This window comes from Gopherus flavomarginatus, chromosome 6 (assembly GCF_025201925.1).
Source record: "Gopherus flavomarginatus isolate rGopFla2 chromosome 6, rGopFla2.mat.asm, whole genome shotgun sequence".
Taxonomy (NCBI): Eukaryota; Metazoa; Chordata; order Testudines; family Testudinidae; genus Gopherus; species Gopherus flavomarginatus.
In genome coordinates, this window is record NC_066622.1 from 127,449,364 (window position 1) to 127,510,311 (window position 60,948).

The 60,948-nt window shown below is 43.7% G+C and overlaps 1 protein-coding gene across 1 annotated transcript; it reads right to left on the reverse strand.

The window, feature by feature from the left end:
* Positions 1 to 13,077: 13,077 nt before the first annotated feature.
* TRUB1 (TruB pseudouridine synthase family member 1) lies at positions 13,078 to 58,627 on the reverse strand. Its single transcript, XM_050960772.1, has 9 exons — positions 58,579 to 58,627; positions 56,969 to 57,565; positions 54,734 to 54,829; positions 47,338 to 47,393; positions 25,706 to 25,787; positions 19,563 to 19,635; positions 16,140 to 16,279; positions 14,870 to 14,926; positions 13,078 to 13,898 (listed from the first exon to the last, which is right to left on the reverse strand). Exons 1-9 carry the CDS (start codon positions 58,625 to 58,627, stop codon positions 13,684 to 13,686), a joined length of 1,365 nt encoding a protein of 454 aa, XP_050816729.1. The 3' UTR covers positions 13,078 to 13,683.
* Positions 58,628 to 60,948: the final 2,321 nt, after the last annotated feature.

Sequence of the window (60,948 nt, forward strand, 5' to 3'; positions counted from 1 at the left end):
GGGGAGGTCAGAGTGCCCCAAAACACTATATTTTGGGTGGTGGCAGTGCTATCAGATCTAAGCTGGTAATTAAGCTTAGAGGATTCAGGTGCTAATATCTCATTTTCTTAACTCTAAGGTTCAGATCTGAGAGGGAAAGCTATGACACATGCCCCTGCCCCAATCTGTCCCCCCATTAGTCTTTCTGAACCTGTCTGTGTAACACCCCCCCGCAGCTCCGTCTGTCCTCTCCATATCCCATATCTCCTTCCCCTCACCAGGTCCTGTGAGCAGGACACTGTGAAGAAGACAGCCGCTCCCCTCTCCCACTCTGTGGTTGGCTGTTCTGGCCCATGAGCCTGCTTCCCTCTCTGGTGCCATCTGGTGGGGAAAAAGGTGTAATTGCAGCTTCCCTTCATCTCTCCATCAGAATCAATTATTCTGCAAAGGGAAAAAAATCTGCAGGGGACATTAATTCTGCACTTGTACAGTGGCACAGAACTTCCCTAGGAGTAACTCACGTGAGAGATGCTACTCAAGTACGCTGTGTTATACAACAATAGTCCTTTATATCTTAGCCACCATTAGCAAAGACTGAGAGGCAGGCTGGTGGTAGGAATATGTTAAGGAATATTTTGTTCTCTTGGTAGGTGGTTTTCTTTCTATTGAAGGGGTGGGGGAAAAACTTGACTGATTTTAAAATTTCTTCTGGAGTTGTAAGGAGAAACATTTTCATATCAGAAATGACACTGAGCTGGAGCACTTTAACAATACCGTGCATTGCAATTTAAACCTTGCCATCTCTGAAAACAGACAGAGGTCAGGACTGGTTATATTAGCATAGTGGTCAATGAAGTGCAGGAATCAATGACAGAGACAGCTTTGCAAAAGACACTATATATTTAAACCCTATCCTTTGATATGCTTTTATATGTATAAGATTTATTTAACAGGATTGCACAAAATGTATCTCTCTGAGTTTCATTGGCAACATCCACACCTGAGAATAGACTGATTTAATGTATCTCTCACCAACAAGCTGCAGAAAATAGTCAGTCGCTAGAAAGATGGTCCTGGAGGCTCATGACTTCCTTTTTGAAGTAATTCTGAAGTGACAACTAATGGGGTACTTTCCAACATTCTGCAGCTATAACAAGGTGTAACAGGAGAACAGCCTGTCTTAAGGGAAATTCAATTTTAGCATCATTTTTTAAACTTCATTAGTGGATGTCTTTGTGATTCAAAATTCTCTGTGCCAAAATGCTGCTTTCAGTTACACCACTGTAAGTCTGAAAGAATGTCACTATACTCCGTGGAGATACTCTGAATTTACACTTATCTGAGGCCAGAATTGGCCCTTGCTCATAGTTTAACTATGTGCTGCTGTTGATAAATACAAACACAAATATCACAGCTATTTTGTATGCAGTTAAATGCATAAGACAGTGTGATACTCTGTAACTTGGAGGGACACCTTGCACCCCCATGTTCATCCTTATGATAGGATTGTGTGGTATCCAATGCAAAGTTTGTCATCTCGGGTGTCTTCGGAAGGCTTGTGATGCATTGAGCATTGTTATTATAGTAATGTTATAGGTTGTAATTTCATGTATATAGTTATGAGGCTGAAAATGTGTCCTCAAGGCTTAAAATAGACCCAGGCAAAAACTCTCCAGGAGCAGAAGGGAGTTCACACCTCATCAGGGCATGTATGGGACAAAAGCAACCCAGCCCAGCCTCACAGGAACAAAGGACACTGGCATAGGCAGCAACAAAGGATCTGTTGGACTCTCAAGTGAGTCACTCCCCTTCCCTTGGTCAGTTTGGGACTACGATGAGGTAATGCTCACCTGACTCTGAAGGGGGGCGAGGGGACAAAGCCAAGCGGGAAGAAAGGACACGATAAAAGGAAGTGACATTTGCCATGTGCTCTCTCGCTCTCTCTCCCACCTCCATCTACAGACACCATCACCAAGTGACTTAAACGCTGATCAAAGGGGAGAGCCTGGCTGAAGGGCAACCAGCCTGCCTGTGGTGAGAAGCATCTAAGTTTGTAAGGGCACTGAAAGTGTTAAGATCAGCTTAGAATATGTTTTGGTTTCATTTCATTTGACAAAATCTGACTTCTTGTGCTTTGACCTATAATCACGTAAAACCTATCTTTTGTAGTTAATAAACTTGTTTGTTTATTCTATCTGAAGCAGTGTATTTGGTTTGCAGTGTGTCAGAGACTCCCCGTGGGATAACAAGCCTGGTACATAACAATTTCTTTGTTAAACTGACAAACTCTTATAAGCTTGCAGCATCCAGCAGCATTAACTGGACACTGCAAGATGGAGGTTCCAAGGGTTGTGTCTAGGACCAGAGATATTGGCTAGTGTCATTTGGTTGCACAATCCAAGCAACAGCTGGCCAAAAGTACTCACTCACATAGCTGGGAGCAGCTTACATGCTAGAGGCTGTGCGTGAACAGCCCAGGAGCGGGGGTTCTCAGAGCAGCGCTTGTACTCACCTGGCGGCGGTCCGCATCTTCAGTGGCATTTCAGCGGCCTGGGGCCCTTCAGTCGCTCCGTGTTTTCAGCAGCACTGAAGGGCCCCCCACCACCGAAATGCCGCCGAAGACCCGGATTGCCACCAGGCCATGGCTCACGGGGCCCTGTAGGACTCAGGGCCTGGGGCAAATTGCCCCACTTGCCCCCCACTCCCGGGCAGCCCGGCAATTCTCTGGTATCAGAAGGCACTTGGCTTTCAGCCTTCTCACCTCAAAGGCAAGAATTTGGTATAACTGCAACAGTTTGTGTGATATTGCTTATATATCAGGGACCACATCCAACTCCCACTGAAGTCACTGGAAATCCTTTCCTTGTAGACTGATACTGGCAGAGGTGAAAGTAAACTGGTACGGTCCAGTATGGCGTACCAGCAAGAGCCAGTACACCATACTGGACCAGACTAGCTTCCCCAGGCTGGCGATTTAAAAAGCTCAGGGCTCCAGACGCTGTGGGGAGCTCGTCCCTTTAAAATCACTGCCGGAGCCCTGCCGCCACTTCCCTGGGGTCCGGCAGCAGGGCTCGGGCAGCGCTTTAAAGGGCCTGGGGCTCTCGCAGGGCTCCCACAGGGATTTAAAGGGCATGGGGCTCTGCTGTAGTAGTGGTGGCTGGAGCCTGGTAGCTCCAGGGGTTATTTAAAGGCCTTGGGGCTCCCAGCTGCAGCCGGAGTTCCTGGGCCTTTAAATCTTGATTTAAAGGGCCCGAGTATTTAAAGGGACTGAGTATTTAAAGGGCCCACCTCTTCCAGATGAGGCCATGCCCCTTCTCAGGACTCTGTCATACCGGTAAGTCCTCTAAGTTACTCTCACACCTGGATACAGGAGATAAGGTAGTGGAGCCCCTCGTTATTTGTGCAGGGATGTTGGATGGCAGTAAACTGGTCCCCTATGGATAAATTCCTAGCAAACTATGCAAGCTATGTGCAGTCTGAGCTTCTTGTCCCCTACATGGGTGATCTCAGGGAGAGGGAAAATGTGGCCCAAAGTTTCTTCCATTGTAGACACATTTCAGAAACTTTGCTCACTCAAAATGAGGGATTTTGGAGCACAGGAAACTAAGAACTTTCCCTGTCTACAGCAGCTCATTACTGGTCTCTGTAGATCAGAGTAAGTTTCCACAACTAAAAAGCAAACACTCTACTTGACCTATAGATAACTTACCCTTGTCCTTACCTCAAACTAAACATTAAGGCCATTTCAAGATTTAAACATGCTGACAATAAAAGTCTTGAAATATTATTTTTGCAATAGTGCTATATTTCCTGGCTAAAGTATCCTTTTCATCTTGGGAAATTATCCTAAAGTCACAAAAATAGTCAATTTTCCTTAGAAGTCAGATCTTTTTTTAAAAAAACAAAAACCCCAACAGTATTTCAGACAGCTCTTCTTGGCACATCACAAAACATTTTAAGTCCAGATTCTGCTATAAGATCCCCACAGTTGGCTTTTTGTACCTGCCTGCATAAAGCACGATTAAAGATAACAGGGCATTATATGGCTACAAGGGGCAGTCCGCTAGGATGTCATTGAAGGAGTAAAGACCTTGACAAATTGCACTAAAAAATGTAAGCAGAATATTTATTTGCATACATTTGAATTTAAACTTTATTCATTTCCCACTACATTTTATTAGGAAATTGCAAACACTCAGGTTTAACCTTTAAAACAAAAAATTTAAAAAGTGCTAAGCTCAGTGTAAATAGCGAGTGAAAGCTACACAGAGCCACCATTCAGGAACTTGCTAATGTATGTGTACTCAGTCCTTGATTAACACCAATAAAGGTCTGATACTCTGAGGGACCTGTGACAATATAAGGTCCAAATTTTCACAAACTACTAGGACTGAAAACAAATGCTATAAATTTCTTCTTTCTAGCCTTGTGCCACAATGTGACTGGACAGTCTTTTCAGACTATATCATCTTTCTTGACTCAGTGAGAGCTCCCAGTAATGTCCTTCTCCTGACAACTGATTGCTTCAAGCCAGTCCTTTTCAGAAGGTCAACAACATTCCCAGATTGTAGCCTTGTTTCATAAAGTTGTTAGTCACAAACTCAATGAATTGTTTCAATGACACAGATATACATCTCATAGATTCTGAGGAGGATAGTTTGAGGAAAACATCCAGCTCCAACCTAATATAAAGCAGGAATCTCAGAAACAAGAAAATCCCCAAGTTGTCAGACTTGCAGAAAACGTTTAGAAACAAGAAAATTACTACAGAAAACTGATGAAAATCCTATGCCCAGTACCCAGACATGGGTGCTCGCAGAAGAGAGTGGATTATTTGGCAGGAAACCACTGGAGCAGCTTCTTCCATCTATAATCATACAAAACTTTCAGAAACAAGAAAATTATTACATAGAACAACAAAATCCTGACTAAATAAAAGAATAAAAAACAGGTTTTTGAGAAAAGTTTGCAAAATGTGTCACGAAGGATGAGAGGCCAGTAGAAGCTCTGACTTGGTCCATGCGGCAGTGAGAAGGACCAGGGAAAAGTGAAAGGGTAGAGCACTCAAAGGAACAGGGCCCTCTTGCTGGTGCTGTTAGTGATGGCCTCTCTCAGATATGCATGGAGAGGTCAATGGGGACACCTAACCTATAACATGCCTGTAGGCAGTCATGGCCGTCCCTCTGTGTCCACCTCTGAGGGAGGCCATGCCTCCTCGCAGTCTGGTCTGCCAGAGGATGCTCAAAACAAAGAGAGGAGAAATTAGCAGTACTTAATAGGCCCCGGCCTTCAAGTGGGGAGGGCCGCAAACAGTGTGGGTTCTAGCCCACGGTCAGAACAGAGCAGTACCAAGTTATAAACCCAGTCCTCACGCAGGTAGGGCTGGCTCCAGCGTTTTTGCCACTCCAAGCAAACATGTCTAGGGAAGTCTGAAAAAAATGGGTTTGTTTAGCCTGGAAAAAAAGAGAGAGACTGAAAGGGGACATGATAACAGTTTTCAAGTACATGGAAAGTAATTACAAGGAGGAGGGAGGTAAATTGTTCTCCTTAACCTCTGAGGATACAAGAAGCAATGGGCTTAAATTGCAGCAAGGGAGGTTGGACATTAGGAAAAACCATGGGTGGCGGATGGACCCGACCACCCCCTTTGGGAAGGCTAGCTCAGCAGCCCCGTCCCCTTCCACACAAGACACCCCCCCAACACCTGAAATCCTTAATCCACCTATTAAGCCTTCCCACAGCCAGAGGCGGCCCGGGACAGCTACAGTCCTGGGCTGATCCAAGCCGCCCAGCAGCCCCAGCCTAGAGAATGGAATGGGAAACACCAGATGCCTGCCTCCCCAGCAGAAGAATGCTGATCTTTTTATATGTGCCATGCAGGTTCTGGGGTGGCTGAGGAGGTAGTATCTGCTACTCAGCTTCCTGGGGTCATTGGTAAGCTCTCTGGAGTTCAGGGAGATTACTGATGAACCCAGAACACTGAATAGCAGATACCACTACCTCAGCTGCCCCAGAATCTGTGTAGCATATAATAAGAAGAAACAAACAGCAACCCAGCGTGCTATAGCTATGGTACCCACCGCCCCTGGGAAAAACTTCCTGTCAGGGTGGTTAAGCACTGGAATAAACTGCCTAGGGAGGTCATGGAATCTCCATCATTGGAGATTTTTAAGAGCAGGTTAGACAACCCCATGTCAGGGATGGTCTAGATAATATTTAGTCCTACTGTTGAGTGCAGAGGACTGGACCAGATGACCTCTCGAGGTCCCTTCCAGTCCCACAATTCTATGATTTTACGTATTTAAGCTAATTGTTTTATGTTCCCCAAAGAAAAAAAAACAAGTCAAAACTAGTTTTAAAAGTCTTTTATTCACCATTTTTTCTTTGTGGAATTTACAGGAATACGTATTTTAGAATAAGTTTACTCCTCATTAGGGACAGTCACATAAGAAAATATAACACAAGATCCAAAACCATGTGCATGTTTTTCAACTTACTGCATAAGCTTTTTAATAATTGAAAGGGTGCCGAAAAGTTTGAGATCTCCCTAGAAAGTGATGCACCTGCTGATTTTTAATTAATGAATGCACCAAGGCTTGGGAGCTGTGCTCTGGCTCTGCTCCAGCTCAAGACAAAAACCTGCAGCTCCACTGCTCTGGATCTGCTCCGTGCTCCAGCTCAACGCTCCACTCCAAAGCCCTGGAATGCACAGTTTGCAAATCTGGCCTTCATTGCACCTGATCCTCAGAGAAATATCTGATGTGGTCCCTGTCCCAGAAAAATGGAGTAAAGATTGTGTGTCCTTTCCCTTTCCTTTTAATATGAAAGGGGCTGGAAGGAAGGGTGTGTGTACATGGTCCCATCACTTCTAGTTCTTTTCAACTTTTGCTACCAGGTCCTTCCTCTTTCTTTTAAAACCCACTTGCTCTTTCCTCTCCACTGCATCAATGGCTATGTTCGTTTCAAGAGGATTCAAAATGGAGAAAAATTATTTACAGGATGAGGCCCTTTTATGAGAGGAGTTATGTTAAATGGTTAATTGCTTCATTACTTGAACAGTTCATTCTCACAGTCATCTTTTGGAGTTAAAATCCACATATCCTTTGTCTCTCGCACATGGTATGGATGGAAGATTGTTTTCACCACCCTTCATTCCCATTGTGGAAAGCACCACCAAGAAGTGCATAGAAGCTTCTGCAGGAATGAAGGAGGACAGAGCTGTGTTCATTCAACTCATCTCCCTCTGACAACATCTGGGCAATGGGTTTTCTCCTTCTTTTAACTAGCGGCAAGGGGGAAACCGAGGGAAAAACAAGGCCCAACATTTCTACCTCTGCAAAAAATCTTAGGGGTTCTTTAAAGTCTGAGTTTACTGCTATAAATTCGGTGATGAATCCTGGTCATGTGTCACCTGAGGCACATTGCGCATACGCTAAGAAGTTCTCCCAGTTCTTTGGGGGAGAGTATTAGAGAAGCTACAGTGCCCCAAAGGAATAAGTGGAAATTTGTCCAATATTTTCGCCACCTAATTTCACTGAACCCTTTTAGGACCTGTCTTGAATGCTGAAATTGTACAATTCTGATTATGACCTTGTTGCTCCTCCACTTCACTATATTTGTGATTTCAACAGCTGAGCACAAACACAGCCAGACTAATGTTTCATCTCATCTCAAAGTAGAGATGCAAGCATTCAGCTGATACAGTGCACTCTGGTTATTTGGGATGCACTTAACTACTGGCACTCTGCTTCATCAGGAAGTTTCCCAGAGAACCCATTGGAAACAATGACTGCTTCTTAATAACTGCTTCAGGCTGACTGAATTCACACACTGTCCTGCATGATTTTCCTATGGCTAGTCTATACTGGAAACTTGTGCACACGCACACACACAAAACTTTCTTGACCTTGGCCAGTGAAAAGGAACTGGTATTTTAGTAACCCAGTACTGAGAATTTTGAAGTAAAGTATATTGATGAGTTGTGCAATTAAACTATCATACATTTAAAGCAAACAAAAAATTTAACTATCCAGAAATGTTGGTCCATTATTGAAAATTTTGCTTTTATTTTTTTAACACTTTCCCCTATTATAAATAGTAACGATGTAAGTTGAGAAGAAAAAAGCTAAAGGAAAAAGAGTCTAAATACTAAACTACTGATGAAAACAATTATGGAATACATGGACACAATCCCACAGTTGATTAGGATACATAAGATGCCACTGATTACTTTAAAAAAAAACCACACAAATCAACAAAGCAACGCTAGAAATAATCAAAAATGCAAAAGAATACTGGAGAATTGTTGCAGTAAGATGACTGGAGTTTAGGAAGAGAACTTCACATTTAAAAGCTGACCTTGTAAGGAAAATAGGATTCCAACTGTGCAAAAGCATGAAACAGCGATAAATTATAAAACCCTTGGCAAGTACATGGAAGAAGCTGTGGCAAAGGTGCATGCCCAATGGATGCAGAGACTGACAAGGCTGGAACATTACTGTGTTTGTATTCAGCTTGAAATGTGATTGTATTCAGCTTGAAAAACAAACCACACTTTTCCAATCAGGCCTCTTCCCGGTAATGATGCCCATAAAAAGTACATAGTGCATATGTATTGCATATCATCTTTACATATGTGGCATGTTGCAGATCCATACAATAGATTTATCATACAATTCTGACCACCTCACCTGTCCTCTGACCACTAACGCATCTCATCTGTGTACTTGGTACTTCTTATGTCAACCTTCACAAAAATACATTTTCCTTCTTCCCAAATCATCCCTAACCAATGCTCTGGACAGTTGTGCTATTCAGCTCTGGAAAAGAGGCAGCTCTTCTAGACCTAAAGTGTTGTGAGTTTAAAGTCTGCCATCCTTTAAGTGTTTAAAAGAAAACAGGAGTTACCATTGGGCAGAAAGATTCCAAGGTTCCCCATGGGACTGAGCACTCATTTCCAGCCCTGGAAAGTTCCAAGATATTGGACTTTAAGGCCATGAGAATTTTTATGTCTAGAAAAAGTTTTTAGATCCTTTTTACAGATCTCAGCAACTTCCTCTGGTCCTCATTCAGCTGGGCTCACAGTAGCTAAGGCTCTATCTGGTCTTTAAAACCAGAGGGAAACAAGGAGTCAAGTATCAGGGGGTAGCCGTGTTAGTCTGTATCCACAAAAACAAGGAGTCCGGTGGCACCTTAAAGACTAACAGATTTATTTGGGCACAAGCTTTTGTGGGTAAAAAAACCTCACTTCTTCAGATGCCACCGGACTCCATGTTGTTTTTTTTAGGGATACAAGGAGTAGTCTCAAACTATTCTGAACAACGTTTTAAAGCACCCCTGAAGTAGCTATCCTGAGCTGTGACATTGACATTGTGAGCTGCACCTGTGCCAGGTGTAGCCTGCCCCCCTAAGTGTACAAGAGAAATGTGGCAGTAGCAAGTCACTAGGGCTCAGGACTGCTGGGAGATAGAAGGGCAGCCTGTGTTCAAGGAGGGGAATCTCTGCAGAGAGAGTAGACCTGGAAGGGAGTGCTCCATTAAAGAACATAAGAACCACCAGTAAAGGGCCAATAAAGAGACCAAGCTGAGCACATAGGAAGAGGCACAGGGAAAGAGATAGGGTAGTCTGAGTTAGGGCCAGATAGCCCAATGCTGAGGATCAGTTCCCTCTACGCTGCCACCTTGTGAGGGGTTGTGTGGACAAGTGTTAGGTGTGCACAGCATTCCACATTCATGGCTTCACCGACTGATACAATCCTGTCAAGCTCACTCTTTATACAAATGCCTTCTAGGTGCTGCTCCCTACTGTAGATACTGGGCACCATGCAGATATTTTAAAACAGGAACATGCACTTTCTTCCTTCTTTCCCAGATTGGAGAGGAAACTATTAGCTTATAGCTTTTCATCTGTGGGACAGAGAGGATGAAGGAATGAGGAACTTGCTGAGGGAAAACTAAGCAGAAGAAATAAGTTTTTCATTTAGTTCTGAAAGTGAGAAAGTTTTCATTGTTGTTCTTCCCTCTGATGGGAGCAAGGCCAAGAGTTCAGGCTCCAACCCCTGAGAAAGTGCTGACCACTGCCCTCACAAGCCTACTCTGTGGCTTGACTGTATGTCACAAGGAAACAAAACTTTAATGGAAAGCCAGTTTGTAGAGGGATAGGCATTCTCTCAGGTAGCTTTTTATGCAGGGCTTGAACTGAACTCTGTGCTCCTTAGACAGCCTATGGCAAGATTCTTTGTCTACATACCGCTTTACAAACCCTCAAAGACGACTCAGGAAAATGCCTGATTAGAGACACAGACACACACACGCACACATGCACATACAGTCTCTCTCTCTCTCTGCTTTCTATATAGATTTTGCTTAGCACTTTGGGTCTTATCCAAAGCCCATACAAGTCAATGGGAGCCCTTCCATTGATTGTAATAGGCTTTGGAACAGACCCTTTGTTACGAAAATGATAAGTACATTGGTAATGCCTGCAGCAGATTAGACAGCACCAAACTAACTCAAAGGCAGCAGAAAATATAGGTCACTCTGCTGAACTTAATATTTAGAAGGCTTAACAAGAATACTGAGAAAAGTGGTAAACACCACGCAAACAGATAAGACGAATGTGAGAGACAGTTACAGCACTATGTACATATGTTACCTAACAATAGAAAAGGAGATTTTCAGTTCCAGTCCTTTCCTCCGAAACAACTCCCTGTAGATATAACAACTAGACTGGCAGACTCTATTCTTGTTGGCTATTTGGGAAAAAAACCAGAAAGATATCCCCAGGATATGTGAACAAAGTGAAAGGTTACCATTCAATTCTACAGGACCACTGGGATAACACTAATTAGGCTTTTGCAAGAGCCTAGGAAGACTGGAACAGACAGTTATAAAAAAAACCAACAGGGCTTTAATCCAAGTCTTTGATCATTCAAGAGATGTACACTGAAAGGTGATCATTTGCTATTTCATTTGGTTTCCTTCGGAGACAAAGAAGAAAAAATGCTAACTACCATGTGGTTGGGGTGGAAGGAGGAGGAAGAGGTGGTGCCACTTTCCTTATAAACCTATGGCCCAGTGACTAGCACTCACCTGGGATGTGGGAGACCCTGGTTCAGTTTCCTACTCTACTAATGTGAAGCAGGAAACCCATCCCCCACAGGAGAGTGCCTGAACAGCTGGGCTGTGGGGTATTCTGTAGCAGGTCTCAATCTCTCCCGTTGAAACTGTTCCAGTTTGTATAAATACTTGAATAGTCACTGGAGCAGGGACTTGAACTTGGATCTCTCACCTCCCAAATAGGTACCATAACCACTGGGTAGCTTGGGATGGGTCTCTCTCAGTCTCCCCTGCTGAAGCTCTTTTACTTTGTATAAAATACTCGAATATTCACTGGTCCAGAAAGAGAAAGGGAGAATGACTCTATAGCTGGTGAGTAGGGTGCTCATCTGTGAGACCCATCACCGGGACAATTTTCAAAGGGAAGTGGTGAATTCATGAATCACTTAGAGTCTTTAAATCAAGGTTTAATGTGTGTCTATAAAAAAATACACTCTAATGCAGCCACAAGCTACTGGGCTTGGTACTATTCACTCGCATAGAAAGGAAGAGTAACTTCCTGCACTTCAGGAAAAACCTGATGATACTCTATGCCCTATGTTATATAGTAGGACAGAAGGGCAGACCAGAAGATCATAGTGGTACCCTTTGGCCTTAAAACGGTCGTCTCCTGTAACTGTAACAATGGCCAATCCATCCCACTTCGCTGACAGTTGCCTTCAATCATTAATCCTTCAGGCAACATGAAGCAAGAGTTTATCTTGGTGATCGCTTCTTTACTAAACTGCACATCCCCAGTACTCGCAACAACAAGAGGGCTGGTGACCCTCTGCTAACTTCTTCTAAGTAGGGTCAATAATGCTCATCTTCAGGCTGTTACTGTGCCACTCCGTCTTCCAGAAGGAAAATGTGGTGGGATAGTTCTTTCCGCATCAAAAGAACTTATGATGGTAATGCTTTCCAATGGTCTCCAACAATCTTCAGGCTGTAAGTCAGTAGGGGTCTGATCTAAACACAGCTCTAATCAACTGAAATGCACTTCAACAGGGTTTAGATCAGGCCCCAGCTGAGCAACTTATGTCCTTTATGGTGGGTCACTTTGTCACCAACACAACTGCTAATGGGGCCTGTAGTGGGGCCACTGCCCCACACCTCAAGAACAGGTTAAAATAGCCAAGCTAGGCTGATTGGAATAGCAGCCACAGCTATGGCCAACTCAGTTAGGACCCACCTGGCCCTAATAAGAGGGCTGTGGGCCAGAAGCTGGAGGAGTCTCTCCCAGCCCTGGAGGGAGAAAGGCTAGCTGCCTGAGAGGAAGATACCTGAACCAGAGCAGTGCTGGGGAATATGGCAAGGGAGCTCCAGCCCGGCAAACCCCCAGGCTGGAGGCTTTGATGAAGGCCTATGAAGAGGTGCTGCGGCTGCAGAGATATAGCCTGGGAATAGGCAGAGGCAGCTAGTCCTAACCCCTTGCCAGTATGAGTGGCCACGACAGACTGCAGTCTGCCCCAGTGAGCAGAGGCTAGATGATGACTGGCAGTAGCCAGTGAGGCTAGATGGGTTTAGAGGGTTTGGGGTTCCCCTGGGAGGGGAGCCCCAGAGTGTGGGGACTGCTGGGGCAGAACCCTGAGGTAAGGGGCATCGGGATCTGGGAGGGACACAGGGGCCCTAAGACAGGCGAGGCACCAGCCAGTAAGAGGCACTCTGTATTCTGGAGCACTAATTCTTGAGATGACCAGCAGGAGGCACCGCTGCTGTGAGCCCTGGCTTTGCTACAGGGCCTTACTGGTCAAAACCCAGCACTAAACTGGCCTCAGGCCTCCATCCAAGCCACTGGAGCTGATTAGGAACCTGAGGCAATACACTGGGACCACATATGAATCCCTTCTATCCCATAAAGGTGACTATAATCTCAAATTATTTACAGACAGAAATTATGAAATATTACCAATATAAAGATATGCACATCTCTATGCAGAGAGAGACTCTGTGACAATATTGCGTTTCTTTCTGTTTACATGCATAAGCAGTTCAGCTAAACTGAAATTTTCATCATGGTATTTATTATATCACAACTCATTCAGGGCAATGCTGACCAGCCCCTCAGTGAAATTCCATTGACAGACCAATGCATGTATTAAGGACTACAAGGGGATCATTTCTATTTCAAGAAATCTCATAAGAACTCAAAATAAAAGTGCCATTCCACATTTTTGCATCTTTCAAATTGGCATGGAATTCTGTTTCTATTTTCCAATATCTGAATTTGACTAACAGCTACAGAAAGAAAATGAATTATTTCCCCCTTCCAGGAACATTTCACAAAATTTAAACTTAAACGTTCTATTTCAAATGTAGTATCAAAAATGTATCTTGCAAGGTCTTTCAAGAGTACAATGAATAGTTTACATTAGTAGCAGACCCATTTACAATGTGCAGTGCAGAATATGAGTGAGGAAATAATAAATGCTGGACAGTGCGCGTGCATGTATCTTAGCACAAGAAAAAGATAGAAAAGGATCGTTTTCTTTGCCTTGCAATTTGTCATCCTCAATGCACAAGGTTGTAAATTTACACACCAAGGCAAGACAATCCTACTCCAATCTTAAAATGTCTCAATCATTCAGTCTTTTTCCTTGACCGGACATCACTTATCTTCACAATTCACAGTGGATTCTTCAGAATGTTCAGTCTTTAATTTTTTAAGAGATGGCTCTTCTGCCAGAAGAGACATGCAATGCTCCAAGGACTGTGCAATTTCATCAATTGTCCATTTGTCTTCATGAAGTGCATGCTCCTCTAGTGTAAATGGTCCTTGTTTGGTTCGGGTCAGCTCTTGCACATTGGCACAGGAAAAGAGTTCTATAGCATAAAAAGGAGAAAGCAGCCAGAAAAGGTGAATAGTCAAGTTAAAAAACTATGGATCTTATTCAAAATCCCTAGTGAGCTAATTATATATATTTTTTCATATATTTGGCAAAAAGGGGCTCCTATTCAGATTCTCCGGTCACTTACATCAAAGTAAAACTGGAACAATTTCAAATAGGTTTACTTCAAAGTAAAGGAAATCAGAATCTGACCAAAGGTCTTCAGAAGATTTTGCATATTCATATCAAAATACAAAAGGAAAATTAGTAATACAAGTTCAAACAGATCCAGGGTAAAGTTTTCAAAAGTGACTTTGGGACTTCAGAGCTTAAGTTCCACTGATTTTTAAAGAGATTTAGGAGCCTCAATCCCTTTTAAAAATAAGGCTTAGGCTTTTCTAAAATTTTAGATCACTTACTAGAACAGTATAAAATGAGGAACAATCTATGATAAATACCAATGCAGTAATTAATCACCGAGACAGATGAGATTCCGAATCCAGTTCACAAGGATACAGCACACACAGAGTTGGCCTTTGGACATAGGATGAACAGTCTCTAAAACATACTCTTAATCTCTTTAGGTGTGAGAGGATTTCAAAATGAATTTGAAATGCAATCAAAAAGGAGAAATTTGGGGCAGGGACCATTCTTTGTATTTGTCCTTTAAAGGATCAAGCATACACTGATACGGTGAATAAATAAAAATCACAGGGCCTTGTATTTTTTTTTCCTGCCCAACACTTTCACCTCCTCCATTTTTATTCTCTCCCTTGTGATTCCTTCACAATTATTTATCTTTCTTTCCTTTATGCTCCAGGGGCAACTACCTTAGTACACGAAAGTGAATGACAGCACTGCAGCCCAGCACATTAGGTCTGGTGACCAGAGATATGTAAAAGGAGAATATTCTTCTATTAGCAGAAATGTACATTCCGTATGCAGTCATGCTTTCTCCATGCCTACCTTTTCCAATGTCACTGACCAGGCTTCTCACATAAAAGCCACCTCCACATTCAACATCTGGAATGTTAACGGTGACATAGTAAATTGCCAGCCCAGTATGAAATCTACTTTACATAGAAACAGTGCTCCCAACAAATGTAAAAATGCACCAAGCAAACAATCAAGTGATAAAATATTTATAGGATACAATATAAATTATTCATCCTGAAACATATGTGCGGGTGAGATTGCAAAGCCAGAGAGGAGAGAAAGCAAACATCATGGTGACTGAACAAATGCATTATAAATTAACTATTGGCTTTGGCATTTTAATAAATACTTCAGTCTTGTTCACTTGAAAGGTTTCAAAAGGTCACAGGTTTCATCTTTCCAATGATGAAAAATAGTCATTTTAAGTGCTACTCCAAACCGACAATGAACACTTTAAAATACTGACTGTACTTAAAGTGCACAGCTGACACGAGCTGTGACATTATAAAAAACATCTTTACTATTCCTGTCTTCCTTAACTCCCCCTCTTTCCCTGCCTCCTGCAGAGATCAGCTACTTATCTCCCAACCATAAAATAACTATTTAAATAACATACACCACTGAAATATAGTGGCCATACCCACTTATAACAACACGACATGTAGTACACCTACGGGCTTCCAAGGGAACAATCAGGGTAATTCCAGAAGGCATACAACTGTCCTACCTTCACTGTCAATATTAAAGGAGGATAAGATTTTCAAAGGCTTCTCTAATCTATTGCTGTGCGTCCTAATGAGTTAACAACATTTCTTTACATATGGAAGAAGGGAGTGTGGATCTCCTTTCCACAAATTGGAAACGGGGTCCTATCATTGTTCCTCCCTGACCCATTTCAGGAGGGAGTGAGCAAGGGGTTGGAATGCAATTGTGGTGAGTGTGAATAATTCCCTTCCCAGCCCGGCCAAGTTCCCCATTGAATGATAATACGAAATCAGCTTATGTCAAATCAAAACGGGACGCTCGTATTGCGAAATGAAGCACCCATGTGCAGACTTGCACTGAAATAATCACAGAATATCAGGGTTGGAAGGGACCTCAGGAGGTCACCTAGTCCAATCCCCTGCTCAAAGCAGGACCAATCCCCAACTAAATCATCCCAGCCAGGGCTCTGTCAAGCCTTATCTTAAAAACCTCTAATAACTAAACATGTGAACAGAAATCCACTTAGTTATTTCATTTCCAGGTTGAGTGTAGACTAGCTGGGAACATCAGCCTACATCAAATCTTTGACTCTTACCCAGCGTGAACAGCGGTGGCTGGAAGTTTTGGAGAGAGAGGCTGTACACCACAACCGGTCTAGCAGGCTTTGCTTCCACTGCTTCTCCTTTCTTCATCAGAGACGACAGCCTTTGTCCATCTCTCTTCAGAGCAGAATAGCTGATGGGATAGACCGTATAAATGTGTGTCATACAGCTGTAACGCAACAAGCCTCCTGTCCTCAAATCCTATTCACACTGCACTATAGGAGGATATATTTTAGCCTCCTAATCCTCTCCAAGTGCTCATAAAGAAAAGAGCTATTGAAGTCATTTGTACACAGGAGCCTATTTATACAAGAAACAGTTAAGCATAATAAATGTTAGTCATCTGTTCAATACTTGCATTTAAAAAGGGTTCATAACTGAATTCATTGCTTCTGAAAGTGAGGAATCAGTAGTGGGTATGGTAACTGTAATCCTGCGAGGACTCACCCCTGCGGCGCTTCCTGCTGGCATCCTGGGAATTAGCTCTTTCTCCAGCCTTGGAGCACCCTCTGCAGACCAAAGTCTCACCACTCACTGCTTTGGCCCCCGTGTTCCTCCCAGACCCAGTGCCCCTTCCCCAGGCAGTATTCCCACTCTGGGTCTCCCCACCTAGGGGAACCCCCACCCACTATCCCTACCTTGCCTCAGTCGTAGGCTACTGCCAGTCACCAACTAGCCCCCGCTCACTGGGGCGGACTGCAGTATAAGCCACTCATCACAGGCAAGGTTGATTTGGACCTGTTTCTGTGCCCAGCCTTGGGCTGCCCCCTACAACTCCAGTACCTGTTTGGCCTTATACTAGGCTGCAGCCCAGGTCAGAGCTCCCCAGCTCTGCTCCACTCCAGGTACCTTCTCTCAGCTCCCTGCAGCCAGGCCCATCTCCCTCTACAGCTAGAGAAGACTGTATCAGCTCCTGGCTTCCCTGGCCTTTGTAGGGCCAGCTGGGTCAGTCTGGGGCGTGGCCACAGCTGAGGCTGCCTCCCCAATCAGCCCAGCCCAAGGCTCCCAGCCCCAGCCCTCTCCAAGGGCTGGCTTTTAACCCTTTCAGGCCGGGAGCGGGTGACCACCCCGCTACAGTAACTGACTCAAACACATGGCTCCACTGAAGCCTACGGGACCAACACACTACTGAATGTTATGTTGGGCCCATGATCGGTAGACAGTGCAGCTGATGCTGTACAGACAGCTTCCTTCATATAGCTCTTCCTTCCACCTTGATCCTGACTCAGAATATCCCCACTGCTTCAGCCTTGAGTCTCTCAATAGAGGCAATTGCCAACTACCCAGCTTTGTTTCAGTATGTCTAACTGACCACTATTGATGAAGCTAGATTCATTTAATTGGTGACAAAGGGCCTTATCCAAAGACCACTGCAGTCATCAGCCCAGGTCAATGTTAAAAGAGAAAAACTACCCAAGTTTACCAGAAGTGATTTATATGTAGCTTGCAGCAAATAGGCTTAAGTTTTCAGGAAGCTAGTATTGAAATAATTTCCGACCTTTTTTTTTTTTTCCCCAACACAGAAGTTAAAGTACCATTCTGTTTACAGAATGAAGTGGAAGTCTCAAAATATTCTCTGCTGACTGGTAGATAATGCAGCGTCCTGACAAACTCCTGCAAAAATAGTATCAGATTCCTTCTCTGTTAAAATTTTGCTGCAAAGCACAGTACGATGTGACAATTTATGTCTGATGTTAAAATCAACATGATCGTCAGCTCTGAATTGGTCAAGTTAATAAACCCTACAGCTTGTGTAACCCATGTGCCTAAGAGAAGGATATCTTTTCAAGCAATCTATAGAGAAGGGGGGGTAGGAATGAGTTGTGTCTGGTTCACTGTTGTGAGGCAGATGCACAATTAACACTCCACCTCAGAAGTTTCTGAAATTGGCTATGGTAGCTTTGAGTCTGGTCAGTACCTTCTCAGTAACTGGACTCAGCCTCTATGGGGGCAGCTGCTTTACAAAAGATCATATGCAAGTGTGGGGGTTAGGAGAAGCGGAGACACAGAAGCAGAAAGCAGGCTGTTTCCCCCTGACTCTGAAGCCTTTTGCAGCAGGTCAGCGATACTGTTAACAGGGATGCCCTGGAGGTGTTAACTACAGAAAGAAGAAATTGGAAGGGAAAACTAATTTATTTCATTTTAATTGTATACTTGGAAGGTTGCTTGATTTTAGCAAAACTGTTTTAGTTAAATTGTCTCAACTTGTATGATTCACCAACTTTTCTCTTATTTGAATGATGATGGGGAAAGAGTCATTTATGTTTTGCTTTTCTTAATTTTGTATTTCTTGTAACAGGTTTTTATTTTATTTTATTTTTTTTAATCTATATACTTAAACTGAGCAGTTGGTTAATTAGTTAGCTGACTAGCACAGGAGGAGGAAGAGTCTGCATGGATTCCAGCTGGAGATTTTTGCAAGAAAGTGGAGGGAAGATGATGTTGCAGTGCTTTTCAATCAGCACACTGTATACATTTTAGTGATCAAAGACTGTAGCTGAGACTCAGGTGAACTTAAACTATGTTTTTGGGAACTCTGAGTTACTTCTCACTGTGTTTCGGTTGAGACTCACCTGTTTATATTTTATTTGTTTTCTTTACTTATGTTTATGTATAACTGTGAAGATAACGTACCGTATGCGGGTTATAGAGTAGCCGTGTTTTGTTACAGAAATTAAGGTATTGCTATTATTATTGTTTCTTTATCATAATATTTTATAAAGTTGGTACTTAAGAATTAAACTCATTCCTTTTTTGACTTGATTGGGGGGTGGCTGACCCTGTTCAATCCTTGCTGAACATCCTCAAGGAGTGAATTCTGAGTCTCCACGTGCTTTTCTATGTAAGTTGTTTTTAGGTACTAGGACAGGGGTTCTCAAACTCCACTGCTCCGCGATCCCCTTCTGAAAACAAAAATTACTACAGGACGCCAGGAGGAGGGACCAAAGCCCGAGTCCAACTGAGCCTCACTGCCCCAGGTGGGGAGGGGGCCCAAAGCCTGACCACACTGCTCTAGGTGGGGAAGCCAAATCTGAAGCCCAAGGGCTTTAGCCCCAGGCAAGGGGGCCTGTAACATGAGCCCCGCTGCCAAAGGCTGAAGCCCTTGGACTTCGTCTTTGGCCCCAAGCGGTGGGGCTTGGGTTTCAGCCCCAGGCCCCAGCAAGTCTAAGCCAGCCCTGGCGACCCCATTTTAATGGGGTTGCGACCCACTTTGAGGTCCCGACCCACAGTTTGAGAACCACTGCACTAGGATAAAGGCAGTAAAGTAAACTCGAGTCCACCGAAAGGTTGCACCTGCCTTGCCAATATCTTCTTGTCAAAAGAGAACTCTTTATTTATGGCAAAACTGGCTTCGGCTGAAAAATGCTCCAAGTGGACCAATGCTTCTGGCAGTGCCCAAGTACTATACAACTTACAGTGGAGGAACTTGCATTATGTCCCCTGTGAACTTTTGCAGCACACGTTCAAGATCTTCTTTTGTTATCTGATCTGTCAAAGCAAACCAGATGGACGTTAGCACTGATTATTTATATAGGCCCTCGGTGCCCATGGCACTTTACAAACAAGTACAAAGAGAAGGTCCCTGCCCTTTGGATCCTATAATCTAAACTAAGAAAAGAATCTCACAGAAGATGGTGGGAGACCACAGTGGGTACAAGAGGAGGTAAGAGTGAGAGTAAACACAAGCCGAGGAGAGCAAATTGTCTGGGTTGATTTACACATTTCTTGTAGTTTAAAACATTTAGTTCAACAGTCCTATTTTAGGCACCAATACAGAAAGATGCTCCAGGCCGCAAATATTATTGTTACCTCCTTTTTGTTGTGTGCTTGCACAGCACCTAGCACAGTGGGGGTCTGGTCCACTGTTACGGTCTTAGATACTACAGAAATACAAATAATTAAATCCCATTGAAGTCAGTGGGACTACTCGTGTGCTTAAGCATCATGTTCAACTGCGGCCTTTAAAAAAAAAGAAAAAAAAGTAAGTAAATACAGTGGGCCAGATTCTCTGTTCTGATATTTTCCCTTTTCCAAAGAAAAGAGTCTGGAAACCCAGCAGACCCGGCCAGCTGGGAATTTCCCTTGAACAGGAGGATCCCTGGGGAGAGAAGACCAGCAAAGCTGCTCTGTGTCATACCACCTCACAGCTTCTGGCATAAAGGGGCAGGGAGTTGTAGTTAGGAAATCAGTTCTAAGGCCTGGTCCACACACAGTTTTTGTACCAAATTTAATTATTTCAGTTAGGGGTGCAATTTCCTACTGAAATAGTTATACCACATCACCCCCTATTTCGATAAAGTTACACTGGTATAGACATCTCTTATACTGGTGTAATTTAGCCCCCACCATACAAGAATACTGCTATCACTGCATACAATTTGTGTACATAGGGAAGCCCTCAAGGGAGCTTTCTTCCTTTCCCTGGATCCTCTGCTCCCCTCTCTTTTTTCCTTTCTGCATAAAGGAGTTTAACTTGGAAGGAAAGGGTGAGAGAAATAAGCCTTGCCCACGTCTTCCCCCAACCGCCTTTCCTTTATGTTCTTGAATTAGGTAGGGCTCCACATTCATCCCAGAACTGAATGGACATTGTGAAAGTTAATGCTCCTTCCTAGCAGATGAAACTGGTAGTCACTGGTGGGAGTTGTAACTAGGAGCTGAAAACCCCCAACATACGTGATTTTATTAATACTTTCCAATTTCCATTCAGGCCTGAGCATTCATTTTTTTTTTGAAAACTATGCTGCAAGACTATGAAAACCTTCCCAGTTTTGATTTTGATAAAGGAGGGAACTGCTTGGCTAAAGCAAGCAGCTTCTCTTAACAGTTAATCCAATAGCTTTAGGGGAATGATCCTACAGGACATTTGAGATGTAAAGCACACATTTTCTTTCCAGTAAGGGAAGAGAGTGGGAACAAAACATCACATTTCCCTAACTATCAAGATTCAAATATCTAACCCATTAAAGTTCATGGAGGCATCATTATGTTTCTTTATGCATTCTAACTACTGCCATTTTATTGAGCAAACATCCTTATTAGTTCTCTCTCTCTAGAGAGACTGCCCCCAGCGTACTGAGTACAGTTCTGCACTATCTTTATTAGAAGGCCGTCTCTTCAGTAACCAGTTTCGTTGGTTGCTTAAGAGGGGTTTCAATATGACAGTTGCCTCTTATCTGTTCAGAACGCAAACCTCAGATCTGTAATCTACATGCAAATCAATGAATGACTAGGAATTAGCTGGTCCCATTTCTCATAAAATAGATTTGGTTCATGTCACTCCAATGAAGTCAACAGAGTTCTGCTTAAAATGAAATAAAATGGATGGCATTCTCAGCCCCTTTATTAGGTTTTATTCTGCACTCTAAGTAGTTCTTCAAAGCAGATGGATCTCACAATATGCATAAGGGTTTATTCCCCAGGAACAAACAGTCTCTTCTCGGTTGCAGCATCAGAGGAGAGCAACTTATGCCTCACATTTGTAAACCAAACACTGCAATTTCAATAGCAGATGCTGCCATTATGCCCAGCAGCTGTCTAAAAGAAGTGTCATTAATGGTAATGCTGCAGCGACTCATAAATCAGTCAAGGATGTTGGGGAGACCAATGCACACTAGCATGGGGGAGGGGAATGGCAGAATCTTTTATAACAAATTCAGCGCTTCCCCTAAAGAACCTCATGTATGTTATTGTTATGCAGTCTTGCTGTTTGCTACAGTTTAGCAAGGTGTCATAGAAGAAACCATATGGCACTAAATACTATCCTTAGAGCCTCTCAGCATGTCCGCTGTGAACCCCTTTGCTCCAGCTGAAATTTGGCATGTAAACTGAGCAGGAGTGTCACTTATTTTCTTTTTCAATATTCACCCCTTAGATTGAATTGGTGGTTAGGGCACTTAATGACACAGCTGGGTTCAATTCCCACTTTGATCTCAGACTCCCCAGATTGAGAAGGGAATAGGAAAAAGTCCACTAAGATCTGGAGAAAATAATTTGTGGTACAGCTAATTTAATAATCATTTAAAAGAAAAAGCGAGGCATAATGTAGTTCAGTCATTAAACAACGTTGTGCAACATCGGTTTATCAAAATAAATGTTTTACAAATTAGCCTGTTAGACCTAGAATAAATAATGTTTGTCTTCTGCAATTTCTCAAGGTTTGAACAGGCTGGTATTAAAAATGACAATCCTGTCTGCTCCTCCCTCAGTGCCATTACAGGCTGATATGTCAGTTTGGATTTTTTTGCTTTCACTTGAAGCTGCCTTTGCTTTTGTGGGTTTACACTAGATTCGTGACTTTGCTGAAACATTGTGTAAGCTCTGTACTCACCCTGCTCGGATTAGCACATACACATACTCTACATAGTTCAGATTTACCCCAGTGGGAGGTTTGGTTTTGCTGATAATTCATCCAACAGCTACCACACAATGCTCAGCCCAAACTTTCTCCCCAGGATTGGCTGTTCTTGAGGTTTTCCCTGCCAGGTCTCTCTTTTTCCAGATCTAGTTTGTTCAGCTATAGAGAAATATACTCTACCCCTTACATTCTGGGGCGAGATAAAAGCTATAACTGCTAGTAGGTCTCAGCACAAATTACACAGTACCTTCATGCAGACTTCAAGCTGCTGATAAAAGGATGATTTAATAGAGGAGCCTTGTATTTCTATGCAGGTTTTAAGAGTTTGCCACCTATTGCACAATGGTTTAAAACACAACAGTCATGTCCAGTTTGTGCTTGGAATAGGCACTTCACACAATTTGCCAACGGTTTCTACACTAAACACTGAAAGAAATAATGTGACCAGTGACCTCTACACAGGCCAGATTCTGATGGAATAATCCCCAACTGCAAGTCCATCAAGATCCCAACTACTGACTGAAGAACTTCTAGTCTTACCTATACTGGTGTAAATCAAAATAACTCCTTTGACTTCTAAGACCAGAAGTTCTCAGGTCAACAGTGCACTGGGATGCTGATAAAATTACAGAAGGTAAACAGGTCAATGATTAAAACCAAGCAAAATAATATGTGCAGGACAAAATGGTACACATTATTGTATGAGTGCTCTAGTACACGCTGAAGAGTGACATTTGTTCAATGTTTGTTTGCATAAACTATTACTCAGATAAACATAAGCAGCACACAGATCACCAAACAGTGTCAGTTTAATGGAGCTATGCCAGTATATATCAGTTTAGGATCTGGGATAAAGTCTGCTTGCAAATGATTTGCAAAGAGGAAAAAGAGGGCTTTTGTTTCTCTTTTATAATTATTCAACCAGTTCCATTAATGACATCCCTTCGCTTACGTGGTAAAGGTCCTTGCAAGTTCTGTTCTCAATGCCTGGATTTAGCCAATAAGAGGCTGGAGAGGGTCAGGGATATACACCATGGATCATTATCGAAGGAGCCACAAAATGTAAACGACTCTCTCAGAAAAGCATCAGAGGAGCACTACTACAAAGTTCACAGCTACTTTCAAAGTTTATTTTCATTTTCCAGCAGGAAGGCAATAAAGTGATTCTTGCTTCCTCAAGTGGAAATTGTTTCAATCTGGCTGTACAAGGTGCTTTTTCCTCAAAATAAACAATAATATTTAAAAAAAAAAAAAAAAAGGTTGGGAGGCGTTAAAATCCAAGCAGACATTTTCAACACATCCTTGCAGTGTGTAACTTATATTTACAATGGTTTGTTTTCTTAACTTCTGTCTAGAGACTTTTCTATAAGATTTTAGTGCTTGCTTCTGTTTCAGACAGTGGGCAGCTTTCTGTAAGTGCTCTCCACTCTGGACCCAGCGTGGTCCTTGAGGAAGAATTCTGCACATCTCGTAAGCCGCTTTCCCTCCCCCACACTTAGGTCTCAGTCCTGGATTCCATGGGAATAGGGGGCACTCGGCACCTCACAGGATTAGGACCTGAAGCTCAAAGGGAGGTTGAAATTCAGCTCCTCAGCAGTGTATAATGTACAAAAAAATCAGCAACTACGCAGGAAGCTGAAAGCAGCAGTTTGGGAGGTTGTTAAGAGATAGGAAGAGAAGGAAACAAGCCAGGGGAAGTACAAGTAAAGGAGAGCACATGGTTCTTATGCTCTCCCCTTTGGAGAATTCACAACACAATCTCACTGGTCTGCACTAAATTTCTGAACGCAAGAAGTGTGAGGACAGCAAGCAAGGCTAATGTATCATGGAACATACCCGGTTCATCTATTCTGGCAACGGGAATTGAGTTTTAATTACTTGTGATAATACTTCATCACGGGCTGGTGAATGTGCAGTGTATTTTGTCAGCATAACAGAGTGTTAGCACACAATCGTGCATTCTGCCTTTCTGAGAAGCAAGTAAAAATCACTTTGATTTGTACCTATTATAAAACTGTATGGTTTAACAACTCAGATGAGCAACTTTACAAATGTCTAGATAGATGGAGAAGATTCTTCTGTAGCCTCTGACCACTCGGTATTGAAATGGAGGCAGAGTGGGCAAGTTCTCTGAGCAGCACCAGGCAGTCAAAAAGATATTACTAGCCAGCACTGGCAATGCAGTTCAGGGTGAAACTGGAACTGGTGCTTGCCTGCACTAAGAAAAATTACAAGCAAGAGGGAAGAGAAAAAATTCAGCATACCTTTTTCATCACAAGATAATGAAAGGTAATTTTATTGTATTTACCTGTTCCTAGGTATCAGAAACAGAGTGGGGCCTGTAAGAGTTGCTAGGAGACGAGCTATCTATAGCATTCTTTTTATGTTGCGAAAGAATTAATGGCAAACACTTTCAGGTGGGTTCCCAAATAGTCCTGCATTATTTCTCAGACACATCGTGGTTTCTTTACCCTATCTGTGAATGCACTCCAGAACGTGTGAACTGACAAAGCAGTAAATAGAATTAGTTCAAAACTGTCAAACCTATGCACCATGGTCTCTGTATAGGAGAGGCTCATTTATTTAGATTGCTAGGAGCCAGTCTGCAAAAGAGACAGCATGAACCACTGAAAAGATGAGTTTATGCCAGCCCCATTTTAAAATAAAAAAGCCTGTATTTAAAGGGGCTTTTTGGAGGGGAGACTGAAATAGTTCGTTCCTTCTGGGTTTGAAGGGCAAAGGCATCCCTCATAGGATTGTACACTGAAGGATGACAATTTTATTGGTGATGCCAGTATACTGAAGGCAAAAGAATACAGTTATGCCTGATTCTATTTTTCACCTTACTAGTTTGATGCCAGTTTCTTGAAAAAACTGAAATCAATCACTGTGCTGGACCCAGCTGTGAGATCTTAGGCACTGAGATTAAAGCTGAAATAATCATACAATTTATTTAGAATTTACATTTAATTCTCAGCATCATGAGACACAAAGCTCCAAAGAGCTATGTCCTCTTGTCCCCAAGAAGGTGTTTTTCTTTAAAGTATTAACCGTCGCAGCAGGTCAGTTGTTTTGCTTTCCCACAAATGCAATGCTGAAAAAATTGAAGTGTGTGAAGTCCAAAATCTCTCCTTTGCTTTGGTAAGATACAGGCCATTTATTGCACTTTAATCTATATCTATGATTTAATTAATGTAAAGTTACCATAAGGCTTTTCTTCAGTTACTTTTCCTGTAGCATCTAATGTATCGGTAGCTTTTCCCAGTTCCCCAATGGCCATGTACTTCTGTGAAGGAAAGAAGAGATTAATGTCTTTAAGAGTTTAACTGAACATCCAGCGAGAACTTCAGATGGCACTACTGAAGCTGGATCATGAATAACCAACCACACAACTCTGGGGAAAACGAAGATGGAGATATTAAGATAGGAAACTCACAAGAAATGAGACCCAGTAATTCATGGACATAGCCGTTCATTGATTTAGGATTTTTTTTAAAAAGTTACGTAATGTGGTAGCTAAGCAACATTAAAACTAAGTTGGTGTGATGTAAGAGCTTAACAATAAAAATATTTTAGTGAAATAAAAGAATGAGCAGAATATTTGCCATAATATCTTAAATACAGTAGGATCTTTCATCCCAGAGGACTGCACAGTGCTTTGCAATCTTAATACAATATGAGAGAGAGAGAGAAGATGAAGGACTTATCAATCAATCACTCTAATGCGGCCATCTCTGAGGCAAAGCAGGACATCTGTTCAGCAGTGGAATGGAGTACCACACAATAGTTCGGATGGGAAAAGAATTATCTGATTATCAGTGCTATAAAATTTATTAGCACAACAAACAGAATCACACACCCTGTAGTATGGCAAAGGAGACAGTGCCAATACAGAACGTCCAGTACTCCATGCATTATTCACATCATCCCTCGCACGGACCCCCAGTGCAGGCGAGTTGGCTCACACATAGTCATCAAGTCAGTGTTTTCCAATGTCTCCGACTGCCCACAGCCTGGGTATCAACTTTTATTATGGCTTATGCTAATGCCCACTGTCATTATACATATTTAGTAATGGTTTTAGCCACATGCTTCTATACCTCAATAATATTGGGGTTCCTAACATCTATAAGTTAATTAACCATTTACCTCATAATTATTAGCATTTAAGTCAACTAGTTACTAGAGTATACCTGCAATTAGTACATATAAGTTAATTAAACTCAACATCCTCCAAACTTTCTCTAAAATCCCAAAAGCATATATCTGCGGTTCCTCACATCACCATTTTCTGTCATGTACCACTGTAATACACACCTTGTGATATAAGGTCATCTATGAATTAGTTCCTTATGAACAGCTAGGCCTTGATTATGCTAAGCTAATTGTCATACAGGTATCAGGTGTGTATGCCCTTGCATTACAGCCACCTACACCTAAACCCAGGGTAGTGAGTTCAATCCTTGAGGAGGCCACTTAGGGATCTGGGGCAAAAATTGGTCCTGCTAGTAGTGAGGGCAGGGGGTTGGACTCAATTACCTTTAAAGGTCCCTTCCAGTTCCAGGAGATTGGTATATCTCCTATTATTATATTATATTATCCATATGGCCTATCAGTGTCCTTGGGTGCCAGGCTACAAAGATCTCCATCAAACAAACAAAAACAAAAAGTTACTAGTTTATATCTGTGTGTGTGTGTAAATAAAGCAATACAGAGAACAGTCTTCAAACTACTGTGGCACAAACAGAGAGAAAGGAAGGACTTTTGAACAATAAGATGCAAAATAAAACACTATATATTGGACAACTTTTTCAGAGGTTACAATGAGTGTGAGAACAGGTCTGAACGGTTCTATTATTACTAAACCTTTAAGGTCTTTCATTAGGTTTCAGGCTGAAAGAGGTTCCAATGGAATGAAAGTCCTGGCATCAGCTTGGCCTGCACGATGATTTTTTTAAATCTGGTTATAAGCAACTGGCTTCTGGCTGCCCATTACAATCACATTGTTAAATTTAACATTCCAGCAGTGGAGAAAAATTCTTTACACTGGATCTATATAAAAACAGGTGATAGAAACTCCACCACTGAATGATGAACACATTCCACAGCCTCACTTTCTATCTCTTTGGTTCTGTGTAAGGTCATAAACCTTTCTAATTTACAAAAAGTACATGTACCAAAGGAGACTAGATGACCTACTGAGGTCCCTTCCAACCCGGATATTCTATTCTATGATTCTATAACTGCAAAGAAAAAAATCCCAGTTTAGTTATAGACCAATAAAGTGAGGACGCACTAATCCATACTCGGAGAAAAATCAAGCCACAAAAGGTCCAGGAAATTGAGAGCTATATTTGATTCACTATCGATCTCAACAGAACCCTTGAGTATTTGTAAACTATCTATCACAGTCATCACTGACCATTTACAGGGGAATGGAAGTTGCAGAACAGAGGCCAAGAGCTCAGACTGAGCCTAATGCTCCTCTTAGACCTCTCTCATTTGACTGTTTTAGAATTCAGAGTTGCCTTTCCTTGGACTTCAGCTCTCCCTGCCCTCAGAAACATCCACTGTGTCTGACTCTGGTGACCTTTTCCCACCTCCACTGGCTATGTCTCTCTTCAATTTTAAAAATACACCTACGGGCACCAATCCAGCACTCTCATAAGTGATAAATTACCACATCGACATAGAGAAACAGCCGCTCTTCAACATCATCACCTCAGCTCACACCCTCCTTAACAGAAACGGAAAGAGGGTGGGCACTGCAGCAAGCTCCAAAGGGTAACAAAGATGGGCTTGTGGACCAAGTTCCAATGTTGAAAACTCCTCACAGAGACCATCCCACCAGCAGCTCCCTCTCATTTCTACTGAGCAAACTCTGGCCCAATCACCTCTGCTAATCTGCCCCTGGGACATACAGTTGAGAGTCGATCTCTCAGGTAACCAGGTCCCAAATCATTTAGGGATTCATGGGTTAAAACCAGCACCTTGAATTCCAGCCAGAAGTTTATTGGCAGCCACTGCACGTTATGGAGCACCAATCCAATGTGTAACCCTCCTTAACAAGCAGGCTGCAACATCCTGCACTAGCTTCAACTTTCAGCCCCACCTACAGCTATCTAATCTGGAGGTGACAACGGATGGATAACTGTGGCAAAGCCTGTATCAGACAGAAATGGTCACACGTGCCCTGCTACTATCTAGAGAGGGAGGCGCTTGCTGCTATAGCACCTGGAGTCAAACAGCATGGCAATTAGAAAGTTGTGGGAATTGACAAACCTCTCAAGTGCACTGCATTACGTGATACATACAACATTGGTGCTGACTCCCTGTCCTGGTGTGCTGAGAACTACAGCAGCATTTCACAGGGTAGGGACCAATGATCAAAGGAGGAAGAGAAGACCCTTCTCTAGCAGCTCAGGGCTTTCTGCCCTGTCTTCCTCTCTCCTCCCTGCAAAAAGCAGAGAGGTATCTCTGAGGGAGTGACCCCATGAACTAACAACTGTAGAGAGGGAGGACGCAGGCTAAGCCACAACATTTTTCCAAGGGAGACTGAGGGAAGGCCAGCCCTGAGCTGCTCTCAGACTAAACTGACTGGCTTGTGAGGCAGACCAGGCAGCACCCACCACCTCCGTCCTTTCTCTCTAAAACTGCCTCCCCTCAGGCATTCTATGTGAGGTTCAGGTAGAAACCGTCTCTCTAAGCCTCCCGGTACCCAAGCAAGCAGTGCAGGGATTTTCCCCCACCACTTCTCCACACTGTAAGAGACTGTAAAACTGGTTTATTTCATTAATACAGTGAGGAAATATCCCTAAAAACAGGTGTTAGTGTCAAAGCCCTCTGTCAATTATGATGGGATGTGGAACAAAACCCAGGTGTTCCATACTTCGATCATCTGTGACATATCTCACTGGCAGATTTGCAGGTTGAGAAGTGTGGGACAGCTTTTTTTCTGGAGTCACCACTGCAAGTGGGAGCCTGGTAACCTGAGCCATTCTCTTTGGCTCTGCAGGGAAAGACTGGTGGGATTCACACACAAATGGCAAACCCCACAGGGATTATATAACAACGATGTTATATAACAATGATGTTTCTTTTGTTAAAAGAATAGTCACTCTAAATAAATGCTTCCAGTTTTAATGTCAACTGATATTTACCAGTTAAACCCTGATGGGGAGGGGAAGATACTCTCACTTAATATGTAGATTTACTGGAGCGGGGAAAAAAAAATGTACATGGGTTCTCTGAACTTATAGCTAGGAACCTTAAATTCTTTATAGTCAGTTTCACAATAGTTAGAGACCCTGGGCTGACTCCAGGACATGTCCATACCACTAGTCAGTGAAAATGCCAGAAAGACCATGGGAACAGTACTTCTCAATTTTGTTTTATTTTATATATCAAAGTTTTATTGGGAAAAGGGCCAGAGACCTGAAATCCTAAATTATAACCTGTTCTAAAAGCTTTTCTTAAAAATGGAACAGAAACTTTTAGAAGAGAGATTCAACCTCTGGGATGCAATTGTAAAACAGGGTCATTAGCAGCTGTCTTTAAAGTTGCAAGGTGGCTCCCATTGCGGGAATTTCCTGGAAAGGAAGGACTGTAGGAAGTAGGACAAATGGTTCTTAGAGTTCATTTGAGGATAAGGTGTTTTCAAATCACAGCAGCAATTCAACATGGGACTGAAGGGGGGAGAGCGGAAAGAGAGCTAAGAACCCTAGTTTGACAGACTGAGAATCATCAGAGAAATCAGATTTGACAAATAGAATATCAATATATGTATGTGCCTGACAAAAGTGAGGCACAGAAAGCCTACAGAAGTTGAAAGGACACTGGTAGCAATCAGCTGGAGCACAAAATGGGTAAGTGTGCATCAAAACTGCCATGCTGGCGCCTAACCATGTAAATGCATGCTTTGTGCATACACTTACCATACCTGCAGATGCATCTTGGCTGCAGACTTGGGCCTCTGTACATATTGAATTGGCCCTATATGGTTATTTATAAAAGTACGTTCAATTTGTGTCCATAGATCCATAAAATTTATTACTAACTCCTGACCAAGATTAGTTATTTATGTAACTTGTTACACGTTCTTCAATAGCACCGAGAGGATTCAGGCAAAACCGGGGTTCCATTGTGCTGAACACTGTTCAAAACAAATAGCAAGAAACAGTGCCTGGCTCTAAATAGAAAAGACATCCCAAGGATAAGAGAAAAGGGATGATTATTTTAGTCCCAATTATTTTACAAAACAAAAGATCTTCCAGCAGCCATGATCAGACATATTAAAGGCAGGAGGCCCCCAAACAATTTCAAAATGTTAACAAAAGACAAAACGGAGATTACTGAAGGGACAAAAAGAATTTTATGACAAAGCAAGTTCAAAATTTACAAACACCAAACATGTCCTCTTAATGCAGAGAAACATTACAATTTCTCTCCTCTAGCATCCATTTTTCTCCTGAGTGAAAAAGCTGACTTTGTACTAAAGCTGCACTAAATTTTATTTACTGCTCGATGCTGTAATTGTTCTGTCATTGTTGAAGAACTATCTGATCTTTACCCTAAGACTAGCTGGATTGTCTGACTCATTATGTCAGCCTCTTACTTAAAATGCTCTAACACATGGGGTGACCTGATTTTCAAAGTGAAAGACTAGCACCACTCATCAGTGGGGAGCCTGTGGCCGAAAGTTCTGCCAGAGATTAGGGAGTGATGTGATAACTTGGGGGATGTAACCAGAGACTCCAGGGAATTCCAAAAACCAGAACAAAATATTGAAGTTTTGTAAAAATATTAGTGTCATCAGGTCATCCCCTAGATTTCAGTGATACATAGTCTCACAGCTAAGCATCAACAAGGGCTCACAACATGCAGACCCACTCAAGAAACCAGCTGCTTGGTAGTACTAAGTCTCTTAATTCAAAGCTTCCAGACACTTTCCCCACTGGAAACTCTCTGCGGTCACTGGAGGGGAAAAAAAAAAATCTCAACCTTGGTCTTGTATAGAGGTCGGTTTTATTCTGACACAAGCTCATTCCCTCCTTCCCACTCTCAACCTCTTCTGCCTGCACAAGGGGAAACACAAACCCCCACCCCACACCCAACATCTTGAGGAATCGGGTATTAAGGAAATTCTGGATTTTTTTTCTCCCAGAAATAGAGCAGACTCTTTACAGGGGTGAGATATGCTGAGAAAAGAGATGGTTTTAGAATCATGCAATGGAGTATAACTAGGAATGTCAAAGTAAATTATGAAAATTAATATTTAGGTTGAATCCAAAGAAGTTTCCTCATGCTAAGATCTAGTAAATTCCAAATGGCAGTGGTACAAAAATCTGAGTGACTAGAAAGTGCTGCTTTAGCGTGGGAACAAACAGATCTGATAAAAAATCATCTGTTTCTGACTCCCATGATCTCATAATTAAAAAAAAAAGTTGACAGTGTGTCAGCACTGTTATTTATTATTTTGTTAAAGTGGGAAGGAAGAATTGTATATGTAGTGAATACAAATATGTAATTTACAGAAGTTAGAAGGAGGGGGTGCGTGGAGGGGAGAGAGAGAGAGAAAGAATACAGAAAAATTCTAACTGGAGAGGACTCTCCATTTTGTGAGGCAATAGTTCCCACAGCATAATAAGTGCAGCCTCTTCAAAATTTTCAATACTATACTTTTTAAAAGTCTGAAAATTAATAGAGCATGAAGCAGAGATATTAATAGGTTAGGGCCCTGGGGTTAACATAAAAGAGAGAGAAACTTGAGAAATACACAGCACGAAGAGCCAGCTCACTAATGGTAGGGCAGTAGGCAAATTAATACCTGCACTACATAGCTGGGGCTCTTTTATAACCTATATTTTCGGGGGAAGATGCGGGAGGAAAAAGAGGGAAGGGAAGGGAAACCAGAAGAGTGTTTGAATTCAGTAGCTCCAGTACCTATGTTTTGTGTGTGTATATATAGAGAGAAATACAAATCTTCCAGTGCAGATATAAATCACTAGAGTGGATTGTCAGAGACCTTAAGGTTGCAGAAGCATTTCATTCTAACCAGGTGCGGCTCCAGGCACCAGTGCTCCAAGTGTGTGCCTGGGGTGGCAAGCCGCAGGCGGTGGCAAGCTGCAGGGGGTGGCCTGCCAGTCCCTCCTAGGGCGGCAGCCTTCGGTGGCGCACCTGTAGGAGGTCCGCTGGTCCCGTGGATTCGGCGGCAATTCGGTGGCGGGTACACCGAAGCCGTGGGACCAGCGGACCTCCCGCAGGCAAGCCGACAAATCTGCAGGACCAGGGACCTCCCGCAGGCGTGCTGCTGAAGGCAGCCTGCCTGCCGTGCTTGAGGCAGGAAAAAAAAAACAACCCAAAACTAGAGCCATCCCTGATTCTAACCCCGTTTTCAGACTTTCCAAAACTATCACATTTTGCTCTGAAATCTTCCATGTGAATTTTTTTCTTAATTTAAGCAAACACAGTTGAGTTATTTTTAAGATATGAGGAGAAGGATAGTGGGGGGGGGGGAAGAAGTGGGAGTATGGGAAGCAGCACTTTCCCCATTATACAAAGAAGATTCTGTCTCACCTTCCCTCTAATAAAGGCATCTCTAGAAAAAAGGAGCCATGATAGAAAGATCAAATTTGCCACAGGAGTGACTCCTATGGGGGAGGAGTGCCTTTAAGTATTCTAGTGAAAAGTGATTTTGATTTGATCAAGATATGATCTGCTGGAAAAAACTGCAGAGTTGGTATACATAGTATGTTTTGCATTGAGTTCTCTAAATAAATTCATACAAGGATTAGCAGCTGTGCACCTTTTGCCTTGCAAAATGTCTCATTGGCACAAGTCATCTAATCAGGATCAGATACCTAGCACTGGTCTACACTACGAGTTTAGATCGAATTTAGCAGCGTTAGCTCGATTTAACCCTGCACCCATCCACACGACAAAGCCATTTTTGTTGACTTAAAGGGGTCTTAAAATCGATTTCTGTACTCCTCCTCGATGAGGGGTTTAGCGCTGAAATTGACATCACCGGGTCAAATTTGGGGGTAGTGTGGATGCAATTCAACAGTATTGGCCTCTGGGAGCTATCCCAAAGTGCTCCATTGTGACTGCTTTGGACAGCGCTCTCAACTCAGATGCACTGGCCAGGTAGACAGGAAAAGCCCCACGAACTTTTGAATTTTATTTCCTGTTTGGCCAGAGTGGCAAGCTGATCAGCACAGGTGACCATGGAGTCCCAGAATCGCAAAAGAGCTCCAGCATGGACCAAACGGGAGGTACTGGATCCGATCGCTGTATGGGGAGACGAATCCGTGCTTTCAGAACTCTGTTCCAAAAGACGAAATGCCAAAATATTAGAAAAAAATCTCCAAGAGCATGAAGGACAGAAGCTATAATAGGGACCCGCAGCAGTGCCGTGTGAAACTTAAGCTCAGGCAAGCCTACCAAAAAACCAAAAAGGCAAATGGCTGCTCCGGGTCAGACTCCCAGATGTGCCACTTCTATCATGAGCTGCATGCAATTCTAGGGGGTGCCCCTACAACTACCCTACTCCTGTATGTGGACTCCTGCAAGGGAGTCTCATGCAACAGGGATGAGGATTTTGGGGACGAAGATGAGAAGGAGGAGGAGGAGGAGGTTGAAGACAGTGCACAGCAGACAAGCGGAGAAACCACTCTCCCCGACAGCCAGGTACTGTTTATCACCCTGAAGACATTACCCTCCCAACCCAGGCTCCCGGACTTCGAAGGCAGAGAAGGTCCCTCTGGTGAGTGTACCTTTGTAAATATAATACATGGTTTAAAAGCAAGCGTGTTTAATGATTAATTTTCCCTAAAGACTTGGGATGTATTCGAGGCTAATAAAGCTACTGGAATGCAGTCAAGCAACATCCCTTCTTTCTCTCTCTGTGTTATCCTCAAGAGAGTGATATCATTCATGGTCACCTGGTTGAAATAGGGGAATTTTATTAAGGAGACATTCAGAGGCCGCTGTTCCTGCTGGGCTGTGTGCCTGTGGCTGAAAAGAAAACATCCCCACTGTTAGCCATGCGATGGGGAGAGGGGTGAAGCGATCATCCCAGAGAATTGGGGGCGGGGGGCGGGTTAAGTTGGGTTTGTGCTGCACGTTAACCTGAAAAACTTAGCCCCTCCTTTCAAATGGCCAACTCATTTTAAATGGTCAACCCAACTCTACCTTTTCTCCCTCCCGCAGCTGCAAATGTTTCAAAGCTACCACTATTATCTCCATCCCAGAGGCTAGCACAGATAAGAAGATGAAAAAATAAGCACTCGTGATGAAATGCTCTCTGAGCTCATGCAGTCCTCCTGCTCTGAAAGAGCCCAGCAGAACGTGTGGAGGCGAACAATGTCAGAGTCCAGGAAAGCAAAAAATGAACGTGAGGACAGGAGGGACGCACAAGAGGAGAGGTGGCGGAAGCATGATGAGAGGAGGTAGAAGGCAATGCTGAGGTTATTGGAGGATCAAACTTATATGCGCTGGTGTATGGCTGAGGTGCAGGAAAGGCAGTAGGAGTACAGATCTCCGCTGCAGCCCCTGTGTAACCGCCTGTCCTCCTCCCCAAGTCCCATAGCCTCCTCACCCCGACACCCAAGAACACTGGGGGGGGAACACCTCCGGGCACCCAACCACTCCACCCCAGAGGACTGCCCAAGCAACCGAAAGCTGGCATTCAATAAGTTTTGAACTGCAGTGTGGCCTTGTCCTTCCCTCCTCCTCCACCCCACCCAGTGCTTCACTACTCCCCTGCCCCTCCCTGGCTACCTTGGCAGTTATGCCCCTATTTCTGTGACTAATAAATAAAGAATGAATGAATTTGAAACAACAATGACTTTATTGCCTCAGCAAGCGGTGATTGAAGTGGGGAGGGGAGGGCGGCTGGCTTACAGCGAAGTAGAGTGAACCAAGGGGGTGGGTTTTCATAAAGGAGAAACTAACAGAACTTTCACACCATAGTCTGTCCAGTCATGAAACTGTTTTTCAAAGCTTCTCTGATGCGCAGCGTGCCCTGCTGTGCTCTTCTAACCGCCCTGGTGTCAGGCTGCACGTAATCAGCAGCCAGGCTATTTGCCTCATCCTCCCACCCCGCCATAAACATCTCTCCCTTACTTTCACAGATATTGTGGAGCACACAGCAAGCAGTAATAACAATGGGAATACTGGTTTCGCTGAGGTTTAACCAAGTCAGTAAACTGCGCCAGCGCGCTTTCACATGTCCAATTACACATTCTACCACTATTTTGCACTTGCTCGGCCTATAGTTGAACAGCTCCTGACTACTGTCCAGGGTGCCTGTGTATGGCTTCATGAGCCATGGCATTAAGGGGTAGGCTGGGTCCCCAAGGATAACTATAGGCATTTCAACATCCCCAATGGTCATTTTCTGGTCTAGAAATTAAGTCCCTTGCTCCAGCCGTTCAGACAGACCAGAGTTCCTGAAATGCAAGCGTCATGTACCTTTCCCAGCCATCCCACGTTGATGTTGGTGAAACGTCCCTTGTGATCCGCCAATGCTTGCAGCACCACTGAAAAGTACCCCTTTCGGTTTATGTACTGGCTGGCTTGGTGCTCTGGTCCCAAGATAGGGATATGCGTTCCATCTCTCGCCTCACCACAGTTTGGGAATCCCATTGCAGCAAAGCCATCCATTATGACCTGCCCTTGATAGCAGCAGCTCAGTGATTGCGTTGGCTACTTGGATCACAGCAGCTCCCACAGTAGATTTGCCCACTCCAAATTGATTCCTGACTGACTGGTAGCTGTCTGGAGTTGCAAGTTTCCAGAAGGCTATTGCCACTCACTTGTGAACTGTGAGGGCTGCTCTCATCTTGGTATTCTTGCGCTTCAGGGCAGGGGAAAGCAAGTCACAAAGTTCCCTGAAAGTGCCCTTATGCATGCAAAATTTTCGCAGCCACTGGGAATCATCCCAGACCTGCAACACTATGTGGTCCCACTAGTCTGTGCTTGTTTCCCGGGCCCAGAACCAGCGTTCCACGGCATGCATCTGCCCCATTACCACCATGATGTCCAAAGTGCCAGGGCTCGTGCTTCGAGAGAAGTCTGTGTCCATGTCCTCGTCACTCTTGTCACCGCACTGCCGTCGCCTCCTCACCAGCTTTTGCAGGTTCTGGTGCTGCATATACACTGCAGGATAATGCACGAGGTGTTTACAGCGCTCATAGACACTGAGCAGGCTCCATGCTTGCCGTGGTATGGCATCAGCAGGAGAGCAGAGTGGCAGCAGATGCGTGACGACGGTTTGCAGCCCTATTGTACTGTCTGCCACCAACAGCACCCAGTACACAACAGCGGCGGCTGAGCTGAGCGGGCTGCATGCTTGCCGTGGTATGACATCTGTGCGGAAAAAAGACAAACGATAGTCTGCCGTTGCTCTCACGGAGGGAGGGGCGACTGATGACATGTACCCAAAACCACCCGCGATAATGTTTTTGCCCCATCAGGTAGTGGGAGCTCAACCTTGAATTCCAATGGGTGGCGGAGAATGGGGGAACTGTTGGATAGCTACCCACAGTGCAACACTCCGAAAGTCGACATTAGCCTCGGTACTGTGGACGCACTCCGCTGACTTAATGCACTTAGTGGGGAGACACACAATCCGCTGTATAAAATCGCTTCCTAAAAAATCGACTTCTACAAATTCGACCTAAGTTCATAGCGTAGACATACCATTAATAGCCATATACAACACATTTCCTTTTCACAATATAGGGCAGCCTTGCTTAGGCACAATTCAAGGGATGAGACAGTTAGCTTCAAATATAACATAATTGTCAAATGAAATGGCCTATATTTGCCAGCAGCATTTCACTATTACTGTGTGTTTTCACTTAATCTGTACAATACATTATGACAGCAACATTTACTGTGTGGTTACCATTTAAATGGCTGTTGCAAAATGCCTGGTATACAAGAAGATGCTACATATTGGTATCTATAATTGTTATCTACTGTCACCGACATGTTAAGACATACTCATACTCCAGGCAGTGCCTCCTAGAAAAGGCAAACAGCAGAATCCTCTATAACGTGTGCTGTGGACGGCAGCATGCAGATCTAATTTACCTGCTCAATGTTCAGATACCCTGGTGATGAGTGATATAGAAAAACACTAGATTGAAACTGATATTTTATTATGTAATAATTAATAAATTAATAATAATAAAACAGACTCCCTAGGCTTCCATGCTGTCCTTCATCTGGTTCCGGTTCCTATTCCTGCCCCAACTTTACTGGAGCCTTGTTCTAGACACCTCAAACCTTGTCCATGCCCTTCTCTTTTGTCCAGCCCTGCATCCACCTCCTGACTGCCAGGCCCTAGGACGCACTCCAACCCTGCTTCGAACTTTGGCCTGCATCTGGACTCTCACTACGATACCGATTTGGTTTGTCTATGGACTCTGACCTCAGTTCTGACCCATGGCCTGTCCCTAGAACCAAGTTTTACCACTGCCCTCGGCCATGTCCTGATCCTACAGCCGGCGTTGACCACCACCCCAACCACCAGGCCTGACTGCCTGGAATCAGAGCCTGTCAGAGTCAAGGTTGTGTGTGGAGCCTAACCTCTGGCATTTCCTGGCATCTGCACGCTTCACTGGGCAGGCATAACATTCTCTGAACACTCCTTTTGTACCGAACACCCCTTTGCATTTCCACAGTGCCATCCATCAAAGGGTCTCAAAGCACTTTTAAAGCAACGAATTCAGCTTTACAATATCCCTGTTTAGTAGGCAAGTATTAGCTCCATTATTCAAGGGAGGAGGCAGGAACATAAGACCCATACTTCAAAAGTTGCCACTGATTTGAGGTGCCCATCTTGAGACAGTTCGCATCCACAACATATATATGAATGAAAACAATCAGGCCTTGTGTGTCACAGTGGGTACACAAAAATCGAAGCACTCAAAATCAACTTTTGAAAAATCTGGGTTTAAGTGATTTTCTCAAGGTTTACTCAGGAAGCCTGTGACTAGAACCCAGTTCTCTCGATTTCAGTCTCTTGTCCTAACAAGGCTATTGTTCTGCCCCGGCCACTTCCATTTACAAGAACTATGCTTGTTCTGTGTTTGTATAGCACCTACTGTATGGGTCCTGGTCCCTAACTACGGCTCCTAAGCATTACAGTACAACAAATAATAAATAGCAGCAAACTCCACCATCTATTTATATATTCTTTGAAGCAGTATTTCCTGTTACTGATAAATTTACCTGATATTAATTTCATCAGTGAATCCTTGTCCTCCACTGTGGAACAGTGTAAAAGAGAAGGACAAATCATTTCTTAGTGTACCCTCCATAATCTTTAATTGTTCCGTTAAAAAAAAAAAAAAAAGGAAACATTTGTCTACAATAAGTAGTTTGGGCATGTATCATTTTTCCAGTGTGTGTGTTATATTCTTGGAAGTAGGTTGCAAATACTTGCTCAATTCACTCTTCACAGCAACAGGAGCATCTGCTTTTTACACAGCCTCACAGCTCTTTCTGTTCATCATTTCAACGACGAGACTCTGCTCTTCTTGTAAAATTCTATAACAGATGAAGAGTCAGACCATCTCTCTTTCAAGGGAGCAAGGAAACAGGAGAAGATACAGTGCAAACATAGAGTGTATGGGAGAGGGAGTATTTGTTTTTTATTGACTCTTAAATTTAGGGAGGAGGTGGTTCTTCCCACCCAAGATTAGAAGTTTCCCAGGGAAACTGACCCTTATTTCAGCGTGTTTCATAGTGCTAATAGCACAACAGTCAAGGGATTCTTTTTCACATTTTACCTTTTTTCCCCCAAGTGCATGCTTTTAATTATTAACCCTCACCAATGATGAAAGGCCAAAAACAGATACCTTTACTCATGACGAATACATTTTAGTCCTATTAAAATCTAGAGGACTACTGAGGAGCACTTGTGGAGTAAGGTGCTAGTCAATGTAAGGGCATCAAAAAATTCTAGTCCTAAAGAAAAAGTTCCCCTTCCCACCCCAAAGAGCCAGTCATATCCTCATATGTGTATATTTATAGGCAAAATAATGGCAATAATAGAGAAGACAAGTGGGAAAAAAAAGCATAATTACCCCCATGGAATTCATTGCCACAAGATGGTGGCCAAGTATTTTGTAGGCAAAAGAGACTTAGATATCCATATGCATTATTATTATATCCACAATTATATTATATAGTATACAAAAACTAAGGGATCTAAATTCTCACGCTTCAGGGCATAAGACAACCCGTTGTAAATTACTGGTTAGGAAATAATGTTCCCTATGAGACATTTATTTCATTATAGGCTCTTGCATCTTTCTCTACAACATCTGGGACTAACCGCTGCAGAAATGATTCTGGACTAGATGGACCATGGATCTAATCAGTCACTTCCTAGAATGATGCTACAATAAACTTTTAGGTCAGTAAGAAGTTCTCATACGACAAAGGAAGTTGGTCCAGTTTCTCCGGAAGAATCCTTAAGAAGCAAGCTCTGCATTTATGAGACAAAACATGGTGAAGCTGCACTTTAAAAAGACTGGATAATTGAAATGGTTTCTGTGCCCCATTCGGGATCCTCAGGAGTTCAGTTTTCTAACTATAAAAAATCCACACTGTTCCACACCAGGCCACTAATTCAGCATCTTCATTTTCCCCTTGATCCTTTTTTGTCTCTAGTCTTTGAGGTGATCTGGAGTTTGGGTTTTATATTATCCAGATGACATTCTGATAGTGAGCCCCTCTGGAGAGGCTGCAACCTTTGAGATCAAATGCTCAATTCACCTACTCTCCACTCGAGCATTTGCAATCAATGCAGGGAAGTCAATTCTAATTCTCCACAAGCCACTGGAGCTCCTGGGGCTTCAGATAAAAAAAGAATGACTAGAGATTCTACCTTCCAGAAAAGAAAAGCAGGTTTTCAACCCGTCAGTATTTGAGGAGTCAGAGCATAGAATGCTCATGATGGCCCAACTTCTGGTCTCGTTTACGTTAGTATGACCCCAGTGAAGACTCGGGGTCACCCTGGTGCATGTGACCCTGCTGAAGAGAATGTGAGTGAAGCCAGAGTTGTGCTCTTTACAATGCAAATAACTAAATATGAGTGAACATGCTACCTGGTGCCTGAAGTTTTGACTATCTTGTTTTATCCCACTTCAGTAAAGGCGGTCTGTGCTAGAGACATCCCTCCCCCACACTATCCCCTGCACTGGGAATTATTAGAATAATACAATATCTATTATTAGAATAATACAATATCTCATTGCCAGCTGTTTAGGCTGCCAAGCCTCCTACCTCCCTGATGAGCCCACAACTTCTTTTTGCATAGCTACATTATTACAGCACATCTTAGTGGGGAAGAGATTTTTCTAAAGCAATGATCTCCTTTAAACTTTCCGCTGTTAGCAAGAGGTCTCTAAATTATCTGCCCACAAACATCTCCACATTGTCTCAGTCTTAGGAATAGAGTTACTCTGATCACCAACTACCCCACATCTTTCAGAGGAAGCACAGAATGCCAGTCTTTGAGTCATAAGAGTAGCCCATTCACATGCTGTAATTTACTCCACAATTTTGCTGGAACATTTGAAATAAACCAAAAGGGACACATCTATTTCTGGAAAAATATTAAGGAACTTGATAAGAAACTTGGAGCTTTGAGAAACTTGGCTGGACATTTCTATTTCTCTGACTAGTCTTTAAGAAGGTCACACACTTAATTGCAGAACTGATAAAGCATGATAATCCTTACAGAGGCGGTATGAATTACAGATCAGGGAAACATGTTGATGGCAGCCAAATCAGCTTAAGTTTGATAGGACGTTTGGAAAAATTCTGACATTCATATTTTTGGCAGAGCTGCCATATAGAGTTCACAGCAAAAATGTAAGTTTTGGGCCATTAGTGTAATTATGCTGCCAACGTTGATAGACTTGATCTAATGTCTCTAGAAGCTAGTTTTAACGTAATTAAAAAGAAAATCCCCAGCAGAAACGCATACTAAATGCAGTGGAATCGAAGATAAAAAAGGAGCAAATCAGAGCAAAAGTAACAATTATTTCACCAAACATATGTTTGATGAAGTAAGAGACACTCCAATCCTAGTAGACGGCATGACACGTAAAAGGCAGAAATTTTTTCAACAACTTTAGAATAAAGAATAGTCATGGCTAACTACTATTAGTCCTGAGACCGCTGTAGCCAACTACAGAGATTTGCAAACTGGTTTAGCCCTCACTTAAAAATAATTTTAACTTGTGGTAATAAATTACCAAATTAAACTAACCTAGTTGGATTTAAGAGCTACACTAAAGGTTTTGTACTAGTTTAGCTAGAACTATTTAAAGTTGATTTAGCTGATATGACAAAGCTTTTCTGTAATGGATAAGGCATTGAAAAGGGGATGTCAGACTATAAACAGTTGAAGTCTCAAGTAACAGGGACTCAACCTCAAGAACTATAGTAAATTACATGAGTATAATCGGCCTAATCCAAAGCCTGCCAAGGTCAATTGGGAGGCCCCAATTAGGGGTCAGAGGTTAGAGTCAGAGGTTAAGGCCAGAAGGAATACCAGATCACCTAGTCCAGTGGTGGGCAAACTATGGCCCGGGGGCCACATCCAGCCCTCCAGATGTTTTAATCCAGCCCTCGAGCTCCCACCAGGAAGTGGGGCCAGGGCTTACCCCGCTCTGGTGCTCCAGCCAGGGAGAGGGGTCGCGGTCTTGCCCCACTCTGCATGGCTCCCGGAAGCAGTGGCATGTCCCTCCTCCAGCTCCTACACGTAGGGGCAGCCAGGGCTCAACAAGCTGCTCCCACCCCAAGTGCTGCCCCTGCAGCTCCCACTGGCTGGGAACCGCAAACGATGGGAGCTGCAGGGGCGGCACCTGCGGACAGGGTAGTGTGCAGAGCCGCCTGGCCGCATCTCTGCATAGGAGCCAGAGGGGGGACATGCCGCTGTTTCTGGGAGTTGCTTGAGGTAAGCACTGCCCAGAGCCTGCCCCCCTGAACCCCTTCCATGCCCCAAACCCCTGCCCCAGCCCTGATCCCCCTCCTGCATCCCAACCCCTCATGGCCAGCCCCACCTCAGAGCCCGCATTCCCAGCCAGAGCCCTCCCACCCTCCAATCCCCAATTTCGTGAGCATTCATGACCCGCCATACAATTTCCATACCCAGATGCAGTCCTTGCTCTAAAAGGTTTGCCCATCCTGACCAAGTCCAACCTCCTGTATATCAGAAGCCACTAACACAACCCAGCACCTTCACACTAAACCCAACAACCAAAACCAGGCGAAATTAGTAAAAACTGCAGGAGACTAGATGGTTACATGCCACAGTGAGAGAATAAGAGTGAGTGAGATGTACCAACGCCAAGGCCCCTGCGAGGTCAGGGAAATGATTGAGAGATATAATTGGATGATCCTTGCCAGTGGCTCGCACTCAGACACTGCAGTGGAAGGCAAAAGCCCCCAAGGTCACTGCCAATCTGACCTGGGGGAAAACCCCTGAGCTTGTGAGCAAGAACCAGCCAGCCAAGCACCTGAGAGAGAGACTGCTTGGTACTACCTCAGAGCCCTAGCCCATCCTTTCCAATATCTCATCTCCGGCTGTGGCCTTCTACGATGCATCAGAGGAAGGAGACCTAAAAAAATCCAAAATACACTGGAAAGAGGGAGTAACAGAATCCATTCCTGACCCCCTCCTGGTGGCCAGGTGAAGCCCTGAAACGTGAGCTTTTAGGAACATATGACAAAGTGGAAGTAAACTCCAGCGCTGCTGTCCTCTGCTAGCACAAGCAACCCCACCACACAACCGCACTCATAAATTTGCCCAGCTCTAAAGAGAGAGAGGTTCTTTGCCCCCACAACTGTTATTGGGAGGCTGTTCCAGAACTTCACTCCTCTGACAGTGAGAAACCTTCTTTCCAGCCTGGCCAGTTTGTTCCTGTGGCAACATTGTCTTTTATCTTAAATAGCTCTTCCCCCTCTTTGGTTTTTATCCCCCCTGATGTATGTATAGAGAGCAATCATATCCTCTCTCTGCCTTCTTTCTGCTAGGCTAAACAAACCAAGCTCTTTCCATATCTTCTTTTAAGATAGGCCCTCCACTCCCCTCATCATCCTTGTAGTTCTTCTCTACACCTGTTCCACTTTGTATTCATCTTTCTTGAACATGGGAGACCGGAACTAGATGAGGTCTTACCAGTAACTTCTGCAATAGCATTAATACTTCTCTATCGCTACTGGAAATGACTCACTTGATATAGCCTCGGATCACATTTGCCTTTTTCACGGCCACATCACATTGGTGCCTCCGTCATCTTGCGATCAACCCATGCACCCAGGTCTCGCTCTTCCCCCGTTATGTCCAAATGATGAGCCCCCAGTTTGCAGCAGAAATTCTTATTGTTAGACCCTTAGACTGTGCACTTGATACTGTTGTATTTCATCACATTTCTGTCACTCCAGTCTTCAAGGTCATCCAAATCATTAGCACACACTTACTTTTTGTGACAAGCTTATTAATAAAAATAGTGAATAAGACTGATTCCAAGACCAATACTCCACTAGTAACCTCCTTCCAGTCCAATAGTTAACCTTTCAACAAAACCCACTGCCTTCTCCCCTTTAGCCAATTCTTTATCCACTTTACAGTGCTTGTACTAATCCCAAAGTCTCTAATTTACATAATAATATCCCATGTAGTACTGTACCAAATGCTTTATTAAGTCCATGTATGTTAGATCTATTGCATTCCCCTTAGTGAAAAAAAATTAATTAATTTCCAGAGAAAGAAATCAGGTTAATCTGGCATGATCTACCTTTGGAAAATCATGTTGAATTATATCCCCTTTACTGTTTGTCTCCATGAACTTAATTATCCTTTCCTTCACCATCTGTTCTAAGGCAGAGGTTCTCAAACGTCATTGCACCGTGACCCCCTTCTGACAACTAAGGTACTACATGACCCTGGGTGGGGGGGCGGAGCCTGAGCCCCATCACCCTGGGGAGGGGAGAGGGAACCACAACCCAAGCCCCATCGCCCCAAGTGTGGTAGAGAGGGGGCCACATCCTGACTTCTACCGCCCCAGTGGGGCTGGAGCTAGGGCTTCAGCTTCAGCCTTGGGTCCCAGCAAGTCTAATGCTGGCCCTGGCAACCCCATTAAAATCAGATCATGACCCACAGTTTGAGAACCACAGTTCTTAGGCACCCTACTGAGGGCAGACTAACAGGTCTTCAATTGCCAAGATCACTGTTTTCTCCTTTTCTTAAATATAGTTACAATGTTAGCTATACTCCAGTCATATGGCACTAGCCCCAAATAGATAAGATTTATTAAAAATCCTTGCTCCTAAGCTAGCAATCTCATGCGCCAGTTCTTTCAGTATTCTGGGATGGAAATTATCTGGTCCCCCTTGATTTGATCACATTAAGATCTTCACATTTTTCTCCCACCTCAGATGTGGTCATTTCCATACACTCATTTCCATCTGTCATCCTGCCTTCATACCCATATTCCATATTATCATCCTTACTGAAAACCAAGGCAAAATATTCATTTAGTTTTTGGGCCATATCTCTTCAACCTCCTTCCCTTCCACACCGAACAGCGCCCAACCTCATTCTTTCTTATTCTTTTTTTTTTTTTAACAACACTATAAATCCCAAGCCTCTTCCACATTTAAGTCTTCAAGTGCTTCAATCCAGCTGATGTCTTCAACAAATTCCCTTAATTTCCCAAAGTCTTTCCTTTTGAAACCAAAATCCATAGCTGATTGGTTTTGATTATCCTTCCATTTCATTTAAACTAAATAAACTCATGATCACTTGAGCCGAAGTTATTTCCTATGACTAGCTCTTCTATGACATCCTCATTACTTACCAAAATCAAATCTAAAACTGCATCGCAATTGACTGCAAGGGACTTTGAATCAGGCCCTATTGCCACAACTGATTTTCTGTCTTTTATTTCTTCTTAAACCTGGGTGACTATCAGTCAGGCTCTAATTCAAATCATCACCACCACAGCATCTATAAATAGTTCATTGGCATGGATCAGATGTGAAAAAAAGGAAAAAAAATAAATAGTCAGCATGAAATGCATTAGAGGAGCTGTCAATTGACTTGAAAAAGTCAATTATTTTTAAGTCATTATTGACTTTCCTAAAGTAACAAAATCTGGAGATCTCTTGACTGCTGAATTGATTTCTTCATCTCCTATTCTTGCCCATTTTAAAAGTATTCTCTAAAACAACAGGACTTTACATTTTCAGCTTTCAAGATAGTGTGCAAAACCTCTAACACCCAGGGCTGGAACCAACCCTGCTGGATAACTGGAGTAGGTCCACGTATCCACTTACCCAACATCTATCTCCCGGAAATGTAAACACACAAGCCAAGGTTTTGATGCGACTAGTCAGAAAATACAAGCAGAGGTAAGTCAAGCTCCCATCTGTTAACTATGCAGAATGAGAGCTCTCCAAATCCACTTCTTGTCACTTGTGCTTTGCATACTAATATCTCAATCCTGCAAATACTTATGCACAGAATTTATTCATGTGAGTAGCCCAGTTGATGATAAAGGAATTCCTCACAGGACTAATGCTACTTAGGTAGGTAAATGTTTGCAGGATCAGTCCTTAAGCTGGTAATACATGATGCTTTTCTATTTTGTGTGATTGTACACTCTGTTGGTTAACTTTACTAACTCTATTACTTCATATATTATGATAGCTCCCAAAATCCCCATTCAAGACTGGAGTCCCACCATGCTGAATGCTGTACAAACCCAGGAAACAGAGAGACCATCTGTGCTCTGAAGGGTTTATAATCTAAATGGGTTTATGTTCCTCTGATCAAAGAGTCCTTAAAATCAGAGTCTAGGAGCACATAATGTCCCAAGTGCACAGTGTGTTTTGAATAAGAAAACATTAACATAAAGTTGTTTATTAGCCTTGCAGGTCTGTTTGACAGCCACTCCTAGAACCATCTATGCACTGTATGTCATGCTGCCTTCGATACATGGAACTCCCCAATGGAATTAAACCAGAACACCAGTACCCACTCCTCCTCCAATTCCTTCCTTTTCACCAACTTTTGCTGTGATACCTACAAGAAAGTCAACCAACTAATGATCTGGTCATACATCCATGGGAAACTGCTGTTCATTTGCTTTTTTAAAATCTAAGACAATTTGGAAACATCAGGAACCACATATATAAGTTTGTGTGATTACATAGATTACTTTTGTCACCTTTATCCTCCCTTCTTAATTTTGGTCACACTTGCTTGTAACATTTTGTGTCAAATGTTTTGGGGCTGGGACTATGCACAATGGAGCCCTCATCCCCGCTTGCATCTAGCCATTATAGCAATAATGATAAAGATTAAAAAAAAAAACACGAGGGTTTCATCTTTTAAGACTGCATGAAATTTTTTTAAAAAGCAGATGTGAAGAACAGATGTAATTTCGTAACAGCTTGTGATGGAAGAATCATAGCATTACTCTTATATCTACTTGAAGAAAAGATAGGGAGGATGGGATTTAAAAGTTTTGATTTAAAAACAGAAAAATATTTACAGGACATCATTCATTATTGTGTTTCTACATCTCATATTATTTAAAATCTACAAGGAACTGAACATTGAAAAAATCTTCCTACTCTCTGGGACATCATCAGAGAGACAAGGGTTTCCGACAAACAGTTTAGTATGCTTATAATAGCAACACTTTGGGTCCTTGCTTAATGCTGAGTGTTTTAGTTGCCTGTATTACGATTCACCTTGACAATGAAAAAAATATTAAGACCAATAACTTAGTGTGCCGTACCTTGGAACCTGCCAAAATACTGCTCAGCATTTTAGTTCCTTTTCCAATACCGACCACTGCAAAGACAGAAAGAGAAATATCACATCATTCTATTCCAATGACTAGATTCACAACCTCCCTCTCCTCACTGTCATACATCACGCTACTCAGAAATAACACATTTCCTGCACTGCTTGCATATAAATGGCCTCAATTATCATGATCAGCTGAATGAGTCTTTTAAGAGGAGGATACCAAAAGATAAAGATATTGCCTAAGAGAAAATACCTCTGATGTTCTATCTGCTGGGGCTGAGGAAAGGACAAGAAGCAGAAGACAGATAAGCTTTGCCTATTGTTAAAATGCTTTAATTCTACGCTGTGATTGGATTTATTTTGCTGTACTTTCAGTCATCAGTAAAGAAAGACATAGCACAAACTATGGCTCTCAGTCTGGCCTGTTAAAGTCTTTGGCAAGGTTCATTATTAATAAGCCAAAGCCATCGCTGTAACTAATGGACCATTTAAAGGTTATTAGCGACCTGTAGTAATGCAGCTAAGGTAGCAGAAAATAACATAATAGAATTACTTCGGCACAGATAGGACCAGGGCAATAAAGTAAAATAATCATGAAGTCCCCGAGTCTCTTGCTAGGATCACTTATAAATCAAACAGGCAGGTTCATGTGTTTGTGTGGCCCACTGTTTTTTTCAATTTTAAACTACACTTTGACATGTCAAAGCGATTAACAATCAGATTTTCAAAGTAAACGGGTAGAAAAATCTCTTTACTGTGTTAGGATCCACATTAAAACTTCCTACAGTAACATGTTTTTCTTTACTAACTTTTTCCATTGGTTTTCTGCACAGTGTTCAGAAATAGTAGATAGAACATGAACAGGAAAACAAGAAAACCAGAAACATTATAACCACGCATTTGTAAAACTGTCATCGCCATACAAAGAGTATATGGTAGGATTCTCCAGTACTACTTTGTGTAGGGGATACACCTCAATATTGCTGCAAAATGGTTATTAATAAATTATTGTAATTCTCTTTTATATTGTTAATTAGTATAATCTTGCCTTTACTCAATTTTAGGACATACAATTATTTCCACACACAATACTCGAAGAATATGATAGCTCATGGGCTTAAGTTTTTAATTGCTAATTAATGAAATCAAATGCTAAGGGAATCCATAGGAAGTCTTTGCTTTCCATCAACCAGTAACCGGCACCAAAAGTGTCACAGAGGAGGACACCTCTGTAGCCATAAAACCAAATATATTACCTCCAAGTGCGTTTATACATGCTCTGGAATGCAGCTTTACAACTTCTGTTTTGCTTTAACAGTCTATATATTTTTTTACATACCTCTTTCAAAATAGCATAAAAGTGTTAGTCTATACAAGGGACAAATCACAATAACTATTTGATAGAAGTTAATTACAAGCTGTAAATGTAGGAACCATTTGGTCAAAAGACAAGCAAACAACAAGAGTGTCTCGTTAAAGAACAGGAGACTAGTTTGGTATAGACACGATCTTTATCTCAAGAAAATAAAACTTCTTAAAATACTTGTGTTTTAGAAAGAAATAGTTGTGTATTCAGGATATTCCAAAGGGGGGTGATGTTTACAATGCATTATCAGAGCTAGAAACTAAGTAATAAAAGAGGCCCTCTTTATCCTTCCCCCTTGCAAAGGGAAAAAAACCAAAGACTTCTAGAATTAACTTTATTGAAACTGATTTATTTTACAATTGCTCTAAAGTCTTCAAATGGTAAGAAAAACATTTATGGTTGGACAGCGTTTAATGGATGATAGTTATGTCTAACTATGTTTCCTTTTGAAGGTGAAAACCTTGGTTGTCCCTTAAATGCTCTGAAATGTGTATTTGCAAATGTAATAACTGCCTCAATACCACTATTATGTGAACAGTGGATGTTTTATGTAAAAAATGGAATCAAATGACCTTGCTATAACAGATTGCTAATATAAGAAGCCATCAGAGTATAAAATCATTCATATTAATTGGAAACTTAATTAGTTACCTAGCAATGGTTAACCAATTCCTTACCATACTCAGGAAGGCAAGAAAAACCTCCGTAGATTGGTAAGAAATAAGACATAATCTCGCTGCATAACTCTTTAAGTTGAAAGACTTTATTTAACAATCATTTCAGTTTAAAATGACTTCTAAGAGTTTAAATACTTTTATATGCAACATTGGAGTGTTTGGACTCATTTGAAATAAAATTTCCACTTCTATTAAACCTTGATGGAACTAAAGGGATATCTCAGAAAACTGACTGAATAAAAGAAAGTTAAAGCTCTAACTTAAAAATGTTCTGAGAGTTTCCCCAACACAAAGACAAAAGCAATTTAGCCAGCTGAAGAATTATTTTGCTTGTCTTTAAATCATAGTGCCCCCTCAGGCATGGCAAGAACTCCAAGTAGCTGAAATAATGGGACTCATATCCCTGAACTGGCATTAAGATTGGACCTACCATTTCCCTGTGTCATTAAACTATATGATTTTTAGCAATTTTGCAATAACTACCTCTGAGCCTGTCTTCCCTGCCAGCCTGGGACTCCAGAACCCTGCCTTGTTGTGGCAGACATGCAAGTCTGCTGCAACACAGATCCAGGGTCTGAACCACGACCCCAAAGCTGCAGACTTTAACCAAAACAGCTCAGCAGGTTTCCCATCTCCAGCATCCAGACACCCAGCTCCCAATGGGATCCAAACCCCAAATAAATCTGTTTTACTCTGTATAAAGTTTATGCTGGGTAAACTCATAAATTGCCTGCCCTCTATAACACTGATAGAGAGATATGCACAGCTGTTTGCTCCTCCAGATATTAATCACTTACTCTGGATTAATTAATAAACAAAAGTGATTTTATTAAGTAGGATTTAAGTGGTTTCAAGTAATAACAGACAGAACAAAGTAAGTTACCAGGCAAAATAAAACAAAACATGCAAGTCTAAGCCTCATACATTAAGAAACTGAATACAGGTAAATCTCACCCTCAGAGATGTTCCAATCAGCTTCTTTCACAGACTAGACTCCTTCCTAGTCTGGGACCAATCCTTTCCCCAGTACAATTCTTGTTAGTTCCAGATCAGGTGACAACTAGGAGACTTTCATAACCGGCAATCCTCCTTGTTCTGCTCCACCCACTTTTATAGCTTTGGCCCAAGGTGGGAATCCTTTGTCTCTCTGGGTTCCCACCCCTCCTTCTAAATGGAAAAGCACCAGGTTTAATATGGATTCCAGTATCAGGTGACATGGTCACATGTCACTATAAGACCTCACTCTTCATTACCCACAGGCTGGTCCCCACGTCCACAGGAAGGCTTGTAGGTAAATAAACCATCTACAATCAACTGTCCTAATCAATGGGAGCCATCAAGATTCTGAACCACCACTAATAGTCCACACTTTGCATAATTACAATAGGACCCCAGAGTTATATTTTATTTTCCTACTTTCAGATACAAGAATGATACATTCATACAAATAGGATGAACACACTCAGTAGATTATAAGTTTTGTAATGATACTTTACAAGAGACCTTTTGCATAAAGTATATTCCAGTTACATTACATTTACACTCAAGCATATTTCCATAAACATACGGAGTGCAACATCACAACATCTACACTGTAATAACAAACCCGCAGCATCAAATCGCAGAGCCTGGGTCAGCTGACTCGGGTTTGTGGGGCTCGGGCTTCGGGACTAAAAATAGCAGTATAAATCTTTGAGTTTGGACTGGAGCTTGAGCTCCAAGATCTACCCCCCTCACTGGGTCTTCAGCCCAATCCCTAATGACTACCCTGCAATTGTATAACCCTGTAGCGTGAGCCCCACAAGCCCAGGTCAACTATCATCATTCTGCAGGTCTTTTATTGCCAATATAGATTAGGATATCTCCATTAATTATCTCCTAGAACTGGAAGGGACCTTGAAAGGTCATCAAGTCCAGCCCCCTGCCTCCACTAGCAGGACCAAGTACTGATTTTTGCCCCAGATCCCTAGGTGGCCCCCTCAAGGATTGAACTCTCAACCCTGGGTTTAGCAGGCCAATGCTCAAACCACTGAGCTAACCCTGCTAGCCAGGCTGATCCTTAATAAAAACCCCAAACTGAACTGTATTAGGCCTCGCTCAAGATATACCTTCAGAGCAAGTGGACAGGGCCACAACCACTTAGAGTATTTAGAACCAGACTGGACAAAACACTGTTAGCATGCACCATAGAGAACCATCCTGTAGCGGCTGGGAGACCGACTCAATAGCTCTTTTCCACGTCCATTTGTTTTACCACCATAATTCATGGGATACAACAACATACTATGGATACATCTATGCTGCAAAGAAAAAAAAAACCATAGCTATGAGTCTCAGAACCTGGGTCAACTGACTTGGGCTTGCACTATGGAGTTAAAAATAGTAGTGAAAACGTGCTCAGACCCACCTCCTTCTGGGTTTCAGAGCCCAGGCTCTAGCCTGAGCCAGACTTCTACACTACTACTTTTAGCCCCATAGTGTGAGCCCCTGGCACCTGAGTGAGTGGACCCAGGCTTTAAGACTTGGTACCAAGGGTTTTTTATTGCAATGTAAATATGCGCTATGAAGTCATTAACTTCTAGGTCACCGATTCAAATACAGCTTAGGTAAATAGCGATTGAAAGTGGTCATAATCTGATAGTCTGTGATCTATACCAAATGCAACACTGGTTGCAGAACGTATGCCAGGTTCAGAAGAGAAGTTGAAGCTCATACGAACATGCAGACTGAACTGCTCTCACCTCTAAAGGGTAGGCACTACAGGTCAGGGTAGAAGCACACCGGCAGACTAGCAGGGGGGTGGAGGAAGCTTTCAGGGCTGCTGCTGACACTTTGAACCTATTTCATGGCTAACTAGTGAACATCAGCCACTACCCAAGTTGGTGTCTCTTATCTCAGAAGACTTCCATGCACCAACCATTCCCCAGCCTACACTCAATTCTGAGAGGATAAATGGTGACTTCTGCCTTGTCAAGACGGTGATTGAACTGATTTTCACATCAAAGTGCTTGTACAATTTTCTGCTTTCTCTTACCTTCCATCATGTAACCACCACACTTCACATAACTACAGTCTGTTCAACTCCTATTCTGGGGCAGACCTCGACCCACTGAGGGAGACAATCAGAAACGTTTGGTCTAAAGTTTTCCAAAGGTTTTACATTAGAGCCAGGCTGCTCCTTAATAAAAACCCCAAACTGAACTGTATTAGGCCTTGCTCAAGCATTGTCTAGTGCAGGGGTCAGCAACCTTTCAGAAGTGGTGTGCCGAGTCTTCATTTATTCACTCTAATTTAAGGTTCTGAGTGCCAGTAACACATTTTAACATTTTTAGAAGGTCTCTTTCTATGAGGGTATGGCTACACTTGAAATTTCAAAGCGCTGCCGCGGCAGCGCTTTGAAGTGTGAGTGTCGTCGGAGCGCCAGGAGAGAGCTCTCCCAGCGCTGCACGTGAACCACATCCTCTACGGGTGTAGCTTGCAGCGCTGGGAGCCTCGCTCCCAGCGCTGCGGCACTGATTACACTGAGGCTTTACAGCGCTGTATCTTGCAGCGCTCAGGGGGATGTTTTTTCACACCGCTGAGCGCGAAAGTTGCTGCGCTGTAAAGTGCCAGTGTAGCCAAGGCCTAAGTCTATAATATAAAACTAAACTATTGTTGTATGTAAAGTAAATAAGGTTTTTAAAATGTTTAAGAAGCTTCATTTAAAATTAAATTAAAATGCAGAGCCCCCCAGACCGGTGGCCAGGACCCGGGCAGCGTGAGTGCTGCTGAAAATCAGCTTGCATGCCGCCTTCAGCACTCGTGCCACAGGTTGCCTACCCCTGGTCTAGTGATCTCTCAAATGCTCGAACGTCAGTGGTGAGAGTGCTTTCACCCAGCTGTTACAAATAGGCAGAAAGGTCTGATATCAAGCAGAGAGAAAGAATCAGAGCACAGATCTTGAAATTTGAGGCCACAGATGCACAGATCAAGAGGAGATGTTTAGTAGCCTCAAAGACTTCTTGTGATGCTGGTTTGTAGGTGGAAGAAAGCTTTCCTCACCACCACCAATACGCCGGAGACAATAGAGAACAGCTAACTGAACTTTTAGAAAAAGTAACAAAAAAATTCTCTCTCTTTTATTTCTTCCCTTCCCCCAACTATTCCTTCTCACATCTTTAGAAATTTTAAAGCATTCACTCCCACCCACCTACCAATTCTGTCCTTTTCTATTTGGCCTGCATTGATTTTTCTTTGTCACTAGAAGAAAACATCCTTTGCCCTTGTGAAGCATCGATCGGAAACATATTAAGGTGATGCACTCTTCTGTCTTTACCAGACGTACATTGAGCTTGAATAAATTCTGTCATGCCACAGATGCAAGCTCTGGAGCCCACTGGCTGCCAGAAGACAGTAGGAGAAGCAATTAAAAAGCCTCAATGATTTTTTTTTTGTGTTTTGTTTTCTGGATCAATGCTGATGACTTCCCACAACAAGAAATAATGTGCTCAATGGGAACATCTGTGCAAGAAAAAGAACCTTCCGCTTCAGAACCAGACACAATGTTCTTCATCAAATGGCAACCGAGTAAACAGGAAATTGGAACAAGCAGAGCTAAAGTTTACTTCTAGTCTGTGGGAGTTATATTTTACAATGCATGCAGGCCACAGAGAGACAATTACCAACACACTGGCAGCCATTAGGAACAGACTCTGTCTCCCTGAAGCACAGTTCTACTTTGAGAAGTGACTATGTCAAAACTCAATGGATCTCTTCCCTATGTATATTCACAGTCACACCTGTTGAATTTAACTACAAAACAGAATTTTTACTGCTTTTATTCCTTTAAGCCCTGCAGAGCAACACAGCTAAGATTATGGAAGCTGCAGATTCTGTTCTATGTTGTTCTTCGACAAAATTATTGATGATGTTGTGCAAATTGGAATTCATCCATCTTAACTCTTGGACTCAAGGCTGAGTTTACACAGCTGGCAATTATTATTCCAATACCATTAATTGAACACACTTGCTATAGAAATCACTGAGAGATAATAAGAGTAGAAACTTCATTGATGCCTTATTAGATGGGTTATTTTTCACTTCCTATCCGGAACTACTGTGTTGCTGCACTTCATAACTGAACTGAATCCTACACAACTCTAGTCTCTAAAGAACTTTGGGATCTTCTGAGATAAAGACACAGAAATATAAAGCATTATTATAACAACAAACACTACAGAAAATTACAGAAGCTACAAAACACCAGCTTAGCCAAACAGAAGTACCTGTTTCTCAGGCTATTAGAAGTATAATTGATTAAATAAAAACAAAGATATTGCAGATATGCATATTTTACTTACCCAGAACTCCTGCAGCTGCACTATCTAGAGTCCCACCATGTCCAATCTTCAAAATCTGTTTTTTCCTTTTTCTTGCACACTTTTGTATACCAGCTTCTGCAAAAATAAATTGACAAAATGCATTACAGAACAACCTCAGAACATGGCACATGCAATACATTAAAAAAGAAAACATTCAATGGAAATAATGTTTCTCCATGCTCTGATGAAATCATGAATTATATACACACCCACACACACACACAATTAGCTATCAGCTAATTATAAATAATCTTATGCACCATTATACACAGAAGTGTTAAAGGCATATACAAGAAACACCAGAGTGGACAGGTTACTTGATTTGTTTCATTAATGAAACATGTAACACTATCAGCGGCTGAACACACTCACAGAAAGCATCACTGAGCCTTCTTGTTTATTTGATTGCACTTAATGGGCCACACACCACTCAGCTCCATGAATGGTTTCAATAGGGATGTCTATATGCAACTGAGTGGAATTTGCTCTTTGTTGCCCATCTGCTGTTATGGCATATAATAAATAGTCTCGTGTGGCGTAATGTGACTGGCCTGTTACAATCCCATCTAGGAATTCCACAGCCTTGATCACTCCCTGAAAAAAGAAACATTCAGCAGACTCTCTGGACCATTATAAACTTGAAAGCAAGTCAACTGAATATACACATGCCCCCAAGTCCCCTTTCCAATTTTCTATAGCTTTATAACAACTTTCCTATTATTTCAAGTGTTTTTCTCTCTCTTTTGTTACAGTGAGAGTCTCATACAAAGAAGAACTTTGAAACTAGCTGTCAACAAAGTGCTACAACTGTAATTATGCTACACAGACATAAATCCAGCACTGGGACTCTCATGGGCAGACCCCTGTGCCTGCATGGAGCCCCACTCAATAGGTGTCTACTGCAGTTTTCCATGCAGGATTGGGGCCTTATACTGCAGGAGGTTCTGTAATCTCCAATTAGGATCAGGGCTTCATCATGCTATGTGCTGTATACAAGATAACATGGTCCTTGCCCCTTAAGGAGGTTACAATCTTAAACCCCAACCCTGCAATTCACTATGGAGAGGAATGGCATGGAGCCCACCTGAAGTCAGTGGGGATTGGTTCTGTAGTGATCCAACCCTGTTATTCACAATCCTTAAATTCTGTTCCACTCAGACAGACTCATGGGCCTCTGGGTGGGACTAAAATTATTTCAGTGGGACTTGATGGAGGCATAAGAATCCACCACCATGGACCATACTGCAAGAGCAGGACCCACTAGAGTAAACAATCTGAAAAACTAAGGAGAAAATACACTTTTTCTGGCTCTCTCTTTCCATGACAGACAACAGTGATATGAACTTTGAAAAGGAAAAGGTAATATGTTCCTAGGAGTTATGATTTAGATATTGCCTGTATTTGCTGGGATACTAAAATCACAAAGAGGAAGCTCAAATACATATCAGAAGCTTGAGAAAGCCTAGGTAGGTGAACACAAATGGATAACATGTTTGTGAAATCAGACACCTGAATGAAAGTGGCACTTTCATTTTGGATTTAATGTTAGGACAGTTTTTAGTGTCTCCTTCCTGTGACTAAGGATTTTTGTCTATATGGATTTTAACAGACATTTTACAAGTCTCACTTCCCTTTAACCAAAGTATCCCTCAATTAGACTTTTCCAGCTTTGCAGCCCTGGAAAATCCAGATTTTTAAACTTGCTTTGAAACTTCCAGGTGCACCTCTGGTATCAGAATTTGTATGTCAAGTAAACTCACGATTACCTCCATGCACAGATGAAGGAGCGGCCACAAATTAGGTGTGGATTCAAACTATGCTGATTAGGGGATATGAAGGGGTGAAGGTAGAAATTGCACAGCAAGGAAGCTACACACAGGCAATAATTTGCACACACAAAACCCTTACTTGGGCCTGGGGTAACTGGAATGGGACAATTACACAGGCAAGGGGTCCCCAGCCACCTGCAAAGGGGAAACTGATGGTGCAGCAATTGGATTTGCAGACATACATTTAGAGGGCAAAGTACTGTGTGCAGACTGATACTCTCAGCACTAATGGTGTGTGGGACTCCTAGAGCACGAAGCTCCCAGCATGTGTCATCCAGACCTGCCTCCTCCCAGCGTACCCGCAGTCCCAGCTTGAAACACCCGCCGTGCCCTCCCCCACTCAGCCCTAGGGCGACATCCTGCCCCTTCCCCATCCCTGCAGTACCTGCCAGCAGCTTCTCCTTCAGCTGGTTGAGCACATTAGCTGAAGTGGGCCCTTTGGGTTTATACACAGCAAACAGCCCGCTCAGAGAGAGCAGTTTAGCTGCTGCTGGGTTGGCCATAACATGCCCCAGCTTCCCGTGCACCATCTCAGCCACGCTCCGGGCCGGGCTCGCCCAGACTAAAGATGCACCGTGGAGGCCAAGGGCCGGCGGCTCCGGCCCGGCTTTCTGGAGCCGCGCTTCCCCTCTACCCACGTGGGGCCCGGGCCGCAGCAAGGCAGAGCCCGGTGCCCCGCTCACGCGCAGGCTCGCGCTGCAGGCGGTGCTGGGAGATGTAGTATTCGCCCGGCGCGGCGGGGCTGGGCTGGGCTGGGCGGAGGCTTTGCCCGGCCCCGGGCGCTGCAGCCTGCGGCGGGTGCGAGCGGAGATGGGTAGAGAGGCCGCAGCCTGCAGCTCGGCTGGGCTCTGCTGCCGCGGGTTGAGCGGTGTCAGGGCGGCCCAGGGGCGGGGGGCCGTGGCCCCCGGGAGGGGCCGGGATTCCGTTCCCCCGCGGTGCACAGGCTGCAGCGTGTGCACAGCGTTGTGCAGAGGGTGAGCCGCTTTCCAGAGAAACGCCTGGTCGAGGGGAGGGGGTCACAGGGATGGCACCACGCAGCTTGGCTAGAGGCGCATGGGGGGTGGGGTTCTGTTGTGCCCCATGCGGGGGATGGGAGAGGGCAGAAAACTGCCCCGTTCTCCTCTCGGCTCTATTCTCCATGAGTTGTTTTGCTCGTCCCTGTCACAGACACTTTGCGTTTTTTATTGCCCTGGCTCACTTTGTCTTTCTTCAGAGTCCTCGCAGTTTATATTGAAGGCGTTAGAACCAGTGGGGAGCGTGGGGGAAACAATTACAGCTGATGACCCAGGATGATTAAACTCCCAATAAAACTGAAGACTCTTGAACAGCTGAGCTGACAGAGGCGCAGCAGGGGACAAAACTTGGTGGTGGTGGTTCCAGTTATCACACGTTGGTTTTTAAAGTGCTGAAGGCTTGAACATTGCACTGACTAAATTAGAAACACAGGTTCTTCTTTGAGTGCTTGCTCATATCCATTCCAATTAGGTGTGCGCGCGCCGCGTGCACGTTCGTCGGAGACTTTTTACCCTAGCAACACTCGGTGGGCCGGCAGGTCGCCCCCTGGAGTGGCGCCGGTATGGTGCCTGGTATATACCCCTGCTGGCCCATCCGCTCCTCAGTTCCTTCTTACCGCCCGTGTCGGTCGTTGGAACTGTGGAGCACGTCAAGTCAAAAGGGGGCCTCCGACCCATCCTGGATCTGCGAGGACTGAACAAATTCATCAAAAAGTTCAAGTTCCGCATGGTATCCTTAGGAACCATCATTCCTTCCCTGGATCCCGGAGACTGGTACGCCGCTCTTGACATGAAGGACGCATATTTCCACATTGCAATTTATCCTCCGCACAGGAGGTATCTGCGCTTTGTGGTAAATCAGGATCACTACCAGTTTACTGTCCTTCCCTTTGGTCTCTCCTCGGCCCCTTGGGTCTTCACCAAATGTATGGCGGTCGTCGCTGCTTCCCTGCGCCGTCGTCTTATTCACGTCTTCCCTTACCTCGACGACTGTTATCTGAGGCACTTCGGAGGCGCAGGTGCTCGGCCATGTTGCCATCATCAGGGAGCTATTTGTGAGTCTAGGCTTGACTGTCAACCCTGACAAGTCCACTCTGGTGCCTACACAGAGGATAGAGTTTATCGGGGCTATGCTGGACTCCAACCTTGCGACAGCCAGTTTACCCCTGCACTGGTTCCAAGCCATAGTCTCCCTGGTCAAAAGTCTGCAAGCCTTTCCGACCACTTCTGCTCGTACTTGCCTCGCTCTCCTGGGGCACATGGCGGCATGCACCTTCGTCACGAGGCATGCAAGACTGCGCATGCGCCCGCTGCAGACCTGGCTCACGTCAGTCTGTCGGCCAGGCGGGGACGCCATAGACACAATCCTAATGATTCCACCGGATGTTCTAGGCTTCCTCGGCTGGTGGACGACGTCATCCCAAGTGTGTGCGGGCCTGCCGTTTCACCCCCCCCCCCAGCCCTCTGTGTCCCTGACAACGGACGCGTCCTCGCTGGGCTGGGGTGCCCACCTGGGGCTCCTGCGCACACAAGGCCTCTGGTCGCCACGGGAACTGACGCTCCACATCAATGTGCACGAGCTGCGAGAGGTCCGATTGGCATGTCAAACGTTTCAGCGCCATTTACACGGCCGTTGTGTTGCAGTGTTCACAGACAACACAACGGCCATGTATTACATCAACAAACAGGGCGGGACCTGGTCCTCCCCGCTGTGTCAGGAAGCAATACACCTGTGGGACTTTTGTATAGCCCACTCTATACATCTAGTGGCCTCCTTTCTCCCGGGAGTATGGAACACCTCACGGATCACCTGAGCAGATCCTTTCTATCCCACGAATGGTCCATCCGTCTGGACATCCTTTATTCGATTTTCTGGAGGTGGGGATTTCCCCACATAGACCTGTTTGCTTCCAGAATGAACAGGAAATGCCAGGTGTTCTGCTCTCTACAGGGTCGCTCCCCGGGCTCCCTGTCGGACGCGTTCCTGATCCCGTGGACGGGACGTCTTTGTTATGCCTTTCCACCCTTCCCTCTCATCCACCGAGTCCTGATCAAACTCCGGAGAGACAGAGCTCGCCTCATCCTGATCACTCCGGCTTGGCCAAGGCAGCCCTGGTACACCATGCTGCCTGACCTGTCCCTGGCAGACCCAATTCCCCTGCCTCTTTGGCCGGATCTGATCACGCAAGAGTTCGGCAGGGTGCGCCATCCGGACCTGCAGTCCCTCCATCTGACTGCATGGCTCCTGGCTGGTTAAACCAGTCGGAGTTGCGCTGTTCCGCCGCAGTACAGCAAGTGTTGCTGGGTAGCAGGAAGCCTTCCACGCGCTCGACCTACCTCGCGAAATGGAAGCGCTTCTGCCACTGGTGCAACCAGCACAGCCTTTCTCCACATTCCGTATTAGTCCCCACTATTCTGGACTACGTGTGGTCTCTCAAGCAGCAGGGATTGGCGATCTCCTCTCTACGAGTACACCTAGCGGCTATATCCACCCTCCATCCGGGCGAGGCTGGCAAGTCAGTTTTTTCCCACCCTATGGTGTCAAGATTCCTCAAGGGCTTGGAGCGACTATACCCACAGGTCAAACGGCCTACCCCTACCTGGGACCTGAACCTTGTCTTAACCAGGCTCATGGGGCCCCCTTTCGAACCTTTAGCCACATGCTCGCTGCTGTACCTGTCCTGGAAAGTGGCCTTCCTAGTCGCTATCACCTCGGCTAGACGAGTCTCGGAGCTTCGGGCATTAACTGTGGACCCTCCATATACTGTGTTCCATAAGGACAAGGTACAGCTGCGACCACACCCGGCGTTCCTCCCTAAGGTCGTCTCCGCCTTTCATGTTAACCAGGACATCTTCCTGCCAGTCTATTGCCCAAAGCCGCATTCCTCGAGACGAGAGCAACAGTTCCATTCGTTAGATGTCTGAAGGGCTCTCGCCTTCTACATTGAGAGGACCAAGCCCTTCTGCCGTTCACCTCAATTATTTGTGGCAGTGGTGGAACGCATGAAGGGCATGGCAATCTCCTCTCAGCGTATTGCATCCTGGATGACATCCTGCATTCGGGCATGTTACGACTTGGCCCATGTTCCAACGGGTCCTCTTACCACCTATTCTACTCGGGCTCAAGCCTCATCTGCCGCGTTTTTGGCCTATGTTCCCATACAGGAAATCTGCCGCGCGGCCACCTGGTCTTCCGTACACACCTTTGCATCACACTATGCACTGGTCCAGCAGGCTAGAGACGATGCCGCCTTCGGCGCAGCGGTTTTACATTCCGCAACGTCTCGCTCCGACCCCACCGCCTAGGTAAGGCTTGGGAATCACCTAATTGGAATGGATATGAGCAAGCACT

Bases quoted from the DNA above. Each gene is read 5' to 3' on its own strand.
- TRUB1 (XM_050960772.1), bottom strand. From the start codon at position 58,627: ATGGCCGAGCACCTGCGCCTCCGAAGTGCCTCAGATAACAGTCGTCGA. The intron at 57,566-58,578 runs GTAAGGGAAGAC...TTCTCTGGAAAG, and splicing joins CTCAGATAACAGTCGTCGAG to CGGCTCACCCTCTGCACAAC. The intron at 25,788-47,337 runs GTACGGCACACT...TTTCCTTCACAG, and splicing joins GTATTTTGGCAGGTTCCAAG to AAGTACATGGCCATTGGGGA.